Genomic DNA, 72,089 nt, shown 5'->3' with positions numbered 1-72,089 from the left:
TCATGACCGAAAAAAACAATGCGCGGACCTAAAAGAAACACTCACTCACTTTTTTATGCTACCCATCACTATTTTAAATTTTTTTATAAATCACTTCAATAGACTATCCACATAAGCAAAGCAATCCAATCTAATCCCAAATATACACCTCAAACACCAAAAAAGACATCATTTTAATCTACTATCCATACCAACCTACTTGAGCACTTACAAACACAAACACAAACACAAACACACAATCACATACCCTCACATTTTTTAAAAAAGAGTTAGTGTTTATATTCACACTGCTCTACCTACACACATTGGCAAATTGATAGCTATTTCTTTTCTAGAGTATTGGGTAGCCCTGAAAAGGGCTGTTTTTTGTTTGCTATGGCAATCTTTTTTTAGTTTCTAAGAATGCGATGTCCTCTGAGGATAGACTTTCTGGCGATAGGTCTGCTTCTTCGGAAAGAGAAGAAGAACTCTTTGGTGTCGATACGACAATCGACAAAGCCTCTGTCAGGTTCAGGTTGCTGCTGCTGCTGTTGCTGTTGTTGTTGCTGCTGTTGCTGCTGTCTCTGAAGTCTGTACTTCTCTGTCCATTCTTCTTTCTCTCTGTTCATTTCTTCTCTGAAGAGCTCTTCTATCAGGTCTTCAGTGACTTTTAACATTCTCACATTCTCTATTTCTTCTGGCTTCGGTATCAGACTGTGTCGGACCCTATGCAAATTCACGTAGGCTTCGTTGAGCTTAGCTAGTTTGGAGCACATCTTCTTAGGAGGATGAGTCGACAATGGATGGTTAGACTGGAAACAACCCCGGTTCTTAAAGTCAAAGCGCGGACGTGAAGGAAAACATCCCACGGTTTTCGAGACGCAACGTTCAATGAGTGTCATGAGAGGGATAGTAAGAAATGAAAGAGCATCAATCCAACATTCTTATAGCTAAACAAAAGACAAAGGCATTTTTTTTTCAAAACACATTTTTTATTCAAAAATCACTTAACACTAAACAACAACTCTAACATTTTTAACAATAATCCAACATGATAACATCAAACATTTTTTTCAAATCACAAACATTTTTTCTCAATTAACAATCTACTTTAAACAGGGCTGACAACGTTGTGAATGAAATTGTGATTTCCACTGTTGGAAATCATTAGGCCATTGATGGACACTACGTTTCCTAGCTTGAGACAAAAGATAAGCATAATGGTCACAAAACCATCGATCTACTTTCACATCGTTTCTCGAAGAAGAACGAGGATCAAAATGAGTCACTAAATGTTCTAAGGAATAGCCCAGGCTGCGATGATGCAGAAAATACACACAGTACTGTCCACACACCAAGGAATCTGTGCCTTGTAATTTCACATTATTGAATCGGGTGGTTTGAGCATTTCTTCTCATAAAGTCGATGATATTGTCTTCCAAAGGGGTAAATCCGTACGAATCAAAATATTCCACACATCCTTCTTGAGGAAAGTAGACGGCTACCCAATGGGTTCCTGGGAGATGACTGCCGTCCGTGTTGATCACGTAAGCTTGATGGTCTTTAGGTTTGCGATGAGGGAGTTCATCTTTAGCACAGACGACAGGATTCCAAGAAGCCGTATACGAACTGTGGTTCAAAAGGTAATAAAGTTCCCAGGTATCCATTTGTGTGGTATTTTTCTTCACAGGTAATAATAAGTCGTCAATTCGATCCTGACTTTTTGCTTGAAAATGTCTGACAAATAACCGTTTCTTCGTTTCGTCTCCTCACTTTGATTCAGGAGAGCTTCGATACGATGGATCTCTTGAGTGGTTAATGGTGGACAAGAATGTTCACGCAAGTCTTTATACCACTGGTGCAACACGTCTTTGTCCGAGATGAGACTCCAAGCATCGTCCAGATACTCGTCCAATTTTTCTTCTTGACTCAGCATCAGGCATTTATCGTGTTGAATTTGACTGGGATGATCGTTTTGACATCCATAGCAATTTTTCTTGATCAACTCCGTCATTTTTTCCACCAAGTGTTTGGCAAAACAGGAGACTAAATGGGCTTCTTGTTCTGGCCATCTCGACTTCATCATGATCACTTCTTCTTCCACAGTCTCCTTACATTTCATGTCCAAAGTTTCTCCACTAGGTAAAGAGGGATAACAGTCTTCCATGACTTCTAGTAATCTAGAATGACTTCTCTCAAACTGTTGATTTCTATGGTATTATCGAATTCTGCATACAGGATGACGTTCACTGTGTTCCCTGCATCCAGTGGACTCGCAAACTGAATTTCCACACGAATTTGACCAGATTTTATAGGGTGGAAATGTCCCTCGTCGCTGCCTTGGTCTGGAGTGAAATCGAAAGCCCACAAAGCATAACCTCCTGCATAATCGTCGTACGTAATACCATGACTGGTGTTAGTTCCTAACTGTCCGGTAGCTTCGTACAGGGACAAGTACGATCTCAAATAATTCTTCGCGGCACCAAAGTTAGGCTCAAAGGGTCGGGTACACAAGGTCTTGCCATCGCGACTGACTTAAATCTTGGACACATTGTAATGATTAAAGTAGAAAGGATTTTCGTTGTAGACTCCATTGAAAGCTGAATTCTTGACGATACCAACAATCAAACGTTTGGGTAACTGTCCTTGGAACAGATGATCTTCGATCATGGATCGCTGTTCAGCAGGAATGGTGAATGTTTTCACTTCTACGCGTCGTATCGGATACTTGGCGGTTGTTCTGCTCAATGTCTGACTGATGTCGTTACCTACTTTAGGTAACACTTCCACACGACGCACGTAGAGTCTGGCTTCTTGGATGATGGCTTTGTAAGTGGCATCAGCAGCAGCCATCAAATTAAAAGCAGCACTACTGCGATTCAGTCTCAGGCGGACATCCACCCCGTTCAGCAAATACTTTTCTTGTAACCACATGTCCAAATGCAAACGATCCATCAGTTCTAAACTACGACTTCCAGCAATTTTCTTTTGTCGTTCTACAAATCCCGTTGGATTTGAAGCATCACAGCAAGTGTAATGCCGTTGAACTTAGTCGCTTGGTCAGGTTTCCATACCACGCAAGCATCCAAATGAGTGTTCTTGGCTTCTTTTCCGTACGTCAAGAGATTTTCCAGGTACGCTCGATAAGGGTAAGTATCCAGGATGCTGCTGACCAGTTTGTTATTCAAGTACAAGTCCACTTCGCTAAACAAGGAATGCATGAAATTATTGACGGGAGCTACTGCTTCATCAGCGTCTATGGGAACGGGGGGTGTTCCTTCCATCACTTTCACTTTCAAGTACAAGTCACTGCTATTCAGACCGATGTAATCTTCGGGCTGTCCTGTGATTTCAAACTCGATGGGAGCGGAATCGGTCAATGAGGAGACCGGGTGAAATTCCACCCACTGGGATTCTTGCATCGTCATCATGGTGGGGGGCATGGCAAACATATCCAGTTCCGTCTTGGAACAGGCGCATGACTCTCGGTGCATCATTTTTTTTTTGTGTCTCAATAATCGAAAACGTCTAAGTCTCGAACGGTTCTTCTTATTTTGGCCTTTCTAGCTTGAAGTCTGGTGAAAGGGTGTTTTCTTCGTCGTCGTCTCTTTCTGCTGAATGCCTGACTCGGTAGCGTGCAGGGCATTTATAGGTGTGTCTCGTCGGCCCAAAATGTCTTTGCCCGTTTGCAGCAAGACATTTTTGCCTGCCCTCATGAAGGCTTCTTTAGGGTTTCGTTTGTCGATGATGACATTTTGGAGAAATTCTTTGCCTTGCGTCAGTGCCGCATCTTTCAAGGCGTGCAATCCGCGTGTCACCATCGGTTTCAACACTGGGGCCACCGAACGAAAGGCCGATTTCAGCATATCTCCTAAACCGTGTCCTCGCTGTCGAGCAACCCCTCGGTACACTGGATACATGACTTACGAATCGTGAGAGAACCGTTTTCGAAAATGGAGTTTCACCGTGACTTTTCCTTTGGTGAATGGAATATTTTGTCCCAAATCTCCTTTTATAGTAATGTTGACCGTGTCCAAATACGACTTGCTGACCGGCAAATAGTGAGGATGGACAAATTCGCGGTGGACGTGGTAAGTGTTTCCACCTTCCTCGTCAGCGTTCGTGGCAGAATCCACTTTGAAAGGAATGACACGCAGTAACGGCACGGAGGTGTGTCCCACCACGTTGTACTCCACCACATCGGAATACACAAAGATCAAATTCAGTCCTTGGTTGAGTTATACCGGGGTACGAAAATACTGGGCAAAAGAATCGTTGTCAAAAATGACTGGTAATTCGGGTTGTGTTTTTTGTTCTACTTTCTTCCTCAGCTTCGTGTCCCCGCCCAACATGTCAAACAATTCAGGACAAAATACAATGGACACGGTTTTGCTCCGCTCAAATTTCATCAAGAAGCGACGAGCTACTTTGTGGTACTCCATGGTGGCACTTTTGTTCTTGACATTCTCAAAAGCTTTCCCAAACACGCCATTAAACCTGGAGGCTATGGCGCTGACTAAATGATGACCACTAAAATAATAGCCTGGGAGAATGGACAAGTGGTAGGTCCACTTTTGAGTTTGAGAATTATAGGTTTTAATGTCAGATATGGTTCTCTTATTCAATTCCTGTTGCAATTGCTCGTCATGAACTTCCACATCAAATTTATTTTGATTGGGAAGGACATTGAGGACTTGGGTCGGGTGAATCATTTCTACTAACGCCACTTCCCAATGGGCTTCGTGATCTAACGGGATGCCCTGAGGTAATTTGGCCGTGTAACAGCACAACGTGTTGTGGGGAAACACCTCCATGGAACTGTCACTGGGTAAGGTTAAGTAAAATTGGTTTTGGTGACTCATAATTCCAGAGTTCTGTGGCTCTCCGAGATGTTATTACTGGACGTCAGAGTCGTGTCTCCGCCCAAAATGGGGTTCTGATTGTGGTTGGAGTGGTGACTGACACTGGCACTGGACACAAGGTTCCCGTTCGAGGAGAATTTCAGGGAGGGATTGGGAAGCAGGTAACCGATGCAACTGCTCAATAAAATGGTCCACAATTGTTTGTCTCCTTGTTGCAAACTCAAATTGGCAATGGCTGCCCCGATGACACAATACACCACGAAGATTTGGCAGAAAAAGACGATTTGCGTTTTAGGCACACGTTCTCCACACCACACCCACAAGGGTTGTTTTTGTAAATCTTGCACAGAAGAACTAGGTGAAGGAGGAGTGGTCGACGTAGCTGCGTCTGCTGTGTGAAAGGGCATGATGGTCACTTCTTTTTATAGTCGATGACTTGCGAAGCGTCGATCCAAGAATCGAAACTGGGTGGATATCCTTTTCAACGTACTTTGACTTCTTTGACACGTCGTTTGCCCACTTTACGGGTTCTGCGTTCGAGAATGCTTTCGATGTCGTACACGTCGTCTTCTTTTTTGGTGACACGTTGTAACTCGGGCAAATAAAACGTTCCTTTGAGCACTTCTCCGTTCATGTCTTCCAATTTATAGACGGCAGGATGACGGCCATGCACTCGTCCAGTGACGCGAAACAATTCGGTCGTCCAGTTAGGTAAGTAACCTTTGTCGAAAGTGCGTTTGGTTTTGCCAATGCGCACCCAATCTCCTACGGCCAACATTCCACTTTTCTTGGGGACAGCCCTCGTCGGGGACGTACCGAACAGGCGCTCAACACCAACACTTCGTTGTCGGGAGTCACGTCTTGCGGGGCACGTCCGATGCTTCGATGGTAAGATTGGTTGTACGCTTGCACCAGGTGCGGTAAGATGTCGATGTACTTCAGAGTGTGGTGATACGTAAAATATTTCCACATGCGTTCTTTCAAAGTGCGTTGAAAACGTTCCACGATGCTGGCTTTGGTTTCGGGATTCTCGGTGGTAAAAAAATGAATGTCACGTTTCTTTAATTCTTTTTGGAAAGCTTGGTCCAGAAATTCGGTGCCTTTGTCCGTTTGCCATCGAAGAGGGTGACGACCGCTTTGTTTCAACACCCGTTGCAGGGCTCGCACTAACTCGCTGCTCGATTTGGAAGTCAAGGGCACGACCCAGGCAAATTTGGAAAAGACGTCGATGACACAAAACAAATATTTGTAGCCACGATTGTAGCTGGCCAAATGAGAGACATCGGCTAAATCGGCTTGCCATTGATGATCGATGCCTTCCACTCGGGTGCGACTTCTGGCAAACTTGCGTCGAATGGGTTTGTGTAAAGTGTAGGTAGCTTGTTCTTGTAACCATCGTTGCACTTGAGGTAAACGGAGACTTTTCAGTCGCGTTTTGGCAGCACGATACAATTTTTGAACTCCTGCGTAACCTGCAGGATGGGAGGGATCGTAGTAAATGCTGGCTAAGACTTTTTCCATTTTTTTTTGTGTTTGTGTGTTAATAAGACACCCACTCTTGGAGGATGCTACTCTTTTTCTCTTGGGGTACTTTCTTGGATTGCAATGCTTTGCGTGTGCGACCAGCAATAGGTGTTGAAGAGGAGGATGTCTGAGCGGGGGATATCGGTTCTTGTTTCACTTCTGTCTTCACTTTCTTTTTCTCTTGTGATGAAGAAGGGGTGGCCATCATCTTTTTAATCCATCCAATTCTGGAGGTAGGTGGTGTTGTTAACTTGCGTACTTTTTCTGGTGGAGTTTGAAACCCTTCTTCTTCTTCTCCTTTTTCTGTCTTGGTCACTGGTACTGGTACTGGTACTGGTGATGGTGCTGGACTTTTCATCAAGGTCTTAAAATCTTTCAGAGTGGGTAGAGCTGTTTCGTCTAAAGCTTTCTGGTGAAAGAGTTGCAGTCGTTGCAAGAGTTGACCGTACTTTTGCGATTTTTCTGTTTCGGACAAATCTTGGCGATCCATCAAGGACTGCAATTCGTGTTCTAACTGGAACATCTCGCTCAAATTGGGATTGGGAGGTAAATGCGGGGTGCGTTGTTCTTGCCACCGATGGTATTCCATCCATCGTTTGTAAGGCACTAAAGCTAGTTTTCGTCCTTCCATGGGGTTGTCAGGGGTCGATTCTAAGATCTTGGGACTTCCAAGGGTCTTTTTATCTTGCTCCCACCAGTCCTCCCAACATGGTTCCCAAGACTCCTTTCAGTATGGGGCCTAACAAGAGAGGCAAAATGCCTCCACGTTGGACCAACATCTTCTTTTTTTGACGAATGGGAATTTTCTTTTGAACCATTTGGCGAAGAACGTGACGATGTTTGCCTAAGCATTGTTTCTGGTGTTTGGACAAAGGGATCGTGCCTTTCAAAACGTTCAAACAACATTCGCACACGGTATCGATGACCTCTTTGGAGGCCGTTTGAATGAGTTTTTTTCGTAGGGGTGGAGAAGCTTTGGACAGGACAGATAACATGTCCCCATGTTTGGCTAAACGTGGTGGCTGTCCTTTCCTTTTCTTTCCTTGGGGTTTTCTGGAGGGTGACATCTTTGAGTCTTCAGGAGCACCAAAAAAACACTAATACCCTACTTGGTCACAGGCCTTTTTTATACTGGAACGCGTCGCCACTGATTGTCTTTACGTCGTATCAGTTTGAGGACAGGCATGACACGTCGTGCAGGGGTACGTAACGGACTAAATCGAGCCAGTTCTTGCTTGGACAAATCCAGTAAACTTTGTAACATGCCCGATCTTTCTTGAACTTTGAATTTGGGAGAAGTTACTTTGTGAGCAGCAGCCACTGCCACTAAATTGGAGGGTCCTGCCACTGGGGAAGTTCTTTTGGGGGTCATCAACGGAGACGTTCTTGGTGTGATCAACGTCTCCAAGTACTCTTCAGTTCTGGGTGTCATTAACGGAGAAGTGAATAAACGTGAGGCTGCCGGAGACGCAGTCACCGCTGTGGCAGGTCGTGGTTTGCGAGTGTAAGGTTGCGTCCTGGCCGAAGTACCTCTCTTGCGACTAGTTTTCTTCTGTGGACTTTTCTTTTTCTGGGGACTTTTTTTCTGTTTCTTTTTCTGGGGGCTTCTTTTCTTTTTCCGGGGTGGTGGTTTCTGGTCAGAGGAGGGTCCTGCCACTGGAGAAGTTCTCCTTGGGGACCTGGTCTTTTTCTTTTTCTTCTTGGGGCTTCGTTGGATTTTGTCTTGGGGATAACTTTGGGGGCATTAGGATCCCATCTTATGAGAGAGCGAATGATGACCCCTCCTAGAGTACCGCTCCCTCCAGGTTTCAAAATGATTTGTTTTTTGGTTTGAGTGTCGATGCGGGGATCGGCCAGTTGGACCAAAGCGACTTTGTTTCGATCGAAAAAGCGTTTGGTTTGATGAGGAATCTGAATGATTCCTTGGAGTATTTGACGTGCCGTCACCGTGAACCATCGTAAGACTTCTTTGAGATTAGCTTCTAAGACACGGGCTCGTGTTTGTGGATTTTTTTCTCGACTGATGCCATACAAGGCACGAATCAATTTGACGGGAAGATGCGACTGAAAGGACGTCATGTTCACACTGTGTGAGACAGATGAAAAAGGGTCTGAGGTTTTTATAGATTTTTTTATGGGGAGTGAAATGAAGTCGAGGACGGAGACGTGTACAGGACAGGCCCTCCGTCTTGGCACCAGTGGTGAAACAAGTGGGTACGAAATCGCAAATCCTCGGGAGTCGTAGGTTTCAAATCGACGAGTAAATAGGCGTGTGGCGTTTGAGTGGCATCTTCGTACGCCTGAGTCAGCCAAGGCGTTCCTAACTGTTTGGCTAAGACTTGCACTTGCGATTTATCTCGAGGGCTTTTAAACAAGACCACGTAATGCGCATTGAGACTGATGGTGCGATGAGCTTTACTTTGTTGAAACAAATTTTGGGTGATGTAAACGACACTGGCATTACTGTGATGCCCTTTGCGCGTGAACCACAATTTAACTTCTTCTTCGTCTTCTCCTAACATGTCGAAAATGACTAAATGGGTTTGACGGGAGTCAGAGACGATGCCGTCGTCTTCTTTAGGAATGCCTTCCACAAACACGATGGAATTGCCTTGACTTTCTCGCAAGAGGTTGTACGCCGATTGCCACTCTTTGTAACACCACACGATCCGTTGAGGTGGTCGATCGATCAAATGATGTTTATGTTCGATCAAACGTTTGACGAATTCGGTTTTGCCTGAACCGCTAGGTCCAGCAATGAGCATGTTAAAGGAATGGCGAAGATACAAAGCCTCCCAACTGGCACGATCTAAGTGTTCGTCGATGACTTTGACAGTAGAGGAAGAGGGACCAGAGACAGCAGAGGTAGCCATTGTGTGAGAAATGTCACTTGTGACACGAAAAACAAACAAGACAAGAGTTTATACACTTTTTCAGAACACGTTTATTGAATGTTTTTTTTCAAAGATGAATACGAAAGACAAAAATACATAAAAGCCGAAGGCTTAAGTACAAGAATAAAAGGCACATGATAACCATAACGTGGCATAAAAACAAGTGTCTGTACAACAACAAGATGTTTTGGGTAATGTTCTAACCAGTTCTATAGTAGGGGGTAAGGTCACACAAGTGTCCTCCCAAAAGGGTCTTTCAGGCCTGTCCACGACAGTCCTGTTCTGGGTGACGGGTTCTTCTGGCACCGTCACTAACACGGGTTGAAAAGTAACTTTTTTCCTTGAACAACTCTCGTGCATACTGGGCCACTTCTTGGGTCCAAGCCTCAAAACCCCATTCTTTCCAGGCACGGACATCTGTCCAATGGGGATGTAAGTCACAAGCTACACACACATCGTCATACACGTCTTGGGTAGCTAAAAGTTGACGAATCTTTTTTTCCCGTAGAGGTCGAGAAGTATCCAGATGAAAACGCAAGGCTTTGAGCAAAAGGAGTTTTTCGTGACCATTTAAGGCCATTGAGGTGGTAAGTACTGATCGTAAAGAGTCCACAAAGAATCGGCTGGTAAACGAAATCCCAGAAAACAAGTCACTAAGACACACACCACTTGTCCCAAATTGAATGGATACAGTTCTTGTAATAATCGATGGTAATGATCCACGGTTTGAATATGGTCATTGAGTTCCTTCCACGGAATCTGTTCAATGATATGTGACATAATCCGTGGCATGGCAACTTGATTTTATAGTGTCTTTGTTTCGGAAGCAATAAAGGTACTTTCTAACCAAACATGTTCGTTCTCCAGTAGGGAATTTAAATGTTACATACTGTAACTGAAACGTCAGAGTTTGTCTAGATGTTTCGTCTTTTTCTAAGCAGATTCCATGTAACAAATGTTGGTAATCCTTTAACTCGTCTTCCTCAATACGTTGCAGTAAGTGAATCTCGAAGTAACCAAAATTACGAACGTCTGATCCATCATCATTCACAAACTGAAAGTGTTCGACAAGGTCTGACCACTGAAAAAATTTCTGACGAATCAGTCCTCTTATACCATTCAGGTACCAGTGGTTAAAGATCTGGTGACGTAACGGATGCAATTGTTCTTTACGTTTCACTTGTATTTTCACCAGCTCTCGGTAGATCCTTTCTCTCAACTCCTCAGGCAAGCCCAAAATGTTCTCTTGTAAAGTATCCATAAGTATATACACTGTTTTTGGAATCGTTGGGTGGTGGCCAATAGCCTCGTTTAACTTTGTGCCTAATGTAATATCCACTCATAATCAGTCTTCTTGTACTTTGGAACAGAGCATAATTTAAAAACGGACGAATCACTTTGAGTTTGCGTTTCACTTGTATTTTGATCAGTTCTCGGTAAATGCGTTCTCTCAACTCCACAGGCAAAGCACGAATGTTCTCTAGCAAAGTATCCATGAATAGGTCATACTAAATCCTCTTTGGTCTGACACAAGAAATGTACTCTTTGCACAAACATGGTTTTACTTCAGTGTCGAATTTAAATCGTTTAGTCACTAATTTGCACATTACAATTCGTTCAGAAGTTTCCTCTTTCACTAAATTGACATTGTGTTTAAGATGTTGGTAATTCGTTAACTCTTCCTCTGGAATTCGATGCAGTAAGTTTACAATGATGTAGGTAGAATCGTCCAAAACAAACCAATCCTTTTTAAAACTAGAGGATCGTTGATCAATGTCTGTCCGATGGAACACTTTCAATTGAATCAGTCCTTGTATAGCCTTCAGGTACCAGTGGTTCAAACACCGGCGACGTAACGGATGCAATTGTTCTTTACGTTTCACTTGTATTTTGACCAGCTCTCGGTAAATGCGTTCTCTCAACTCCACAGGCAAAGCACGAATGTTCTCTTGTAAAGTATCCATGAACAGATTATGGTAAGAAGTTACTTCAATGTCTCGGTCCCACTAAGGGTAAGTAATGACAATTCGGTGACCATCGAGCATGTTCTACGTAGGCCGAATCTTGCGGTTCCCAGTGGTGAAGTGACACACCGCAACTGAAGCACCTGACTTTATCTCCTTCACCCAAGTAGAAAAATCCGGCTCTGGCTAATTCTTCCGGGGTCGGTCCTCCCAGATACTTAGGCCATTTTCCATTGAACGATTGAAGACGATTTTCAAAGTCGCAGTATTCCGACAAACGCACAGGGAACGAATATTCGTCTTTCACAGGTTCGTTTCGATGAGGGTTGAGTGACATGGGCAGGAGTTTGCTCAGGGCTGGATGACATCCGTAGGGGGGTAGACGTGAAGGTGAACATTCCCCTTTAAACCCAGTAAAGTGTCCAAGAGGACGAGCGGCATCACTTTCGCATCCCACAGGTTTGACACGCACAACATCCCTTTCCATGATAGGGGTAGTGACACTAAAGTTCCCATGATGCTTTACGGCATTGCTAAGGTCACAGCGTACAGCATCGTACCCATCGCAAGGCTCACAATCGCATTCCACTTCCGAAGCCTCACACTTGAATTGTGCCTTTCTAAACAACTTGTTCTGTGTTTCTCTGAAAGTATTCATCTTGTTCGCTCGGTCTTGGTAGTCACAATGAACTATCGATCTTGACCATAGCCTCTTTTTATACTAGTCGCAATGCAGTCTCCAGCTTGTACATCTTTCCTTTCTTACGTTTTTTATGTCCTGTTCCGGAAGGTACCGTCTCTAAGGTACCGTCAACATTGTACCGTAGTGTGATGGGTGGAAAGGCCATAGAAAGGTAAGGGCAGTGCGGAGACCATCGAGTATGTTCCAGAATAGCTGAATCTTTATAGATACATAGATCCATTCGTAACTCAGTCCGCAAGAGAAACACTGTACCTCGTATCCCAATCCTGACTCAGGTCCCAAGTAGACAAATCCTGTTCTAGCTAAAACATGCGAAGAGGGTAATCCTTCCCTATCCGTAGGCCATTTCTGAAACGTGTCCAATCGACGGGCACAATCACAATAGTCAGGTAAGAAGACTGGAAAATGGTAGGGTTTGAACTTGGAGTTCTCATCGGGTTTCTCACTCGATTCTTGCTGTGGCGAAGTCATCTTTCTGGTGGGGTAACTATCCTCTTACAACCAATGTTTTATACCAACGTGTCCATACGGTAAGGTAAAATGATTGGGAAGTCGAACTCGCTTCTGGTACACGATTTGATAGACTTTTTCCAAGGGCCGACTGACGATGTGATGAGTGGGTAAACGTACAATCTTGTTCGGTTGATAGGTGGTCACTTTAAAGTTTCCATCCTCTCCCGATTGCAAGGCTTCTTTCAATACCCCAAAATTGACCACTCGACTGGTACGATAATTCAGAGTCAGTCCTTTCACTTTGCACGTCGTGTGCACTTCTCCTTGTTTGTCCCGGTATTCGTAGCCATAATTTTTGGGACCACCACTGACGAAACTTAGAATCTTGTCGTCGGGATGCTCGTCTGTCCAGGCTCCTAAACGGTCTCCTTCGATGTTAGGGTGCTGTTGACTCGGGTGATGGATGTAAATGCAACTGTCCGTGTCAAAGTACAGGACGCGTTCCCCTAACAGTTCTAAAGCTTCGTACAATTTTAAGCGAGCATGAGCTGTCACGTAAGCCGCAATGATGACATTTCCAAAAGGGTCGTCTTGTACAAAGTCCAGATCTTCTTCGTAATTGACCAAGATCAAATTCTCTCGAACGACGTCCACGTATTTCATGTATTTGGTTTTGTCATGAATCATCTGGAAGTAGCGGGAAGGTTCTGTCAAATATTCCGTCTTGGGTAAACACGGTCGTTGTGCCATTTTACCCCACAAGCAATTTAACATCACTTTGGCAAACGATCGCCTGCCTTCGTTTTTCTCGATGTGGTCTAAAGTGATGCCTTCTTGTTCGTAGTATTTCTCTTTGAATTGTATTTGGTCTTCGGGAGTGTGACACCAGGAAGAATGGCCGCTAGCTTCTTGTTTCAGTTTCAAAAAGGCATCCACGTAGTCGGCGAAAATGCCTTTCTGACTGGGATCACCCTTGTGGTATTGTTGTGTCTTGGGAAAGTGGCAAATTTCGTACACTTCTAACAGTTGGTATCCCATGTCCAGAGCTTTGAACAATTCTACGCTGACCCAGGTTCTCGTCAAGGCACGTTCTTCCTGGCTGTGCTGACAAGGTTGGTCTTGGTTGCACGTTTCGGCACAAGTACGGCACAAGGGAAACATCAGTTTGCCTTGACAATGGTGAGGTAAGACAGGATGGTATAGGTTCGAAGGAGGCAAAACTTTGCACTTGATCAAGCCTTCGTATTGTCGAATGTTTTTCAGGTCGATATGTTCCGTCAGCAATTGTGGGTGCCCTACAGGAAAGCGACAATATTTGCACACGTAGGGATACAGCGAACACACGTCCAAGTATTTGATTTCTTCTCCTTTCTCTTCGTCGGCTTGGTAGAGCAAACAGGTGGCATTGGTCCTTCCTCCGTACAAACTATCCCTCGGGTTCAGCGGGTCCATGAACTGGTAACTTTCCACGAGGCGTTTAAACTCGGGATCGGTTTTCATACGGTGATCGTACTCGTGTTCCCACATTTCCACCACTTGGTATCCTTGCTGTTCTAATTTTAGGCGTCGCTGACAAGTGTCCTGGTACAAGTCTTCCATGGTTGGTTGCAAAAACTGATTTCTAGTGCCACGGTCAGGGTAACAGACGGGACATCCGTGAAATAAGCAACCGTTAAACTCGTACACGATCCTAGGGTTTTCTAAGTCCCAGCCATCGACCGAATACGTTCCAATGGTCTTTTCACCCCCTCCGTTGCGGGCATGCTGAATCCATTTGTCTTCCTTATCGCACAAGTAATGTAACCAGCGTAGGGCTTTGACCGAGTATTGACGCTTGACATAGTGGGTCGTTTGTGGGCTGATGACAGCTACAGTGTTTTCAGGCATGAATCGTTGTCGGTACACTAAGGAACACGCTTTGGCAATGGTGCAAGCTTCTTTCAAAGGATCGACCCCTCCGTGTTCCATGAACAGTTCTCGAAATTTTCCACAGCAACGTCGTAAAATGTCCACGTCGGAACGACAGTACTTTAGCATTTCTTCTTGAAAGTCGAAAGGGTCCGAGGCGTGAGCCTGGTACCAAGCGTAGAAAGCTTCTCGTTGTTCGGTACGCATGTTGTCGGGGTCGTAATAGTGAGCCTCAGGTAAATGGGGTAGGACGGCGTGTTGATTGGCTTCCGTATTGAAAAGGTGTGGAAAGTACCCTTTAGCCATTTCTGTCATTCCAAACGTTTTAGGCATTCGACTCAAAGGCATGGCCAAGTAACTCATCGAATCTTTAAACTGCACTTGTCCCACTTGCATGAAAATGATTTTGGCTCCGTTCAACGTCACTTTAGGACGCTCGGTGCCTTGTTCCGTATAGTATCTCAAAAGAAACTGTCCATCGTATCCGGAGAAATTGTGAGCCATCACCGTGGCATGACGATGACAATCTCCGTAACGTTCGATGTCCTCTTGGCTCCACGTCTTGTTGATGGGGTCTAAGACCCATCGAGCGAAATCGGCTAGCGTGTTCGGTCCCGAAAGATTTTTTCACGCCCTCCAGGAATCTTGCTGCAGTGAGGGCAATGACTGAAGATAGGTTCTTCAATGCACTTCTCGTACGCTCGATGAGCCACGCAGAAATTAGGAATGTGAATACCGGTCTCTTGCATGCATTCGAAATCGAAAAAGATGAAATTGCCTTTCTTCTTGTGACCGTCCTCTTTCTCTGGTGGAGGTTGGTATTTTTGCACGTAACATTGGTGTTCCAAGTCCACGATGTGGTGACAAATGTGACATTTTTTTCTTTCCTCGACATACGTGTGCCTTGGTATTATTGGTACATATGCCTTGTCTACACGTAGGGCACAATCTCAGGAGTTGACAAGCACATTTCTGCTGTGAACCTTGCGTCTTCAGATGTTGTTGGTAACAGGTAGGGCTGACAAACGTGCGCAGACAAGTTGAACAAGGCACTGGTTCTTCACTCAGACAAGGTGAAGAGGCCAAACATCCTGGGCATTTCATTCCACAATGCTTGTGTTGCTCTCGATTGTTATAACCATAATCACATTTCTCACAGTAATATCTGTATCCCAGGAATCCAGTGATACTGGTAATGGTATCGAAATAGTCATCGTGATAATAAACATGAATGTATTTTCCGTCCTTAAAATCTTGGCCTCGAAACAACAGAGGCCCGCGCATTTCTTGAGGGTGCACTTTCAAGGTGTAGCGTGGAGTTAGGACATCTTGCAATGTTTGCATCTCAGGAATGCCACAGGGTGCGTCTTTAGACAGGCCAGCTTGTTGCAACAGGAGTTCTGCTTCGTTTCGTTGTTTGGCTCGATGGGAACGTTGAATAGTGTTCCAGGTTCTTTTCCATTCTACCGTGTCGTTCTTGTTGGCATAGGTTCGTCCCACCACGATGGCACGAGTTAAACACATCTGTTGTTAATTCGGACGAGACACTTTTTGGTGTTGCGAAGGTCGTCCACCAATAACATCTTTTTGCGTCCAGTTCCTTGAGGAGGAGAGACGTGGGTCATGTCCAGTGTGGCTTTTCCATCGGTGATGTCAAACTGGTCATTTAATTGTTGTACGTGTTGAATCTTGTCCATGACTTTGGAAGCAGTCAATTCTGCAGGGGTGCTAAACTCGATCCAAACAGGGGATTTCAAACCGTCGTGTTGTATGGAAAGTCTCAAGCGATCGTCTTCTTTGGGTTGACATTGTCGCTTGAGTGCAGTGAGCAAAGAATCCCACACCCCAGTGATAAACACTTCTGCTTTCTCTAACGGCACTTCAGCCTTGAAATCTTTAAACTTCACCGTGTATTTGTAAGCCGTGGTTCTAAATTTTCTAGAGGAGCGCTTTTCCGTCTCTCGAATGGAATAGTACTTTTCAGGGTTGACTAAGGGTGGTGAACTTGGTTTAGAGGTTTCAAATTCTGGTTCACTCATGTCCTCTTCAAAATCACTGGCATGAATTTGTGCCAAGATTTCAGCCCTGGTACGAGGCGATAGATCACGTTTCTGCCTCTTACTTTCTTCTTCTTCTTTCTTCTCGAATGAATAGGATCGTTTCATCTTGAGTGCAAAACGTCAAATGACTCAAGTTTAAACACTATAGACTAATTTATAGTCATGGCAGACCAGCGTATATAAAAGGGTGTGTGTCTTGTCCTTTTCACTATTCATTTCACTCTCAAGCCGAGCACAACGATGGAAGAGACTAACCAAATCGAACGTTTCGTCAGAGCTTTGCGAGGGGTCGATAGAAAATTCTCTTCAGACCAGCCCACGGACTACTCTCCTTCCTTTCGAGATAAAAGTCAGGATACTTGCTATATCTGTCAGAAGAAAGGGCATTGGTCTTCAGAGTGTCCAGACCGTCAAAAGAGAAAAAAAAACAGGGGCTAAAAAAGACAAAAGTAAAGATACCTGTTATTATTGTAAAGAAAAAGGACATTGGTCTCCAGATTGCCCAAAAAAGAAACAAGAGGAATCAGAAGAAAAGAGGAATTCTTCAGAAGAAGAGAGGGATTCTTCAGAGGAAGAGAGGGATTCTTCAGAGGAAGAGAGGGATTCTTCTGAGGAAGAAAGAAGACAGGTGAAGAAAAAGAAACAGGAGAAGAAAAGAAGAAGGGAAGAAAGCGAGGAGGAAGAAGAGGAAAAGAGTGTGACGGTGAAGAAATTCAAAAAACAGAGAGACTAAACAAGGAGAAAGAAGAAGTCAATGAACATTTAATTAAAGTGTTCTGTTGTGAATTGTGAATTGGATTGTAAAAAAATGGAGAGAAGAATAAATTAATTATAAAAGGTAAGTGTCTTTGAGTTTTGATTTTAAAATAAGAAGCTACACTCACGCACTCATACACAGACACGTACTATAAGGGTAAAATGAGTGGGTTATTTGAGTTATTGGCAAATTGAAATTGTATTTCTTTTCGAGAAATGTGGGTGGCCCTGAAAAGGGCCTTTTTATTTTGGTGTAGGGGTGAGTTTAACCAATCAACTTTAACTGCCTTAAGCCTTTGCCACGACCAAGGCCTACTTCTGGACTGCGTAATGTTGATGATGATTGGGTTGAAATCACTAAGGGTGGTACGGTAGGCTTAGTCACAGGGTTAACGTGTTTAGCTTGGGAAGGTCGTATTCTCTTTGGTCGTAATAAAGAAGTCTGATACATTTGTTTCAGACTTCTTAACTCCGCTAAAATGTCCAACAGTACCGTGACCGTTTGATTTTCACCCTCTTGTTTCTTTGCTGCTACTTCTTCTTGCTGTTGTTGCTGTTGTTTTTTTCTTACCTCTTCTTCTTGCTGCTGTTGCTGTAGGAGAAAAGCTTGTTCCGCTTCCTTTTGTCGTTGTAGAAATTTCTCCAATTCTTCTTTCTGTCTCTGTCTAAAATTCTCCACTTGCGGTAATGAAGAAGGTAACGAAGGTTCCGGAACAAATTCTTGCGAGGAGAGAAAATCCACAAAATCCCAATTCACCTCTTCTGAAAGTAAGTCCGGGTTCCCTTGGGCAGTCTCCCCTGCTGGTGCACCCCAATGGATCGTTTTCTGAGTTTCCGTCATGTTGAATCACTGTCGCATAGATTGACTGCACATAAGCGCTAACGAATCTATATAGACCACGTGACGTCACAGACTGTTCTCTTCGGATTGGATGCGAGCTGACTGAATTTTGTAACGCGTGTTTGGATTGGTGAATGAACTCAATCCGTTTCAATCCTACCTCTACCTATAAATAAGCGCAGTTCACTGCATTGATTCACCTGTTCTCGTCGCTTCAAGATGTGGACCACAGTTGAGTCATCCACCCTTGTGTCTTCCATGATGTTTAGGACGGACATGCTCATGTATGTCCGATCCAAGTGGACCGTTGTCCACAGGACAAACACCAGTCTGGATACGTAGGATCTACGTTGAAAGACAAGGATGCCTGAAAAGAGTGCTGATTTACGGGCCAACAGTGAGACGCAGCCTAAGAACAAGAAGAAGACCAATGCGGTGCCATTTATGTTAATGAATACATTAACATAAACCCAAAGGCCCTTTTCAGGGCCAGCCATATTCTCGAAAAGAGATAGCCTTTCAATTGCCTACCCCTTTTTTAAAAAAAAATTTTTTTTTAAAAATCCCATGTTAAATTCCCCTTGTACGTAAAATGACCCACAATTTATTCCCATGTTAATTCCCCTTGTACGTAAAGTGGTATACGATTTTTCTCCATGTTAAATTTCCATTGTACGTAAAGTGGCCCAGGAGTCTCTGTAATGCTAATTTCCATTGTACGTAAAGTGGCCCACTTCACTACTGCCATGCATGCACATAAATATAACTCCCATGCATGCATATATATATATATATATATATATATATATATATATATATATATATATATATATATATATATATATATATATATAAACAATACATTCTTAAACAATACTTGAAGTTTTCAGTTCGTGAATAATTTAATTGTGTTAACATTTAACTTAAGGTATTTCAAACTAATGCAAATTGGATCCTCTATGTGTACAGAATTACTCTTCACAAGTATCAATATTGTTGTTGTTGTTATTATTATTATTATTATTATTATTATTGGAACAAATACATATCTGTAAACGTGTCTTACAGTTTTAACTGAATTCTTCAGTGTAGACACAACGTTTTACAGTTTTAAACAGATAAAGAAGAATTCAACGGGAGTTTTTGTAAATGTTTTGTTGAAGAATGTAAAAAACTATTCCTTTGAATATGCATCGGTTTTGTAATTAAATCTTCCACTTTCTGGATCAAGGCTTTGCGCCAGACACTAGAAAAACCTTGTGTCTGTCGCTACCTACGCATCGGAAGTATTAGATTTATCTTTTAAAAGTTACAAGGTCATCATCACTGCTGTCAAAAATCAATTGCACTTGTATGTGGTTCCGTTTACTGGCAGAGACAAACGCACGTCCAATCACCAAAAATGCCTAATTATCCTTGATTCTCACGAGATGTCTTCGTGCAACTGAGTGCGTGTGTATGTGTGTGATTTGGATTTTTAACGTAGCTTAACAATTTTCTAGTCATATCGCTACGATATCTGCAGTTTGGCAGTTTATAGTAATGTCTAGCACTGGGGCATTGTGTCGCAGACATGTAGTATCATCTCCCACCCAGTCACATTATCCTGACACCAGGCCGATCAGTCCTAACACTAACCTCTTAATGCTGAGTGCCAAGCGAGGCAGCTGCTAGAACTATTTTTATAAGTCTTTGGTATCACTCAACCGAGGTTCGAACCCGCGACCTTCCGCTTCCGAGGTTGACGCTCTAGCCATCCGGCCAGCAGAGCTTTCTTCGTGCAATTGAACGCACTTGAATACATTTTCTGCCATCATTTGCGTGGCCTCTGCGTGCCGAAATAAGAAATAAAGCCATGTTCTTAAAAGGGATATTGCTTCATTTCAATTCATACATGATCCAAAACAAACGATAGAGTTGGTGACGTAAAGAAATACCAGTACATTCTATATTCAGTTTGTATCGATCGGCGCTGGATCCGATCGAAACACGTTTAATTTGGACTTAGCTGCAGCCAACATTAAATGATCCCGGCGAAAATCTTACATCCGATACAATTCTTTGGATGTACGTTATCTGAGTTTGCTGTTTCCATTCATTTAACAATTCGCAATATGAATAATGCATGAGGGTCAGTAAACAGAGAGGACAAGGATGGTAATAGATGCTTGATGATAGAGATAAGACAAGCATATATATTGGCTTGTTCAATATTCAGTCTTCCAAATAAGGGATATAATCCACCAGCAATCAAGTTTTGCAATCTATTTTATTTTTGTCCTTAGGTTCGACTGAATCTTAACAATAATTGGATATACCTGAGCTCTGACTTAGCTTTATGGCGATATTCTACCTTAAGATTATTCTCCTTCTAACAGTATGTGATAAAGTGAAATTAAATAATCGAGGGTTTAAATGTTGACTCTTATTTTATCTATCAGTAAAAAGAATTACATGAATTTCCTAGCTTCTTAATGATCACTTATATAATTTTCCGTTAACAGCTCGTCTGCCGTGTTTGCGTCTTCTATACAAGAATATTGCATTTCGTTTAGTTGCAATACTTCATTGGCTTTGATTTTACAGTGTCGTTTTTACGCTTCTAACCTTTCATACAGGACTTAATACAATGCATTGTAAGAGAGGCTGGAGGTATTTTATTTTCTCCTCTGTGGTGTATTAGATATTTGAGAAGTTATGAAATATTAGGGAATGTAGTCAAGCTATGGTAATGGCAATGTTTGTTTAAATGAATTAGACTGAGCTCATACGTAAGTTGTTGTTGTTCTAGGGTTTAACGCCATTTTTCAGCACAAGATAGGCTATACATGGCGGCCAGTATAACTGGTGGAGGAAGAACACTGGAAAACCCAGGGAAGAACCACGGACCCTAGAGAAGCTACTGGCAGGCTTTCCCACCAACCCACGCTAGCCGAGCCTTGGACTCGAACCCACGCAGACAGGTGAGATGGCAGTGATCCGGAACGGTGAGCGCTTTAGACCACTCGGCCACTCGGAGCCCCCATACGCAAGTAAAACGAACGATTGGTTGAATGGTCTCGGACGCAATGCGAGCAAAGCAATGGACTTTACTTAGTTCTAAGCTGAGAAAAAAATTAAAACTATATTTACATTAAATCGAGAAACTGAATGCCATGAAAAGGGCTTACAGTTAGATAGAAATTCACATACTCTTTGTGAAAGACTATCCAACATGTGTGTATGATTTGGATTTTTAATTTCTTTAGTCATATTGCTTCGATGTCTGCAGTGTGGCAGTTTATTGAGATGTCTACCAATGGGGCGTCATACCACATGCATGTAGCATCATGTCCATCCAGTCACATTATCCTGATACCAGGTCCACGGCCGGGATTCGAACCCGCGACCTCTCGCGTCCGAGGCGGACACTCTAACCACTTGAACCACCCAGTGGTAATCCAAGATGCGATTAAACATTCCTGTTCAGAGTGGTTTGTATATAATTAATGACATGATCTATTAATATATTCACTACAACCTTTGCCCACGTGGTACGTGTGTATTTGTGTCAGTTTGTTATCAGTTGATTTTATAAGCACATAATCTTAGACTTAAATCAAAAGGAGAAGGAAAAAAAAAAAACATCCAACATGACCACATATGTAAAAGCGTGACGCAAACATTACACAACAATATTTGCACTCAGTGAATAAAGATATAAGCAATAATGAAATAATTATTGAGGAATTCCATGTGATACAGAGTACATCAGATACAAGGAGATAAAATATAAAATAAAGAAGAATGTTGGTAACACAAAAAACTACATATTATGAGTTTAAAAAAAATAATTCTAGAAGATACAAAGACAGGAATTGGCAAAAAGTTCGAGAAGCTTACAGAGAACAGAAATTCAGTAATTGTTACTACGAAGTGAGTAACAAAGCAAAGGATATAATGTCAATGGAAAATAGTATATTTTGATTCTTTGACTATTTTAAATTTCGTTACATAATTGAAAGCTAATATATATATATATATAGATAGATAGATAGATAGATAGATAGATAGATAGATAGATAGATAGATAGATAGATAGATAGATATTCTACACTCTTAAAATGTACATGACGACCAAATTCAATGAAGATATATCTGCTAATAATAACAAAGAAAGTATTGATACTGAAAGTTGAAAACAGTACAGATATTGACACCAAACGTTTAAAAGACAGTTGCAGGGATTGACAACAAGTGGTTAAAATAGCAATTACAGGTATTGACACCAAGTGTTTAAAAGACAATTAAATGTATTGATACTGAGTGTGTAAAACACAATTACAGGTATTGTGTTACATGGTCATAAACTAAGTAAAAGAAAAGGGATAAACCAGCAAGTTTTGCAAAATTCAACAAATAATTTATTTCCGAACAGTGCAAATTTACAAAGAAAGTACAGTATTTTAATTGCATTCCAAAAAATAATAATAGTTATATCACAAGCAAAAATGATTAATGTTCCAAATGAATTCCAGTGATATTCCAGATAAATTCCAATAGTGAATGTGATGATGTGCCTGCATTCTCGAACGCTCTAATGTGCCAGTGGGCTGAGTGGCATGATGTTTCTAAAAGTCTTTTGATGTATCTTAATCCAAAATGTTCTTATCTGAATTCGCTATAATTCCAAATTAATGTTCCAGTCAAGATTAATATTGATGAACACTTGGTATTTCTTGTGAATAATAATTTGAATAAATAATTCCTCCCAAATAAAAAACTAAACACAACAATGAGACTGATTCTGCTTCCAGATGTTAATCCAAGAATGGGTAATATTTAGATAAACCAGATTATATACCCTTCTACTTGACCTAGGTCGCAATTACCATTTTCTGGAAATACCGTCCATTCTATAAGATTTTAAAGTCAGAATCAAGACCGTATCTTTTAACATCAAATTCAGGAAAACATGTTTACATTAATAACGATCAAAATATTCAATTCACACTCATAGGAGAAAATTTAGCTATGTATTCTGTTGTTTAAAAATAAATGTCACCGGTTAGGTTTACTATGAACTTGATTTGGGACAAGGTCAAGTACAAAATACAAAAGTAAATAACATATAATCATTAAGAAAAGCTAATAAATAATACAAATTAAATATAAATAACACCTCTCCTCATTAAAAAGAAAGATTTGTAAACCAAAGCGTTCTTTTAACTATTAGTCAAATACACGTGATTAAAAATTACAACAGATGAAGTCTTATGAATGACGCAAACCATACATGAAGCAATATCATATTCCTATACACGTGAAAGTGCATCTGTAATTTGAGTGTATTTTCCCTTAATGTTCCTGATATCAATATTGTATTCATGCAACATCAAACTCAACCTTAATGGTCTCTGTTTTTATTTTTCATCTTGCTAATGAAACTAAGAGTGTTCTTATCACTGAATAAAATAATCGGAGAAGGATCTGAACTAATATACGCTTTCAAGGTGTTGCAAGATAATTTCATCATCGGATTATCTTGTTTAAGGAACATGCTCTTTTTCTTACCACAAATAGCACATACACTTTTCAGCATTTTTTGTTATTATTAGTTATTTCTGTTGTTTTATCGATGTTATCAATTTTAGTTCTGCATTTTAGACAGTATGCTGTCATTTTGATACTTGACATCAGATAAAATTGATATTGCACAGCTTTACTGTCATTGCTGACACTCGGAAATGAATCAAATTGCAAAATGAACATTAAAAAATTGACGTTAGACGCTTGCGTTCCAGACATCCGCGAGATAAACATAACGCAATAATAACTACAAGCTCAAGTTCCAACCGGCTGAAGCTGATTCGAGTGATATTTCATTTTGTATATTTTTTAAAAGATGTACTGTTTGATAAAACCACTCAGAGGAAGACCAAACGAATCAAATTAGTTGTTCTTGTAAAGCGCTACCCGATGCGTTCCAGATCCATTATTGAAAATTTGGATATTGGTTACACAGCTGCAATCACTCGCGATCGTATCCGCTGGTAATATATCAGCTAATTCGTCTTTGGAAAATACTCCGATAAATCTGATAACATCTATAAGTTTATCAGCAATTTCAAAATTGTTTAACGGGTGGGTGCAAGATGTCCCATCTTGTTCAGCTCGTTGTAGTTTTAGTCGAGTTATTCGATATACTCGAACTAGTTGTCTACGGTTATATCATCGGCAAGGTTAAGGTAATCTTTCACAAGTATTTTTTATTGTAATCGTTAGACAAAATCGTGAACCGCACTGCGTTTTAGGTTGCAAAGCAACCCACTAAAACGCTGCAACTTCATATTTTGTTTCGTTCGTATTATTATTTTTCTAACAATTTCTTCTTTGGCCTGAGATACTTTCTTCTGGCTGTTATCATCGCACGTGATGTTTCTAATGATGGTGCTATTTCAGAAATAACCTGTTTATATCATTGTTGCCAGTGACAGGGTTAAGTTCCTTTAATTTTATCGGAGATCTTTTGTCCAAACGCTGTTTCCGCTGCAGATGCGGTTCCTTTTGCAAAAGCTTTTGACGCGTCTAACGCGATTGGTGCTACTTTGTGAGCTTTTCCATGTATATTTTCTTTTATTTTTAACAGATATTTCCAAACAAAACACCTACGATTTTTCTGTGATAATTTTTTTGTTTTGTTTCATCTTGTTATACAAATTGTTTGATAAAATTGTCTTTGGTCAGTTAACTATGATCAGCTAGCTGATAAAATTGTCTTTGGTCAGCTAACTATGATCAGCTATCTGATAAAACTGTCTTTGGTCAATTAACTATGATCAACTAGCTGATAAAACTGTCTTTGGTCAGTTAACTATGATCAGCTAGCTGATAAAATTGTCTTTGGTCAGTTAACTATGGTCAGCTAGCTGATAAAATTGTCTTTGGTCAGTTAACTATGGTCAGCTAGCTGATAAAATTGTCTTTGTTCAGTTAACTATGATCAGTTAGCTGATCGCAGATGCAGATAGTAAGTATTCGTTTAGCTTTAACAATTTTTCAGTCATATCTCTACGGTGTCTGCAGTTTGGCAGTTTATAGTGCAGACACCGTAAAGATATGACTTAAAAATTGTTAAAATTACGTTAAAATTCCAAATCACACACACACACACACACGCACACAGACACACACACGCACGCACGCACAATTTGTGAATTACTTGCAGGGCAATGTTTAGTATAACAGTGATAAAGTTTTCATAATATTTAGTTGGTTGTCACATAGCTTAAAGGATTCAAAATATGCAGGTTTATATTGATCACAGAAAAATAAAATATATAAACTCTGCATACAAATACACATTATAATACACCCGATTCAAAGAAATTAAGCACTGAACTCCATTTGAATAATTATATCAATCATAAATTATTTGTGGTGGGTCAGAGAGAAGAATGATGTTGTGTCATTATACTTTTGTTTTAGCTGATACATTTTTTTCAAGAATTTCCTATTTTATTCTTTGTAAGAGCAGTGTCTCCCCTCTTCAGTCTCCAGTAGTATATTATGGTATATATACGTTGTGTAGTCTGTTATGGTATAGATACGTTCTCTAGTCTGTTATGGTATATATACGTTGTCTAGTCTGTTATGGTATATATACGTTGTCTAGGCATCTACACATGGAGAGAAATAATTTGATATTGAATGGTGTAGTAAATATTGACGAGAAATAATTTGATATTGATTGGTACAGCAAATATTGAAGAGAAATAATTTGATATTGATTGGTATAGTAAATATTGATGACAAATAATTTGATATTGATTGGTATATTAAATATTGAAGAGAAATAATTTGATATTGATTGGTATAGTAAATATTGAAAAGAAATAATTTGATATTGCTTGGCATAGTAAATATTGATGAGAAATAATTTGATATTGATTGGTATAGTAAATATTGATGAGAAATAATTTGATATTGATTGGTATAGTAAATATTGAAGAGAAATAATTTGATATTGATTTGTACAGTAAACATAAAAAGAAATAATTTGATATTGATTGGTACAGTAAATATTGATGAGAAATAATTTGATATTGATTGGTACAGTAAATATTGAAGAGAAATAATTTGATATTGCTTGGTAAAGCAAATATTGAAGAGAAATAATTTGATATTGTTGCAGTAAATATTTAAGAGAAGTAATTTAATATTGATTGAAATAGTAAATATTGAAAAGAAATATTTTGATATTGATTGATATAGTACATATTGAAGAGAAATAATTTGATATTGATTGTTACAGTAAATATTGAAGAGAAATAATTTGATATTGATTGGTATAGTAAATATTAAAGAGAAATAATTTGATATTGATTGGTAAAGCAAATATTGAAGGGAAATAATTTGATATTGATTGTTACAGTAAATATTGAAGAGAAATAATTTTGATATTGATTGGTATAGTAAATGTTGAAGAGAAATAATTTGATATTGATTGGTATATTAATAACTGAAGAGAAATAATTTGATATTGATTGGTATATTAAATATTGAAGAGAAATAATTTGATATTGATTGGTGTAGTAAATATTGAAGAGAAATAATTGTAAAGGAAAACTAATACCATGATATTAATTTAAAATTGTATTAATCTAATTGCGTCAAAACACAAACATTATTTTCGTATTTGACACTGGCATAAATGATCTTAATTGCAAGGCTTATAACGTGGATGTTGATATAAAAAGGCACATAAAACCTTTTTCAAACTATATATAGAATACATTTTCTTACAATTTGCTCTTACTAATAAATTGCTAACCGCATTCACGTTTCCGCTGTTGTTAGTTACCTACTATATTTATATGTATATTGTTAGTTGTTTTGAACATATTTCTACTTGTGTATATTTTGTCTGTAGTTTTCTCTGTAATTAAATCTATCCCCGCCATTATGGTTGTCAGATAAGACAGTTTTGTCGTCTGAGAAGCTGTAATTTGTGTCGGAAGTTTGCATTACTAAGGACATTTCTTGTCTCCTATCCGTAAAGAGTCACAGGATTAAACGGTGCAGCATGTGCGCAAGTTGCGACGATGTATCGGATTAGCGTACACTTTCGAGAAAATCTCAGTGTGCATAAGTTACTGCGTGCCTAACTTCATACTTTGTATGTAAGTTACGCCAGTTTTAGTGAAACGATCCCCTGATCGATATTGTTGTTTATTGAATGATCGTATTCTGTATTGGCTACTAAGATCGATAAACAATTTGTATTTTAGTGTTATTCTTGCTCGTAACTATAGTTCGGAATGATCTCGAAATTATCAGACGATATACCACTAGTAGCAGCGGTTATAAGACATTTTATTGTTTTGTTGATATCTGTTACGTGGTAGGCGCCTTCTTGTAAATTAACAGATTTCCACTCGATGACGCCATTGGTTTTTATGCCGAATGTAAAATCGTCATTGGTGTTAGTTTTGATGTTGACCATAGAGTGTCAGACATCAGCTGATACTAATCCGATCTCAAATTTCGTCCCATTGTCAAGTTCAATCGATTGGTTATAAATGAAAGAAAAGCCTACGTTGTTCGATGCTGTCTGAGATGGGTCGAGTAGCAACGTCATCTACGACATTTTTATTCGCAGATAAAACGGATTGTTATACAATCAACAGTGAGTTAGCGAATCAGATCGCTGTGTAGCACATAATATTCATATGTTGTTAAAGAACCGTTTGATTGTAGATGATCAACTATTTCATTATTGATTTATGTGCTAGTGTTTCCAGCTTCTTTCGATGTTATAAGCAGTATCAGTCGATCCATAATATCAGCTGCCCAGTTAAAGATGTTTAATCTTTCAGCCTCACTGAACCTTTTTCTTTTTCATCTTATCCAAAATTTCATCTTCTACGAGCTTGGTGCTTAACCTTTTGCTGCACTAAAATCTTTGTCTGGTTTAAGTAAAACAGTATAATAATTCTTTACTAAAAATATTACAATAATCCCATCTCTTATGATGCCATAATTTTCACTGATCTGATAAGCATTTGTTTCGTAATCAAATGTGTCCTCCATTTCTTTAGCCCTATCAATTATATTTTCTAATCTTTGGGAAATTCTTCTTTTTCTTTCTTAGATAAACTTCTTAAACCCCTGGTGTTTTTTAAATCAATGCCGTAATACTTCTCGAAAATTTCCTATTCATAAGGTTTTTTTTTTTTATTACTGTTACTCGGGTAAGTTCGGATAAAGATCACGGTAGTAGAGATGTTCTTTCCAATACTTCTTCATTAATCATTGAACTATCTAAAAAAAGCCTCTCAATTTTTTCTTAAAACCCAGCTTGTCTTTCATCAGGATCACCAATTCGGTCAATAATATCCTCAGAAACTTTCTTTTGTCCTTCTCCGTGTAGTCCTCGCAGACCTTTTTCTTTCATTATGTCTAGATCTTCTGGTGATACTTTATCAACACCGAGTTGTTTGTCATGTACAGACTCGGTGATAGGCTTAAAGAGTCAAGCAGTTTCTTTTGCTGCTTGTTGTTGTCCAGCACGTTCTTGCTCAACTTGTTCCGTAAACGCAGCTCTTGTTGCCACGTATTTCTCTAGAAGATCTGTCCGCGCCTTGTCCATTATTTGTCAATAACACATATTAATATTTACAAACTTCAGCGCAGTCAAAAAACCTGTCGATTCATCGTCGAAATATATGCTTGGTATTTCTGGCAAGTTTACTGAATAAGAAAAAACTGATTTCCATGAGCGGCCTCATGATAAAGATGAACCAATTTGTTTCTAGAAACATCCCCGCATTTTTTTTTCGTTATACGTTTTGTACATTAATATTGTCAAGACCGATTAACAGTATAATATAGCCCGTATTTCTTCTGATAAAACGATTAATGTTATAAAATCACTGGGCAAGATAAAATGCATTACATCTTCGGTTTCTTGACAATGAAAAGTACGATTGAATCTTGTCTATCTCAGCATTACGGAATATCATCAAATACAATAATCTTATGTTCGTCCGAGTCTTGTTCTGTAACAGGAATAAGATCTTCAGGTGTTCTTATCACAAATATATCTTCACAAGTTCATTTTTTTAGTTTTTCATTGTACTCGTTCAACAACTTTTATTTGTCCTGCTGATGACTGATCGAATATATATAAACTCGATCGTAGTTAAATGTCGTCGAGTAACAAGTTCATTAACATATTTATTTTGCCAGATCGAGTTTGTCTCAGGTAACTCATAGTTGTGTTTATTTTTTATTACTCGGTCGGTGTCAAGATTTAGTACGCTCATTTTATGCAACATAAACAGTGGCCTAGTGGTTAGAGCGTCCGCCTCGGATACGGGAGGTCGTGGGTTCGATCCCCGGCCGAGTCATACCAGAGACTTTAAAAATGGTACTAACAGCTGCCTCGCTTGGTGTTCAGCATTAAGAGGTTAGTGTTAGGACTGGTCGGCCTGGTGTCAGGATAATGTGACTGGGTGGGACATCATGCTACATGTCTGTGGCATGATGCCCCAGTGCTAGACATAACTATAAACTGCCACATTGCAGACATCGTAGCGATATGACTGAAAAATTGTTAAAGCTACGTTAAAAATCAAAATCACATCACATCACATCACAGCAACATAAACATAACATTGTACAAGCAGTTGTTATTGTTGTTGTTGTTATTGTAGGGTTTAATACATTATTCAGCACACGATAGGCTATGCATGGTGGCCAGTATTAAAGGCGAAGGAAGAACCCAGGAAAACCCCAGAAAGAACCACCAACCCATGAGAAGCTACTGGCAAGCTTTCTCACATACCCACATTGGCTGAATCCGAGACTCGAACCTACGCAGACAGAGGTGAGATGGCAGTGATCCGTAACGGACAGCGCTTTATACCACTCGGGGCCCCTTTTGCAAGTAGTAATTATAAATAACATGAGTTACTACACAAAATTTGGTACGTTAGTAAGTAGTTCGTCTGTTGAAACAAATGTAACTACAACTACATATGTGGATCTTACAAATTATATTCTGCGATGCGGTGACACAATGACCGGCAATCTATTCATGTCCGGACAACGAGTGCTAGATCTAGAAACAACATATCCTCCTGTCAACGTAAATAACACACAGGCGGTAAATTATAATCAACTAACCACAGCTGTTTCGGAAAATATATCACTTTGCCGGTGCAACAATGACCGGCAACATCATCATGAGCAACAACAAGATAACGAATATAAGCACATCATATCCATTAAACAACGCTGATATCACAAAGGCGGCAAGTTATAATAAACAAACCACAGCAGTGTCAGATAAACGTCCACTCGCCGGTGGCATTTTTTTTTCGTTGTTGTTCTAGGGTTTAACGCCATTTTTCAGCACAAGATAGGCTATACATGGCGGCCAGTATAACTGGTGGAGGAAGAACCCTGGAAAACCCAGGGAAGAACCACCGACCCACGAGAAGCTACTGGCAGGCTTTCCCACGTACCCACGCTAGCCGAGCCTTGGACTCGAACCCACGCTGACAGAGGTGAGATGGCAGTGATCCGTAACGGTGAGCGCTTTAGACCACTCGGCCACTCGGGGCGCCGGTGGCATAATGACCGGCGACATAAATATGACAGGTAAGAAAAAAGTAAATTTGGAAATAACTTATCCGCCATCTAATCAAAATCTTTCTCAGGCGGTAAGTATCAATCAGTTTAAGACGGAAGCAAATATAAAAATGAGCCAATCTGGTGATTTTGTAACAGCTAATATTTCATTTATTAACGGTGAAAGTTAATCCAGAAATGGCTTGCTTCTCTGTTGTCCTGAGTGGACAACAGAGAAGCAAGCCATTTCTGGATTACCTTTCAATGCCCGACAGCTGTTTTTCAGTTACGATGACGACTAAATGGTAGTACTGACCGTATATACAACTGGAGATTAGAGGGATCGACAGATACTACAACATGGACAACTTCATACAACGCAACATGTGTTTATATCTCATCAAGTCAACAGTTTACCATCGCTGATGCTAGCACAGTTAATAAGTAGCTTTACTTTCGGGTATATATCGTCCACGCAGAATTTAGTTACCGGGTTTGACAATGTTTCAGTTGTACGCGATTGATAATTTAGTATAAATATCGTTTATAATGTATGTTGATCTTACATCGATCACAACCGTAAAAGAGTTTTATAATTTCATACTTGATCCAAAGACAGGATTAAAAATAGCTGATCAGCTAGACCCAGAAACTGCAAGAGTAGCGTTGTTGTTATTGTGGGTTTTAACGCCATTTTCCAGTACAAGATAGGCTATACATGGCGGCCAGTATTAATGGTACAGGAAGAACCCGGGAAAACCCAGGAAAGAACCACCGTCCCACGAGAAGCTACTGGCAAGCTTTCGCACATGCCCATATTGGCCGAATCCAAGACTCGAACCGCCAGACAGAAGTGAGATGGCAGTGATCCGTAATGAAGAGCTGCAAGAGAAGCTACACTGGTAAATGCAAACGCAGCGATGAACAGTTCAACACTAAAATCACCTGATTTAACTGAAAACGAAATTTTTTGAGAGTTGCAAGGATGACATGCCTTCAGTGAAAAGATGCCATGAAAGACTTCGATGTTATCAGCAAATACGCCCACCAACTGAATGTGAAGAACAGCCATTAAAAGTTGAATGGTTCATTAAAATGTTGCTCAAGCTACACAAAGAAAATATTTTATTGATCGACGGGTCTAATCTTGTAAAAACAAAATTTCACGTTGAAAGAAAAAACAAAACATCGACTAAAGAGGATTCATGATGAGGTTGTCAAACTAACAGAAACAACAAAAAAAAGTTTCTTAAAAATCGTAAGCTGAGAGACATTTCAAAACGTCGCATATTTCGTGTTCTAATGATGGACTATTATGATAAAATGACGCTGATGTAAGTAGCAGATCATCGTGTTGATGCTAACCTATTAGCGACATCATATGTAATATTATTAGATTCTATCACCGGTGATAATAAAACTATTCTCCTAATAAAAAAAACGCCGCGTTAAACGCAATATCTTATACCGAGTCATGAATTGAGCCTTACAGCGACGTTGATCGAGATATATTGTATCAAACTTGATTAAGTAACAAATGTTATTAATTTCATCGACGACGTAATTTACAATGTAACTGATATCAATAACTGACACGCGTAAAAAGTCGCATTAAAAAACTATCAAAAGAGATTAAAAACTTATTAACAGATAAGAAAAAAGTTAAGAAAATATATAAAAAATTCTTATTATGGTTTAAAAAAACTACCTTTCAATGAAATAAATTTAAAAATTGACGATGAATCTGACGATGGTCTCATTATATCAAACTCAAAAACTCAAAAATCTTATCTAACAAAGATTTAAGCATTATACTTTATTACATTGATGAAACAGGATATTTATCGGGATAGAACCAATGACGTTTTTCTATCGCAAAAGGCGTTTAATCCTCCTATCAGGTTTTAAAGAGGAAGTTCTCTCGGATCCAATGTACAGTGAAACATCATCTAATGTATTTGACAATAAAAATTGTATTAATGACCCAGCAAATAATGATTTTAATTTTTTATGCATGGAATAGGATCTCGAAATACAGTAACATTCTACTAAAATTTGTTCACGCTGATCAATAATGGCAAAAAAAAAGAAGTAATCAGCCTCAACCACATATCATCGAGTCTCTCAGACAACGACAGCAACGAGTTAATCAAGCACTAGAAGTACTATCACAGAAAACTTTATAGAATCAGACACGCCAGAAAATACTACAGCAAAATCGTAAGCGTGCTAAACTACATCCCAATCGTTTTAACAACATTAGGAATAGCATCAGCAGAAGAAACAGCAAATCCGTTGGTGCTAATAGTATCTGGAGCAGGTATTGTCTTATCAGCAGTAAATAAAAGAATCAAACCAACATATGAGAGCAAATATACGTATTGTAAAATAGCAATTGCAACTTAAAATAAAATATTGAATCAACTTCGAGCTTATCTCAGAGGTGAAAAGCTCATCATCTTAGATCAGATACAGGAACTTCGAGTAAAAGATATGTTAGTTGATACGATACCAAATAGAGTTCTAAAATATGAAAAACAGTATTAGCTTTAAGTCTGTGTGAATTTCAAATATAATGGAAGATATAACAGTGGAAAATACAACGTTAAAGATGAAGATTGTTGTTGTTGAAGGGTTTAACGCCATTTTTCAGCGCACAATAGGCTATATATGGCGGCCAGTATTAATGGTACAGGAAGAACCCGGGAATACCCAGGAAAGAACCACCGACCCTCGAGAAGCTACTGGCAAGCTTTCTCACATACCCATATTGGCCGAATCCAAGACTCGAACCTACGCAGACAGAGGTGAGATGGCAGTGATCCGTAACGGAGAGCACTTTAGACCACTCGGCCACTCAGGGCCCTAAAGATGAAGACAATTCCCTTCCATGGTAAGCATATGGCTTATATTAAACGAGAAATATAGCACGTATTTCAAAAGTAGAAACATGACAATGCTGTCTCGTTTGTAATGATTATACAGAATATTTTGATAAACTTGCTTTGATCACAAAAGAGCTCATTAAAATGATTGACAATCTTTACAACCTGATATCACTGAACAAATATACAAAAATTACAGTTGATGATTAACAAAATAAAAAATTATGTGGATAAAATGATAGTTTCACATGGACCCTTTTTTAAAATGTTAGAAACGGATTCTCTTATCAGCGGAAAAATAAATTCATGATGATGAAAGTTATATTATTGCAAAAGCTGAAACTTTAAAAATATCTCGAACAAATCTCTAGCAATTTCAAATAAAATTTTGCATGAAATATATAGTAGTAGATTATAAGGTGGTTGTTTCTGTATCAAACCCTATTTTGTTTTATGACAATGATGATTAATAACGGGTAATCAACAATAGAAATAAATTTTGTTGCCTCAACAAAGTTGTTTTCGTATTTTGTTTGACTACTTGAGGGGTCTGTCATGGTAAGAATCATATTGTTGTCAGATTCAAAATAGGGGGGTCTGGGCCAGAAACCCTTTATTTTCTACTACTATTATTCTGGAGGATGTGCTTTGTGAGAATTAGATTTTACTCATGATCATGACAGTGACTAAGGAGTATGATAGTGTGTATGTGGGTATAGTCTGTATATAAACACTCCCATCCACTGGCATGTGATAGTATGTTAGTGTATTTAAGAATAGTATATGTATTAGTATATCTACCCCCTGTGCACAATTTCATTGTCCTCCTTTAACATCATAACATTTTGTTGGATTGTAGGTATGGGCTTTTGGTCACTACACATGGCTTGTTGGATAGTATATATGCAGGTGTTGGGCAGTATAGTGTGTGGTGTTGCATGGCATATGACTTATGTATTGGTCATTATACACTGCATATTGAATAGTATGTGATGGGTATTGGTGTTGGATAGTATATATGCAGGTGTTGGGCCGTATAGTGTCAGGTGTTGGATGGTAAATGACTTGTGTATTGGTCACTATACACTGCATATTGAATAGTACAGGTGTTGAATGGTATATCACTAGGTGATGAATAGTAGATGAATAGGTCGTCCAGATTGCCATCCCCATGTTAATTTCCACTCATGTCCTAGAAAATCATTCCTGTGTTAAATTTCCATTATACCCTAGAATGCCATTCCCATAATAAATTTTCCCTAAAAGCCCCATAAATTTTACCCACGTTAGATTTCCAGTATGACACATAAACATTCTACCCTGTTTGACATAGAATCCCACGCCCCCAAGTCACAAGTGCTATCATATGCTACTGTCAGGAGACTAAGATGTCATCTGGTTATTAAACGTACAAAAGTATTATCCAAACCTATTATTTCTCAACAAGGAAACATACAGCTGGGTTGCCCATCTAACCATAACCATATCCACTTGCCCCTACATGTGATCTAGTTGACGAGTTTATCACTTATTTTACTGAAAGGGATATCACACAAGGATGACACAGATGTATAACTAAGCATACACTGTAAGGATGGAGTTGCTGAGGTCAACACTGGTTTTGTTGTTGTTGTTGTTGTTGTTGTATGGTTTAACGCCATTTTCCAGCACAAGATAGGATATACATGGCAGCCAGTATATATGGTGGAGGAAGAACCTGGAAAAACCCCATAAAGAACCACCAACCCACAAGAAGAACCCTGGTTTTAATGTAAAGGATATCACTCAAGGTTGATATGGGCATATAACTAAGCATACACTTAACATTTACACATGTATTAGACTCCCTTTAAACATGTATTCGACTCCCTTTACACATGTATTCGACTCCCTTTACATATGTATTCGACTCCCTTTACACATGTATTAGACTCCCTTTACACATGTATTAGACTCCCTTTACACATGTATTTGACTCCCTTTACATATGTATTAGATTCCCTTTACACATGTATTCGACTCCCTTTACATATGTATTAGACTCCCTTTACACATGTATTTGACTCCCTTTACATATGTATTAGATTCCCTTTACACATGTATTAGACTCCCTTTACATACATATACTTTTATGTCACCACTTGACTTGGCAACAAAATAGAACAAATTTTAAACAAACAGCTGTATATTTAATTCATTAATAATCTGAGCAATTTGAAAATACAAAATGTTGATGGTAGGTGAGAAATCAATATGAAATTATGTAAAAAAATAGATATAATATTAAATATCACAATTTGTAACTATACATAAGAGTTAATTTATGGATATATTTATTTTCTACATCTATCTTGGCAATGCTGAAATGCACGTGTGTTACACTAGCGTACAACATGTTGACATCTTTATGCAATATAATATCAAGTTAACAAATTCTTAATCTTTCTTTCTCTTCTCATCAAGAAGGGTAGATGTACATACAGACAAATAGTACCTAATAACAAATCAAACAATTTACTCCAATTTAAGCATTTAACATTTCTATTCCTACAAGGAAATTTGTGACCTTACATCACATAACAGGACTTGAAATAAATAATGCAATTCTGGCAGAATTCAGCTGTAACATACATTACAGGATGGTATATACAGATACTTTAGAATAAAAAAACATACAAGACACTATGCACCCTGCCTAATGAGACAGAACATTGTTAACAATGTCAACAAAATACATTTCATGTGGACAAATCAGGGATGGATCTGCAACTATCATTTTGGAGCATGTAAACAAGTAGGCAAGCAGTCTGTCAGATTGAACCCATAATGGGAGCCCAAAAGGCAAGCCCGAGGAACCCATGGTGGAAAAGCCCCATAAGCTTCAACAATGTAGGTGTTTCCAGTCCATAATTTGTAACCATTTAACTGTAAAGATAACTAGCATTCCAGTTGTTTTTTGCTTATTTTCAAAAGAGGGTGCATACCAGCTATGTACCAGCAATGATCCAATCTAAATAAGAAATGGTCTGCAGCAGTCCTATCAGTAAAACATAGCTAGCTACACATGCTGATAATAAACATCAATCAGACTTGTCCAATCTGACATGAATGTCACCCAGACTTGTCCAATCTGACATGAACATCATCCAGACTTGTCCAATCTGACATGAATATCAACCAGACTTGTCCAATCTGACCACAGAGATTATATCATGCAAAGAAATGTATACACAGTACTATATGTATCCAACATGTGCAAAACTTGCACAAATAACAAATACTGGTTGAAAATTAAGGATTATTAATGTATCAACACAAATTAAAAAAATAAAATTTATAACTTTTAAGACTGTAAAAATTCAACTTCAACTAAGTTGCATATCAAAGTGCTAAATATAAGATGATGCTATGCCTGTGTTAAGACCTTTTCCCTACTAATGACCTTTTCCCTACTAATGACCTTTTACCTACTAATGACCTTGCCCCTTTGGATCTGGATAAAGTTTCATTGATATATCAGTACATGCAAGAAATTTTTAATACAACATATATGGCACTCCCTTATTACAAGTTCTATCATTGTAACACCATTCCTATTATAAAGTAGCTAGGTTCCTACTTCATTAAGTAACAGTAAAATTAATGCAATTCAATACAAAGTGTTATCAATTCAAAGTGGTATAGTCTATACTTCATTAGGTAACAGTAAAATTAATGCAATTCAATACCAAGTGTTATCAATTTAAAGTGGTATAGTCTATGCTCCCATAAAGGCATTAGAATGAGCAGTATTGTGTCGTTTACTTCATTTCATATTCATAAAACAATAAGCAAATGTTTAATTTGAAGACAATTCTCCAGACAGTTGATACTGATTACAGGATTCATTCACCATCACTGACAGTTTATTACACACACACACACCAATTTTAAAAATAAATGCATCAAGGATATAAAAAAATGCAACAAATTTAGTCATTTAATTCATTAACTTATAATTTACTTCCTGGTTGTTTCCATGAGATCCCTAGCACATATGTCATGTTTAAACCCACTGAGTTTTCAGTGTAAACAAGCTTACTCACTGTCCTTTTCCAGGAAGAGTCCATTTTCAATGAAGGGGTCAGTTTGTGTTTGTAATTTGAATTTTTAATGTTGCTTTAGAAATTTTTCAATCATATCGCTATGATGTCTGCAGTGTGGCAGTTTACAGTGATGTCTAGCATTGGGTCATCATGCCACAGGCATGTAGAATCATGAACCACCCCGTCATATTATCCTGACACCAGGCTGACCAGTCCTAACACTAATCTCTAAATGCTGAGCACCAAGCAAGGCAGCTATTAGTACCATTTTTATAAGTCTTTTGGTATGACTTGGCTGGGGTTTGAACCCGTGACCTCCCACATCTGAGGTAGACTCTCTAACCACTTAGGCCACCAGAGCAGTCGAAGGGGTGTTTCCTATAGTACCAGTCAAAAAAGTCATATGTGCATTTGACATCATTTATTTCTTTAATGGATGTCATTTGTTTAAATTTGATTCTACATATCTTTAAATGGCAATTATTCACGTTATTTGGATCCTCATACATCCATATTCCTTTGGAAGGCCATTATTCACATGCCATGATAAGTACCTATGGCAAAATCAATGTCAAAGTACGTGGAAATTTTTTAACAAGATCAACTTACATGTTTGATCCAGTACAATCTGGATTGAAATTCACATGATGTGATGTCACAATGAAAGCTACATATGTTCACAAACAAGTCTGTTCTACCCTGTATTGTGACAATTAGACTCACCATGCTCTTTTCTCTACCTGCGTTGGTACCTGGCCACCATTGTAAAGGTGCTATCGATGTTTGACTTAAAGTTTCTTGCTGACAGTTAAGGTGCACAGCATTCAACAATCAGGACTGAATGGACTTCAGTCAAACAAAATTAGTATTAAATTTTAAAACAACAAAATGAGTAAATGTGCACAAGGGTTATATGACTTTTACTAAAGGACTAAACATACATAGAAGGTAGAAACTGTTTAAGCTGCATACAATACTACAATGTCTAGTTTTAATTTTTCTTCAAAAAGTTTTAAAAATAAAATGTGAAAGCAGTTTAACTCTTATGTACATGGGTTCAAAGGGCCATAACTCAGAAAATTACAGAAATTTATTGACTTATTCTGAGCTCATCTAAAATGATGAACTACATCACTTCGGTTTTCACAAAATATAAACTCAAACATGCAGATATACGGACACTGCATTAGTTAAAAAGTCTGAAACACAAACATGACATGGCATTATTGAGACAAAATGACTAAATTTTTTGAATTTTACATCATTAAGGCTCTTTTTAAAATCAGTGGGTTGGTTACAAACTGTTGGGTTGTTAAATAAATACTATAATAAAATAACATTAACCTAATTAACAATCTTAAGTATTTACAACAATATTAGTATCAATCCTACATATAACATAGCAATGAAGTTTAACAAAAACAAGTTGGGTGAATGCTTATAAAATTATGTGTGCATATGATTAAGACTCATGCCTTTTGTATGGCACAAGTTCTATCTGTAAAAAGGTAGGTAATGATAAACTGGACTATTTATGCAGGTAAGTACCAATTGTATCAAGCTATACAATGTGGACACAGTAAGTACCTACTATATCAAACTGTACAATGTGGACACAGTAAATACCTACTACAGTGGAACCTGTCTTGAAAGACCACCCCTTCTGCCAAAACATAATGGTCTCTCATGACAGGTGGTCTCTCATAACAGGTTATAACACTATATAATCTCTAAATCTGTACATGGAGAACCTGGTCTCTCAAGACAGGCGGTCTCTCACAGCAGTGGTCTCTCAAGACAGGTTTTACTGTATATCAAGCTATACAATGTGGACACAGTAAATATCTACTATATCAAGCTATACAATGTTGACAGTCAGTACCTACTATATCAAGCTATACAATGTGGACACAGTCAGTACCTACTATATCAAGCTATACAATGTGGACACAGTAAATACCTACTATATCAACCTATACAATGTGGACACAGTAAATACCTACTATATCAAGCTATACCGTGTGGACACAGTAAATACCTACTATATCAAGTTATACAATGGGGACACAGTAAGTACCTACTATATCAACCTGTACAATGGGGACACAGCAAGTACTTACTATATCAAGCTGTACTATATGGACAAAGTAATTACCTACTGTGATGTGGACATAGCAAGTTATTACTGTATCAAAGAGAACACAGCAACCACCTAGTGTATCAAGCTGTTCAATTTGAACACATTAAGTACCTACTATATCAAGCTGCACAATGTGAATGGAGTCCAGTAAAGATTCAAGTATTTCTGGCAAACTGTATAAGACTTTATAAAGCAATGTTGTGAAGAGATGCCATACAGACTCTGGTACACTGTATTAGACTCAAGAAAGCAATGTTGTGAAGAGATCCCATACAGACTCTGGTACAGTGTATTAGACTCTAGAAAGCAATGTTGTGAAGAGCTGCCATACAGACTCTGGTACACTGTATTAGACTCAAGAAAGCAATGTTGTGAAGAGATGCCATACAGACTCTGGTACACTGTATTAGACCCAAGAAAGTAATGTTGTGAAGAGATGCCATACAGACTCTGGTACACTGTATTAGACTCTAGAAAGCAATGTTGTGAAGAGATGCCATACAGACTCTGGTACACTGTATTAGACTCTAGAAAGCAATGTTGTGAAGAGATGCCATACAGACTCTGCTACAATGTATTTAACTCTATGAAACATACTGACTCTGGTACACCATATTAGACCCTATAAAGCAACATTTTGAAGAGATAACATAGACTTAAAAATCTTGAGTTGCTTGTAGTTAAGTTCCATAATTTCAGAAGCAAAACTGTACAGAGTTTCCTCCACTCGTTAACTGTACAGCTACTGTAAATACAGTAAAAAAAGATGTACAAGACACTGTAACCATACAGCTACTGTAATGATAGTAATAAAGATGTACAAGACACTGTAACCATACAGCTACTGTAATGACAGTAAAAAAGATGTACAAGACACTGTAACCATACAGTAAAAATGGCAATTCTTTTAAAGTTTGTTGCAAATACCCCATTAACATATGTTAAAATTTAGTGATGCTATATTTACAGTGCCTGTATATAACTTGAAATCTACTTCAGACATTATGGACACAGACCTGCTGTCCCATGATGTATGGCCAACAAACCTTCAGAGCCTGGCAGACTTGCTGTCACATGAGGTGTGGCCAACAAATCTTCAGTGTCTGGCAGACTTACTGTCACATGATATGTGGCCAACAAATATTCAGTGTCAGACAGACCTGCTGTCCCATGATGTGTGGCCAACAAATATTCAGAGCATGGCAGAGTTGCCGTCACATGAGGTGTAGCAAACAAATCTTCAGTGTCTGGCAGACTTGCTGTCACATGATGTGTGGCCAACAAATCTTCAGTGTCTGGCAGACTTGCTGTCACATGATGTGTGGCCAACATATATACAGTGTCAGACGGACCTGCTGTCCCATGATGTATGGCCAACAAATCTTCAGAGCCTGGCAGACTTGCGGTCACATGAGGTGTGGCCAACAAATATACAATGTCATACTGACCTGCTGTCCCATGATGTATGACCAACAAATCTTCAGAGCCTGGCAGACTTGCGGTCACATGAGGTGTGGCCAACAAATATTCAGTGTCAGACAGACCTGCTGTCCCATGATGTGTGACCAACAAATATTCAGTGTCAGACTGACCTGCTGTCCCATGAGGTGTGGCCAACAAATCTTCAATGTCTGTCAGACTTGCTGTCCCATGATGCACCCCAAAAAATCATCTTCTGGTTGATCTACTTTCCATGTATGTGCCGAAAGATATGCAGGTCTTCAGGTTCTGTGCTATTTGTTATGTAGTTAATACTTGTTATGTAGTTAATATTTGTTATGTAGTTAATATTTGTTATTTCTTTTCATTTGAAGTGAACAGCATAGGCAGCTGAATATCTGGGCTAAAGCTTTCTGCAATTATGTTTTTCATGCACAGGTCAATTACAATACATATATATATATATATATGTGTGTAGTACATATGGGGCATGAGATTCCTCTTCACTGTAAAAAATCTACATCATATGAGGAAATTTTAAACACCCTAACACTGTTGCATCGCATGTTCAAACTACTTTGTCTCTGGTACAAACCCTGAACCAGGTCTCTGTACCAGATAAACAAAAATGGAATGCAAACAAGCAGAATAAATGCAAATGAAATGCAGAATGAATGCAAATGAAAGGATGCATGCATTTTGAAAGACAGCAGAAAGCACTAATGCAAAATTTATTTTGTGAAAGGATTTAAAATTGATTTTCAGGCTGCTGATAATTTTCCACAATTAAAAGTTACAATTACAGTCTGGAATGAGAATCCTTACAATGACAGACTATTTCATTCCTTAGAAATTGACACTGTTCTTGGCATCACCATTTGTCCTAATTTCATTCCTAACAAATTTACACTGTTCTTGGCATCACCATTTGTCCTAATTTCATTCCCTTCAAATTGACACTGTTCTTGGCATCACCATTTATTCTATGAAGTCATCACCTGTGCTTGTATCTGTTATTGGAATGAAACAAAATATCAAGTAAAATTTCCTAACAAATACTCCACAACTACATTGGTACATGTATTGCAGTTTTGGTTAAATTTTAATTTATCATAAATTCAATGCTGTTTTATGCAGTTTTGTTTTTATCATAAATTCATTGCTGCAATTTATGATTTACTATTTAATTAAAGTACACCTTAAATAAGACAATATTCAGAAATAATAGTTCTCTCTCTCCTGCCTACTCAAAAACGAGAAAACCCTGTCTTTGAAAAATGTATTGCATTTTATATGAATGAAAACAAAAGGAAATTATGAATAGTAGTAATAAAAACAACTGGATTGCATTTCTGATAACATAAACAAAAACAGGATTGATAGGTAAAACTACAAATGTGTGCAGAATGCAAATAGAACACAAATGAAATGCTGATCATATTCAGATTCAGTCATGGTGTGTAATATGTATGACATTTGTGTGAAATCAATTCCATTATATCAGGAAAAAACGCTCTTTCATAAAAGTGAAAAATCTCTCAATCCTATACTCATTGGAATATTTTCTGATATCATTGCTCACACACACACACACAAATGTATGCAGGATTAATCTTCCCAACATAACTAGATTTTATACCATGCTTAAGGCTATCAGTCAATCCAGAAATGCTCAGAATTTGAATCTGGTGGCATCACTGTACTTTATATTGCTTTTTTCCTATGAAACTGGCCTAGAAAGTCCAGCAATTAGTCCAGAAATGCTAATAACTTCAGTCTGAGGGTACAACAGTGCTTCATGTTGCCTGCTTCCAATTAAACTGCCCATATAAAGACAGGTTTCAGTCCAGAATGATGAAAAAGTTTATGCAATCCAAGATATGTCCATTTCTTGTTTTATTCTTTTAACTGCTGGGTACACTCTGAAACCATCTCTGACATTATTCAGAAACTTTAACATCCCAAAAGTTTTAATGAAAATATTTTCTTACATATCTCTGTTTTCATTTAAGATCAACCAAGAATCACAAAAAATCAGCCAGACATAATAAACGGTCTTTAAATGAAAACCCGATGTCAGTCCACTGAAGAGAAATAGCAATGAAAAGAAATCCAAAATGGCCACTATTGCAGCCATACTGGTTTTCAGATCAGAACCATTTTCATTTAGGACCAACTAAACATAATAAGAAGTTGAAAACTTTATTTTGCTATATCAATCCAATAAAAAGGAGCAATAATATGATTTTCAAGAATGCTACCATGGCAGCTATATATGTTGGATGTCATATTGACACCATTTTCATTTTGAACCAACTAGACATCATAAAAAGTAGTGATAATTTTCTCATGATGGCCACCATGGAAACCATATTAGATAGCATATCAAAACCCATTTTCGTTTATGACCAATTAGACATCATAAGAAGTCTTTTGGTGAAAACTCAGTCTTGATATGTCTACCCATTCTGGAGGAATCTATATAGCAAAATTTTCCAGATGACCACTGTGATAGCCATACTAGATGTCTAAGCAGCATCATTTTCATTTAGGACCAACAAGACATCATAAGAAATCTTTTGGTGAAAACAATCTTGATATGACCAGCCATTCTGAATGAACAAGATTTTCAAGATGGCTGCCATGGAGGCCAAATTGGATGTCAGATCATCAGCATTCTTATTTCAGACAAACTAGACATAATAAGAGGTTTTTTTAGTGAAAACTCTATGCTGATATGACCATCCAATCTGAAGAAGTAGTGATAACAAGATTTTCAAGATAGCCACTGTGGTGGGCGTCTAGGATGTCAGATGGTACCATTTTCATCTAAGATCATTTAAACATCATAAGAAGTCTTTCAGTGAAATTGATATTACCATCCATTCAGGAGTAGTGATAACACAATCTTTAAAAGTGGCCACTGTGGATGATGGACAATAGACCATCCCTTTCCAGTCTATGTTGTTAAGAATTTGTTTGAGATTTGTCTAATTTTAGTAATGGCAACGATATTTTACAAAGAATCAGAATCATTTTGAACAGTTTCATCCAGAATGGTTTCTTCTGAATTTGTTGAAGTTCTATTGTGTTGTTTTTGAGAAGTTAGAAACAGCAATCATAAATGAACAGTTGCAATACTCACAATAAACAACTGACTTTACCTTACCACAGGATGAGCTAAAAATAAATGAACTGTGACTGAAAACGAATTTCAAGGAACCAAAAGTAAACTCAAATGGACATACACAAAATATCACTACAGAAAATTAGAATTTAAGTGTAACCTTACGGTATTTGGTCAATACTTTTCATGTTATTGTTATTCAGATTTACTGTGAACTACTGAATGTACCATGAAGGTAATTACATTGACTATCAAATAGTTACTTACACAATGGAACAGTCTGTTTTTTAAGTGGAGGGCTGTGGTGGGATAAAATTGTAAATTAACTTTACTGATTAAAAGAAACAGACTACCTCCCAAATGCTTCTGGTCAATCATGGCTGCATGTGACCAAAAATTGACAAGGTAAAAATCTATTCTTTAATCAATATTAAAGATAATTTCATGACTGCATGTATAAATGAAGGAGTCAGAAAGGAGAGTCACTGTTGGTGGAGCGTCAGACTCATATTCTAAGAGTGAATAACCACAGGATAGCTGTGTTTACTTGTAATTTATCAGTGAATACCCATCCAGGCTAGCTGGGTTGATTCAGAATTCATGAGTGAATACCCATCCAAGATTGCTGGGTTTACATAATCCAACAGCGAATACCCATCCAGGCCAGCTGGGTTGATTCACAATTCAAGAGTGAATACCCATCCAAGATTGCTGGGTTTACATAATCCAACAGTGACTACCCATCCAGGCCAGCTGGGTTGACTCACAATTCAAGAGTGAATACCATTACAGGCTAGCTGAGTTGGCTCATAATCCAGAAGTGAACACTCATCAAAGCCAGCTGGGTTGACTCATAATTCAAGAGTAAATACCCATCCACAACTGACTGGTTGACTCATAATCTGCAAGTGACTACCCATCCAGGCTAGTTGGGTTGACTGCCTCTTGTGTTCTTAGGAACAGAATTTGACTCCATTTCCTCAGCATAATACAGTCAACAATGTGTTAAAAGTGCCATTAAAAATCCATCAACATCAAATGCAACCAACACCACCATTAACTCATGTATTTAAAATACACTTGGCAATTAAATATTAGCACTTTTTAAAAGTAGTAAATATCAAAAATTATTTCAACTCTTTTAAGTTTATTTTCATTCCTTTCCAAGTTATTTTTCCATTTTTGGCATTGCTTGGTGAATATTCATTAATTTTTTTATCTATTACTTTACTTTTCAAGATTTATGCACTGAAGTATGGCAACTAACAAAGGATAGTTATTATTAATAGATTAGACATTTAATAATGAGAATTAAAGCAAGGTGTTTTACTTGCAGGGACACTTTAATGCATTTTACGGATAAAGAAGTGCAGGAACTGATAGAAACAGTTAATACTTAAGTACATTGTACTGACAAGAGTGATAGGAAATGTTAATATTTGATTACATTGTACTGACAAAAGAAGTGGAGGAAATGCTAATACTTTATGTAATGGCACATATGAAATCAAATATGTGGGTGCCTGCATTCACACTGCAAGAAATTCAAATATTCATCCTAATATTAACTTACAATTCTGTATATGTATGAAATCTATATGAAATATCTCACAAATTACAACATTTTTCAAACTAAGAAAAGCATACAGTACTGGTTGCTATCGGTTACCTTGGGAAGCAATCAATGTGGGTTGTTCATCATCTGATATCTGAAGCCATTAAGAATCTACAACAAAATTTTTTATATCCTTTAAATTAAAATTTATTCAAAGCTTGCTATTATCAACATTATTGATTAGGTTGTTACTATTTAAAAAAATGAAAATGTAAGAATCAGTTTGGATGATATTTCCAAATATCATTCAAAGCTCATTCTGGCAATGTGCCTCCATTCCAGTGCACCTGCTACAAGGTACGAGGCATGTGTTACACCATGCTTGTATCTAAACCATACTAAGTATGTGAGGCAGTCGTTCATTACCTAAGGCAACTACTGCCAATCCACCAGAACCTACATCATTTCTATATTCTATATCAAACATACTGGCCACATCTCTTTATAAGGGCTCTAATACATATCAATATTATGACAACACACTAATGAACACGGATTCTGTTTACTCACATCCCTGATACACCTTTTTTTCGTATCTCCAAACACCACCAAATGATAAAAGGTCATGCTTGATGCATTTGAAACTATCCTACAAGTACTAAAGTTAGTAACAAGAAAGACAAATCATCAGTTCATATCTGTTCATAGTTACATCTTGTCAAAAAGTTATATATTTGTAACAAAACTTTTGATGACAAACTTCAACAGCTATAATGATGTAAAAAAAATAAAGCTTTACTCTGGAATCCTACATCAATTACTTATACTGTGAGAAGTACTGGTTCACTTTTAATACCCGCAATGCCCATTTACCAAAAGTGGGATATGTGCATTGGAATCTTGAAATGGTAAAGAAGTCAGTTCAAGATCAGCAAATTTACTAAATCAAACTAATTTCTATCATGCATTTCCTCCACAGTCCACCTACCTGTCAAATATGCGTAGAAGACAATGGTAATTTAGGCATATCAGGGAGGATATTTAGAAACATGTCAGGGAGAATTAGACATATCAGGAATGAAACGATAGTTAGACAAATCAGGAATGAAAGGATAGTTAGACACATCAGGAAGGACGTATCAGAAAAGGTAGAAATATCAAGAATAGTTAGACATATAAGGAAGGATAGTTAGACACATCAGGAATAAGAGGAAAGTTAGACACATCAGGGAGGATAGTTTGACATATCAAGGAGGATAGCTAGACATATGGGGGAGAAACATCGAGGATAGTTAGATATATCAGGGAGGAATGATAGTCTGACACATCAGGGATAACAGACATGAGGAAGGATAGTTAGACAATTCAGTGATGATAGCAAGACGTATCAGGGAGGCTAGTTACACATAACAGGGACAGTTCAGTGTGCATACACAAAATACTTGTACATTCAAGCATATCTTTCATAATTGGATACCAAAAAGACTTTCCTGCAAATCTTGGAAGTACAATTCACATACTATTCACCCAGGCTGAGTGAGGAGATCAAGAAAGTTGCTTCAAAATCATGTACTAATGACAAGAATTGAAATAATGATCAATGCCTATGCAAGTCGATAATCCTGTTGCTCCCCTGATGTACTTAACCTTTGCAATGTATTAATTTCTACTGAGCTCCTGGATTTTAGAGTCTCCAAGTTTTTAAGATGTTTTCTTGTTAACTGCATTCGCACATTTTCTGGCAAAACCCAAGATGTTTGACCATCACCACTTTGAAAGAACAGTTTCCCAAATGTGGGTACATCTTTACTCCTATGAACTGTCCAACCACATGGCAGATCTCCCAGCTCACGGGAGATTCCACACTCACAACGTTCATGGTCTTTAAGCTGCTCAATCAGCTGACCTGACAGGTCTACATTAGTATCACGAGCCCGTGAGTAAGTTTTTGCATAGTCTTCTGGATTAAGTGGGCTGTGGCCTGTGGGTGGAAGAGGTGCTGGTGGCCGAGCTATTGCCCCATTTGGTGGTGGAGACAATGGGGGTCTTTCTAATGTGAACGAAGAGTCACGTCTTGGCACAGGAGGGGGTTGTGAAGTCAAGGAACTTGAACGTGTAATAGTTGGACTTGATAGCCCTGGTGTTTGCGAGTTGACTGAAGGCTCACGTGAGCTAACTGGAGTTGCATTTGGTGTGATGCCTGTATGAGGAATGGGAAACTTGAAATAAACATCAGGCACACCCTCTAGGTTCCTCACAGGATTATTTTTATAGTAGTTGATTAAGTCTTCTAGTTTGTCAAACTTCTGTTCCTTCACAAGGTAGAACTTTCTCTGGTTCCCAGATCCCTCAATATATACATGTGTATGCCGCACACTATGGTCCCTCACCCTGTAAAAAGAAAAGTACAACATAAAGCCAAATTTGCTGCTGAGTATTGTCTGACTGTACCGTAAGTGCTGCAAGGTTACAAAAGACAACACATAAATCTGACTCATCAGACTCAAGTGAGACAGTTGTGCAACAGGGAGTCATAATAGACAACACTAAAACTGACTTATCAGACTTACAAGACTAAGTCTGCAACAGGGAGTCATAACAGACAACACTAAAACTGACTTATCAGACTTACAAGACTAAGTCTGCAACAGGGAGTCATAACAGACAGCACTAAAACTGACTTATCACACTTACAAGACTAAGTCTGCAACAGGGAGTCATAACAGACAACACTAAAACTGACTTATCAGACTTGCAAGACTAAGTCTGCAACAGGCAGTCATAATAGACAAAACATAAAACTGAATCACAAGACTCCAACAAATAAAATTGAATCAATAGACTCCAATGAGACTAAGTCTGCAACAGGCTGTTATAACAGACAACACATAAAACTGAATCAACAGATTCCATTGAGACTAAGTCTGCAACAAGTAGTCATAACAGACATCAACACAAAACTGACTCATCAAGCTCAAGTGACAGCTCTGCAACAAGCAGTCATAATAAACACACAAAACTGATGAATCTAACTCCAGAAAGATTAGTGCTGCAACAGGCACAGTACCCTAATAAGAGTAAAGTTTATCTCAAACTCAAGTCCTTACTTTATACAACGGAACTAAATGAAAAGGGAACACAACTCCTAACAACTATGTTACTTTGATTTGTTTCCTATTGTTGTCAGAATGGTCTCCAGATTTTACTTGAAAACTGCAGGATAAAATTAAACTGTGTATATCCATGCTGTATTTTGCCATGGATTAAACTTGCTTGATACCAACAGAAGCAGTTAATCTGCCATACTGAAGCGATAATGAATGTAAATTTGTATACTGAAGTCATAATGAAAGTAAACAGGCATACTAAAGTGATAATGATTGTAAGCTGGTGTACTGGTTTATACTGTAAATATATAATTAAAATTTTGCATTTTATTTTGATAACAAGGTATAAATATTTTGCACTCAGGTTTGTCAGTCATGTCCTCAGTAAGTCAGAATGGGAAGATTTTTTTGACCTTATCAAAAACTGCAACCTTCAGGTAGTCCATTTCTGTAAAATGTACTTTTTGGGGGTAAAACTAATTATAATTATGTAATGCTATTACTACTTTTGTTATCTCCTTTCCTGGTGCTAATCCATATGATATGATTACTTTGTTATCTCCTTTCCTTACACTAGTCCATATGATATGATCACTTCATTATCTCCTTTTCTGACATTAGTCCATATGCTATGATTACTTTGTTATCTCCTTTCCTGGCACTAGTCCATATGCTATGATTACTTCGTTATCTCCTTTCCTGAGACTAGTCCATATGCTATAATTACTTTGTTATCTTTTCCTGGCACTAGTGCAGAATCCAAGGAGGAAATTCCTGACCAGAACAAAAACATCACTGCACAAGTCTGATGGCTTAGTCACTGAGGTAAAAGTCTAACAGCTTAGTCAGTGAGGTACAAGTCTAATGGCTTAGTCACTGAGCTACAAGTCTGATGGCTTAATGGCTTAGTCACAAGTCTGACAGCTTAATCACTGAGGCACAAGTCTGATGGCTTAGGCACTGAGCTACAAGTCTGATGGCTTAGTCACTGAGCTACAAGTATGATGGCTTAATCGCTGAGGCACAGGTCTGACAGCTTAATCACCAAGGCACAAATATGATGGCATAGTCACCGAGGCAACACGTCTGATGGCTTAGTCACTGAGGGTTAAGTATGATGGCTTAGTCACTGAGGTACAATAGTCTGAGGGCTTAGTCACTAAGGCAAGACTGATGGCTTAGTTACTGAGGTACAAGTCTGATGGCTAAGTGAGGTACAAGTCTGATGGCTTAGTGAGGTACAAGTATGATGGCTTAGTCACTGAGCCACAAGTCTGATGGCTTAGTCACTGAGGCACTAGTCTGATGACTTAGTCAATGAGGTACAAGTCTGATGGCTTAGCCAATGAGGTACAAGTCTGAGGGCTTAGTCACTGAGGTACAAGTTTGATGGCTTAGTCACTGAGGTACAAGTCTGATGGCTTAGTAACTGAGGCACAATTCTGATGGCTTAGTCACTGAGCCACAAGTCTGATGGCTTAGTCACTGAGGTACAGGTCTGATGGCTTAGTCACTCAAAATATCACCCTTCTCTGGCTTCGAATAAGACAAAAGTACATCTGAGTGGAAATGTAGAGAGAAGTAATAATAGCAGGTATACATTACATAATTAAAATTAGTTTAAAAACTAATAATACTACTAATAACACTAATACTACTAATAACATTAATACTGCTAATAATACTAATCCCCAAAAACTACTAATACATTATCTATTATTATTACTTTCCAGGGGGAGTCTGAAGGCCTCATAACCACTGTCAGAAAGAACCTACCATCTGTTCCAGAAGACTGCAACTGCATATTGATGAAGCGCTTTTTGAAAACTGCATTCGACTGACACAATTAATCCTAATGCCTAAATGCCTACACTCTAGTCCTCCATCAAATGAAGCCAGAAGAAACAAAAGTGGAGTGAGACGACCAAAAAGAAACTTTCATAACATCACACAGTGAGGAATGATTAATATAGGCCATGCAATAGCCAAAACCTCATGGATTTTATAATTTATTTGTGTTCATAATAAAACAATAAGACTAGTTCATCATTGGTCTGTGATCTTCACTTTATCATGTATTCAGATATAATTTTTGTTCGGATAAGAAACCATCACAGGGCTTCCAAGCTCATTTTAAAACACATGTGGTGTTTTGTTACAGTGACAGGCTTAAAAAGAACTAATTAATGATAATTAAGGATTATGTTCTGTGAAAGCCTTTGTCCAGTTGTAATAACACCAGTAGATATTCTATTAATGACAATATGACAGCTTATGCATCAATCACTGTATTTTCTCAGCAACAATTTGTTATTAATTTTTGTAGAAACAAAATAGCTATATGGTATCTTTGATCTTTTTTGCAAGCGTTAATCTTCTTAGCAGAAATAATTTAAAGGATTTTTAAAAAATACAAAGTCTGCTGTAGTCAGTATAAACAGGAGGAGGCCTGATACTGCTGTAGTCTGTATAAACAGGAGGGGGCCTGATATTACTGTGGTCTGTATAAACAGGAGGGGCCTGATACTGCTGTAGTCTGTATAAACAGGAAGGGGCCTGATACCGCTGTAGTCTGTACAAACAGGAGGGAACCTGATACTGTTGTAGTCTGTATAAACAGGAAGGGGCCTGATACTGCTCTAGTCTGTATAAACAGGAGGGGGCTTGATACTGCTGTAGTCTGCATAAACAGAAGGGGGCCTGATATTACTGTGTTCTGTATAAATAGGAAGGGGCCCAATACTGCTGTAGTCTGTATAAACAGGAGGGGGCCTGATACTGTTGTGGTCTGTATAAATAGGAAGGTAGGATGGGGCCCAATACTGCTGTAGTCTGTGTAAACAGGAGGGGGCCTGATATTACTGTGGTTTGCATAAACAGGAGGGGGCCTGGTACTGCTGTGGTCTGTATAAATAGGAAGGGGCCCAATACTCCTGTAGTCTGTATAAACAGGAGGGGGCCTGATACTGCTGTGGTCCGTATAAATAGGAAGGGGCCTGATATTACTGTTGTCTGTATAAACAGGAGGGGGCCTGATACTGCTATAGTCAGTATAAACAGGAGGGGGCCTGATACTGCTGTAGTCTGTATAAATAAGAAGGGGCCCAATACTGCTGTAGTCTGTATAAACAGGAGGGGGCCTGATACTGCTGTGGTCTGTATAAATAGGAAGGGGCCTGATACTGCTGTAGTCAGTATAAACAGGAGGGGGCCTGATACTGCTGTAGTCCGTATAAATAGGAAGGGGCCCAATACTGATGTAGTCTGTATAAACAGGAGGGGGCCTGATACTGCTGTGGTCTGTATAAATAGGATGGGGCCCAATACTGCTGTAGTCTGTATAATCAGGAGGGGGCCTGATACTGCTGTGGTCTGTATAAATAGGAAGGGGCCTGATATTACTGTGATCTGTATAAACAGGAGGGGGCCTGATACTGCTGTAGTCTGTATAAAAAGGAGGGGGCCTGATATTACTGTAGTCAGTATAAACAGGAGGAGGCCTGATACCGCTGTGGTCTGTATAAATAGGAAGGGGCCCAATACTGCTGTAGTCTGTGTAAACAGGAGGGGGCCTGATACTGCTGTGGTCTGTATAAATAGGAAGGGGCCTGATACTGCTGTAGTCAGTATAAACAGGAGGGGCCTGATACTGCTGTGGTCTGTATAAATAGGAAGGGGCCGGATATTACTGTGCTCTGTATAAACAGGAGGAGGCCTGATACTGCTGTTGTCAGTATAAACAGGAGGGGGCCTGATACTGCTGTGGTCTGTATAAATAGGAAGGGGCCCAATACTGCTGTAGTCTGTGTAAACAGGAGGGGGCCTGATATTACTGTGGTCTGTATAAACAGGTGGGGGCCTGATACTGCTGTAGTCTGTATAAACAGGAGGGGGCCTGATATTACTGTAGTCAGTATAAACAGGAGGGGGCCTGATACTGCTGTAGTCAGTATAAACAGGAGGGGCCTGATACTGCTGTGGTCTGTATAAATAGGAAGGGGCCGGATATTACTGTGGTCTGTATAAACAGGAGGGGACCTGATACTGCTGTAGTCTGTATAAACAGGAGGGGGCCTGATACTGCTGTGGTCTGTACAAATATGAAGGTAGGATGGGGCCCAATACTGCTGTAGTCTGTGTAAACAGGAGGGGGCCTGATATTACTGTGGTCTGTATAAACAGGTGGGGGCCTGATACTGCTGTGGTCTGTATAATTAGGAAGGGGCCCAATACTGCTGTAGTCTGTATAAACAGGAGGGGGCCCAATACTGCTGTAGTCTGCATAAACAGGAGGGAGCCTGATACTGCTGTGGTCTGTATAAATAGAAGGGGCCCAATACTGCTGTAGTCTGTATAAACAGGAGGGGGCCCAATACTGCTGTAGTCTGCATAAACAGGAGGGAGCCTGATACTGCTGTGGTCTGTATAAATAGAAGGGGCCCAATACTGCTGTAGTCTGTATAAACAGGAAGGGGACTGATATTAATGTGGTCTGTATAAACAGGAAGGGGCCTGATACTGCTGTAGTCTGTATAAACAAGAGGTGGTCTTTTACTGCTCACCTGGTTAATTGATGAATGTCAGCAAATTCACACATACTGTAGCATAGCAAGAGAAGTAAACTTGGATTGGATAAGCAATCATCAAAATCAAATGGATATCTGGTAGATGTTTACTAAAATTTCACAGCTCTATGGATAATATAAGCATACATACTACATCTGATCAATATCTGATAAGAAATGGAGAATCACAAGCTCAGCCAATCACCTCATTAATACCTGTTGGTGTCACTCCAAACTCATCTAAACTTATTTATCTCCAAACTAATCTAAACTTATTTATCTCCAAACTCGTCTAAACTTATTTATCTCCAAACTCATCTAAACTTATTTATCTCCAAACTCATCTAAACTTTTTTATCAGATCAAAATAAATTCTATAGATCATTCACAAGCACATGTTGATGGATGGACAGATGATGTACAATGGACCTAAGGTCATACCATGAATTAAATCCAGACTGATGATGTACAATGGACCAAAGGTCATACCATGAATTAAATCCAGACTGATGATGTACAATGGATCAAAGGCCATATCATGAATTAAATCTGGACAGATTATGTACAATGCACCAAACACCATACCATTAATTAAATCTGGACAGATGATGTACAAAGGACCAAAGTACATATGATGAGTTCACTCTGAACAGATGATGTACAATGGACCAACGGCCATACCATGAGTTTATTTTGGACAGCTGAACTAAAAATGAAGTCACACTCAACATAGGCCTGTCAAGGAAATAAACACATACAAATGACAGAGTAACATGTTTAGACAAATGGTCAGTGGAAAGATGGAAAACTATGTACTTCTGTAATAATTTAATTTAGCGACAATTGAACTACATATATACTTTTGGAATCATTTAATTTAGGGACAATTTAACTATACTTTTGGAATCATTTAATTTAGGGACAATTTAACTATGTATAAACTTTTGGAATCATTTAATTTAGGGACAATTTAACTATGTATATACTTTTGGAATAATTTAATTTAGAGACAATTTAAATATGTAGAGCATATCTGCATTTTCTAAACAGATAATTATACCATAGATTTATTTGAAACTTTAGTCTGCATTTAGTAATCTGCACTAGACACCAATGGCAGAAACTTCAAAAGGCTTGTGCATTTACCAGTATTCAAAGAGGATTATCAATGCTTTAAGATGAGACAGTGGATTGAAAGCATGCCTGTTACATTAAGAAATTACTCATACACACCCTGTAATCACCTGCAACAACGGCAGACCATCTGACATTACTCATACACACCTTGTAATCACCTGCAACAATGGCAGACCATCTGACTACACTCATACACACCTTGTAATACCTGCAACAAAGCAAGACCATCTGACATTACTCATACACACCCTGTCATCACCTGCAACAATGGCAGACCATCTGACATTACTCATACACATCTTGTAATCACCTGTAACAATGGCAGACAAACTGAATCAGCTAGGAAGTCTGCATGTCATGTATCAAGGAAGGTCAACAATCAAAATTCCGAGGGAATACTAATAACCATATATTAAAAAAACTTGGAGACTCAGCTGTGACTAGGATGAGAGAACACACAACTTACAGTACAGAGACCGTCATACGGTCATGGCATCTGTTGCTGGGACGAAGTAAATAACTCCCATCTGACATTACTCATATGCACCTTGTAATCACCTGCAACAATGGCAGACCATCTGACATTACTCATACACACCCTGTCATCACCTGCAACAATGGCAGACCATCTGACATTACTCATAGACATTACTCATACACATCTTGTAATCACCTGCAACAATGCCAGACCATCTGACATTACCCATACACACCCTGTCATCACCTGCAACAATGGCAGACCATCTGACATTACTCATACACACCCTGTCATCACCTGCAACAATGCCAGACTATCTGACATTACTCATACACACCCTGTCATCACCTGCAACAATGCCAGACCATCTGACATTACTAATACACACCTTGTAATCACCTGCAACAACGGTAGACCATCTGACATTACCCATACACACCCTGTCATCACCTGCAACAATGCCAGACCATCTGACATTACCCATACACACCTTGTAATCACATGCAACAATGGCAGACCATCTGACATTACTCATACACATCTTGTAATCACCTGTAACAATGGCAGACAAACTGAATCAGCTAGGAAGTCTGCATGTCATGTATCAAAGAAGGTCAACAATCAAAATTCCGAGGGAATACTAATAACCATATATTAAAAAAACTTGGAGACTCAGCTGTGACTAGGATGAGAGAACACACAACTTACAGTACAGAGACCGTCATACGGTCATGGTGTCTGTTGCTGGGACGAAGTAAATAACTCCCAGGATCCTGGGTTCGTCTCTTGATGTATTCCGTGACCTAAAATGAAATTAAAAACCTTTAATCCTGCTAGAAAAAGCAAGTTGTATCACTATGTTAAGTGTATATAAAATTATGCAATATCAAAATTGAGGTGTCCCTGTAAATTTTAGTCTTACGACCACTAAATTGTTGCTCTTGTGTACCCCTAGGCACGCTTCATCATTATGTGTTTATCTACTTTACTGGTAGTGACAGGAAAAAGGAAATCTACCAATACTTTTTCAATAGTGGATGTCCATACTTATGTCAAAAACCACAAAAATCACTAAAGGTTATTCAACTTTCCATTCGTAAAAACCAATTTTCAACCGTTCCTTTTAGGTTGCCTGGAGTTCCACTGCAAAATCACTACTGGTCAAGAATGGCACACATTTCTGAATGACAAAAAGATATTATGTATAAGACAAGGGGCAGAGTACTTTTTAAAGCACAAGTCAGGGCTAGGGTTACTTAAGTACAAGTCAGGCTTAGGGCTACTTAAGTACAAGTCAGGGTTAGGGTTACTTAAGTACAAGTCAGGGTTAGGGTTACTTAAGTACAAGTCAGGGTTAGGGCTACTTAAGTACAAGTCAGGGTTAGGGCTACTTAAGTACAAGTCAGGCTTAGGGCTACTTAAGTACAAGTCAGGCTTAGGGCTACTTAAGTACAAGTCAGGGTTAGGGTTACTTAAGTAAAAGTCAGGGTTAGGGTTACTTAAGTACAAGTCCTTTTGATTTACCTCACCAGAAGTACAAGTGCCTGTAACGTTTAAAAGGTACTCATGAGTACAGCTGGAATACTTTTAAAATACCCATGAATTCAACTTGAATGCTTCTAAAAGTACTCATGAGTACATCTAGAGTACTTTAAAAATACCCATGAATTCAACTTGAATGCTTCTAAAAGTACTCGTGAGTAAATCTAGAATACTTTCAAAACTACCCATGAGAACAGCAATAAAAAGTTGTTTTTGTCATTTTATTATCATCTTTTTAATTCCACTCATAAAATCTGAGAATATTGTTAAAAGGTGACAACTGCATAAGAATAGCGTAAAAGTACTTTCCTTATTTGCTATTTATAACAACTGCATATGGCCCCATTTCTAAGAAAATCAATGGGTTTCTTCAACAGTGAACTTTGCCTAATAAATTCATTTTACTGAAAAGCTAGTTAGTTAGTGGACAGTCTATATTTCCACATTTCTAAATAAAATGGATTTTGATGATAAGTGAAACGTTTTACAGTGTCAGTTGTGGATGTTATATGCTGGAAAATGTTAAAGCAGATGGATCTTTTCAAACTTCAAAACATGTCACATCAGAAAAAGTGACAAATCAACACCGCTTTTCAAACTTTAAAAGAAGAAGATGAGTAATGTAATACAGCACTCTGAGCACCTGACCATCATCATTGCAAAATTCCAGTTCACAATCATTCAGCCATGTTACACATGTAGACTAGTTGAAGTAAGTGCTGAATATAAATAATTTTTCAGTATATTTTGTGTTTGTATTCTGGTTCTAATCCCAATTGATTTTGACCTTTGTGACAAGAATTTTGACTAGCTGCAGAACCAGCTTAGTTGTAAAAATGTATCTTTTTCATATGTGCTGTAATTCTGTCATGTAATACATAGACTACACTTTTTACACCCAAGTTATGATAGCAATAACTATGTATATATGGGGGGGGGGCAAATACTGCAACTACTGAGAATTCAGAAGCCTAACACTGCATGGATAAATGAGGAAAAAACTTGCATCATGTTTCGCTGCATATCAGGTTTCAGTGCATACCAGGTTTCGCTGCATAACAGGTTTCGCTGCATAACAGGTTTCAGTGCATACCAGGTTTCAGACCAAAAGCTGAAAGAGCTCTAAAGTTATCAAGTGGAAAAGAAAATGTGAAGGAAAACAGATTAACATGAAAGACAATAGCAAAAACCAAATTGGCCTTAAGCTCCAGCACTTCCAACATCTTAACTGGAAGGCGAGCCCAGGTCTCTGTCAAAATTCCCACTTGTGATACTCCCAAGTCCAAGGGGAAGGTTTAGAGAGCCAGGCAGTCTACCCTATAACTGGTATTTGAGACCTAATGTCTCAGCACAGGGAAAAGACAATCCCTTATGTTGCCTGGAAAACTTCTAGCCTTTATTATACCTCTGAGAGAACTCCTTAACCATAGTAGATTGGGGTGTGAAAGTAACTTTGGGTGTGAGGGGCCCATGAGAGTCTCTCCATAATGAATCTGATGTACTTTCACCTCATTAAAGTGCAATTTACTAATCCAAGATCTTATCACTTTAAGCCTACTTTCCATGTTTGATCAAAATTTTATCAAAAATACTGAGTAGTAACAAACTAAGCCACTCACATGAAAGACCTCATTAATGTGTGTGGATTCCCCCCATTATCAAACTAAGCCACTCACATGAAAGACCTCATTAATGTGTGTGGATTCCCCCCATTATCAAACTAAGCCACTCACATGAAAGACCTCATTAATGTGGGTGGATCCCTCCCATTATCAAACTAAGCCACTCACATGAAAGACCTCATTAATGTGTGCGGATCCCTCCTATTATCAAACTAAGCCACTCACATGAAAGACCTCATTAATGTGTGTGGATTCCTCCCATTATCAAACTAAGCCAATCACATGAAAGATGACATCATTAATGTGGATGGATCTCTGCATTAATGTGTGTGAATTCCCCATATTAATGTGTGGATCCCCCGCAATAATGTGTGTAGTTCCCCTGCAATAATGTGTGTGGATCTCACTCATTAATGTATGTGGATCCCCACATTAATGTGTGTGGATACCCCACGTTATCAAACTTGTGTAGATTCTGATCATGGAGGACTATCATTTTTAACTTGATCAAACTCAGGCAAAAAAATATTGCTTCCAGACTGGTAAAAGAAACATGGATTGAGCATGATACAGGATGTGTCAGGCAGATGCAAGATCTCCAAATAGTATGTGTGGATCTTGCTGATGCATATATCTTTAAAGTTTGATCTACATTAAATGTGGTTTCCAGTGCGGTAAAAAGGTCTGCCATCAGATGCAAGGTTACCAAACTAGCATGACTGGATCTCAATCATTATCCAACCCATCCAAGATCTTCATTATATAAGCCTATATCTCAAGTTGGATCACTCATTACTGAATTTGTCAGAGAGTGGTAACAATGTCAGCTAATCTAATGCAAGATCACCTTATTGGCATTCTGTCGATATCATTTATTAGATAACTCATCAGAGTTTTTGCTGACATAAGCCCACATTCCGTGTTTGATCAAAAATATGGACTGAAGTGATAGCAAGCCGATGTTAACAAAGACAACACAATTATTGACAGACAAATGATCGACAAATGCCATATCATAAATCATTTGGCTGTAAAACCTGGTCAGCTAAAAAGACAAGTTTCATTTAGATTCTCCATTTTCCTGGTCCAGCTTGCATCACAGCAAAGTTTATCTTTGCCTACATTTTTTATATCAATATGTTACATTAGCAAGAAATAAGTTTAAAATGTGCAAAATGTTCTGTGTCTGCAGCCATGTTAGCAGTATAAAACTGATACTCAGACTGATAGCTGGGTTGGTTCAATTTCTTCAACACAGGTTTTAACCAATGGGAACAGGATGTGAATTTTTCCTGATTTATTGAAAAATGCAGCTCCATGATAGCAAAATTTATTTCCCACAGACCTATGTGGACACAAGTAAAAACATGCCTTGTAGAAATAAACTGGTTAATGCATCACTGAGGAGACTGGCTTACCTCATCTGTGTTCCTAAAGTTTCTGTGGAAGTAAGGTAACTGGCCGCAGATATCGTTGATAGATGGTCTTCTATCTGCACTCATCTTCACTTACACATGATCAAAGGGTAATTCTGCAGTGAAGAAAGAAGACATTTATTAAAAGTTACAAGACATAATTCTACAAAAGCATTGTGTCTGAGGAAACAATTTAAAAAAATTAATAAATTTTTAGCGGGTTCCAATTACAAAAAAACAATTTGTAAGTATTTAGTTCAAAGTTGTTAGTGTATTCTGAGTTTCCCATTAGAGTCATTTGTGCACCAGAGACCCCAGAATGTTTCATCTGAACTCCCAGTGCTGACACCAAGGTTTCTATTTTTTGCTCAATCTGACCCCCAGTTCTGACACCAAGGTGATATTTTTTTACTGTCAATCTTGCACCCCTAGGTGAAACAATGGCATTGCTCCTGTTGTAAGCAATTTAATGTTTAATCATGGTGCATTTGATCAATATAAGCTATGATATTTGTTCAAATTCTTGATGATCCATGTACATCTGAAATGATAGAAATTGGAGCTAGCTACCAATACAAACTTTTTGCCATGGTATACAGTGGTATTTCTGAAAATACTGTAATATGTGCCAGAATAAACCATAATTATATTAGGAACCAACCATTAATGTTCTGAGGTAGGGACATGACATTATTTTGTTTAAATTTCCATTTGTCAATAGCTGGAAAAATATTGTGCTCTGATTTATTATCAAAATAATACCATATATCCATGATACAATATATCAAACTAATACCATATATCCATGATACGATTTATCAAAATAATACCATATATCCATGATATTATGTATCAAAATAATACCGCATATCCATGATATTATATATCCAAATAATACCATATATCCATGATATTATATATCAAAATACCATATATCCATGATATATCAAAATAATACCATATATCCATATTATATATCAAAATAATACCGTATATCCATGATATTATTTGAAAGAAATATTAGTTATCTTGAGATAAAAGAAAAGATTTCAGCTCGAAAGAAAATCAATGCCCTCTCCCAAAAATTAGACGGCTAGTACCTTAGAGTAAATGAATTTGTATGTTAATTGTTGAACAAATTGCAATCTAAAAGCTCTAACTACAGTGAGATGAATATACTTGCACTGTAGCTGATGCTGTGAAAGACATCATGCTGGCATTAGAGAGTCTATAGATACAAAATGGAAGAAGTGTTGATACCAAAGCCTACTATTTTCAAGCTACATTATTGACCTAATGGACAGGGAATTCCAAGTGGGACGCCAACACCTGGGCAAGATAAGTATCAGGAAAAAGCATGTAAACATAAAACACATTTACTAAACATGAGAAAATATTTAGCAGTCATACAAAATTACGTAAAGTTCAGACAGAAAACAATTGCACTCCAGAAAATCGAAGGATGATTCAGTCTTACATAGGAATAAATATATGTAACACATGCAGATATGCTAGTATATAACTAAAACATGATGCATGGCAGTTTTTTTCAATCTGAAATTTTTTTGGACCCAAATATGTTGCAACTTGCATACGTTCCATTTTGTCAACAGTGGCATATGTGACACGTGTCAAAATTGTGATTAAAGAATCATAAATAAAACTATATCCATCATATTCACCATTAATTTGATACAGATACAACCGTTTTGTAAACAAAAGGTAATTTTTTAACTATTTTGTCATGAAGAATGAAAACATGATGTAACAATCCTTAAAGTCCTAACAAGATTCTTTGGGAATTTTTGTAAAAACTACCGATGTACTTGTACAGTGACAAACTACCATTGCCACTGGGAAAAATACCCGGGTAAACTGGTGTAACGGTCATAAAATATACCACTAATAGTAACTGATCATTGTGAGAATATTTCCGCTTACAGAGCTGTACAATCAAATGCACCACAATTTAATCTTAGTCACTTGGCCGTTTGACACATTCTAAAAGGCATGATTAATGTCTTAATGATTATGATTCAGTTTATGCTTTTCAAGTGTTCACAAGATACCTCAATGAATTAAGTTGAAGTATATTTCTTAAACAAAACAAATAAAAACATACTAATATTGAATAAAGTGTTTAGACAGCTTTGTTTCATTCTTAAACAAAAGAAATAAAAACATACCAATATTGAATAAAGTGTTTAGACAGCTTTGTTTCATTCTTAAACAAAAGAAATAAAAACATACCAATATTGAATAAAGTGTTTAGACAGCTTTGTTTCATTCTTAAACAAAAGAAATAAAAACATACCAATATTGAATAAAGTGTTTAGACAGCTTTGTTTCATTCTTAAACAAAAGAAATAAAAACATACCAATACTGAATAAAGTGTTTAGACAGCTTTGTTTCATTCTTAAACAAAAGAAATAAAAACATACCAATATTGAATAAAGTGTTTAGACAGCTTTGTTTCATTCTTAAACAAAAGAAATAAAAACATACCAATATTGAATAAAGTGTTTAGACAGCTCTGTTTCATTCTTAAACAAAAGAAATAAAAACATACTAATATTGAATAAAGTGTTTAGACAGCTTTGTTTCATTCTTAAACAAAAGAAATAAAAACATACCAATATTGAATAAAGTGTTTAGACAGCTTTGTTTCATTCTTAAACAAAAGAAATAAAAACATACTAATATTGAATAAAGTGTTTAGACAGCTTTGTTTCATTCTTAAACAAAAGAAATAAAAACATACCAATATTGAATAAAGTGTTTAGACAGCTTTGTTTCATTCTTAAACAAAAGAAATAAAAACATACCAATATTGAATAAAGTGTTTAGACAGCTTTGTTTCATTCTTAAACAAAAGAAATAAAAACATACTAATATTGAATAAAGTGTTTAGACAGCTTTGTTTCATTCTTAAACAAAAGAAATAAAAACATACCAATATTGAATAAAGTGTTTAGACAGCTTTGTTTCATTCTTAAACAAAAGAAATAAAAACATACTAATATTGAATAAAGTGTTTAGACAGCTTTGTTTCATTCTTAAACAAAAGAAATAAAAACATACCAATATTGAATAAAGTGTTTAGACAGCTTTGTTTCATTCTTAAACAAAAGAAATAAAAACATACTAATATTGAATAAAGTGTTTAGACAGCTTTGTTTCATTCTTAAACAAAAGAAATAAAAACATACCAATATTGAATAAAGTGTTTAGACAGCTTTGTTTCATTCTTAAACAAAAGAAATAAAAACATACCAATATTGAATAAAGTTTTTAGACAGCTTTGTTTCATTCTTAAACAAAAGAAATAAAAACATACCAATATTGAATAAAGTGTTTAGACAGCTTTGTTTCATTCTTAAACAAAAGAAATAAAAACATACCAATATTGAATAAAGTGTTTAGACAGCTTTGTTTCATTCTTAAACAAAAGAAATAAAAACATACCAATATTGAATAAAGTGTTTAGACAGCTTTGTTTCATTCTTAAACAAAAGAAATAAAAACATACCAATATTGAATAAAGTGTTTAGACAGCTTTGTTTCATTCTTAAACAAAAGAAATAAAAACATACTAATATTGAATAAAGTGTTTAGACAGCTTTGTTTCATGCTTAAACAAAAGAAATAAAAACATACCAATATTGAATAAAGTGTTTAGACATCCAATATACTTATTATCCTTTTAATTGATTTTGGACTTCTTGGCTTCCATCACATTCCAAGCAACTGAAATGTACTTCAACAGAAATTGAACATCACAAATGGCCCCATTCACTACAGTAACCAGAGTTACAACAAGCAGAGGTCTCGCTAGGATTTTAAAACTAGGAGTCCAGGACTCCAACATTGGTAAAAATAGAGTCCCACCATCAAAAATTGCAGTCCCTTCTTTCCCACAAAATCAACACAGACGTGAGTGTATCTGTTTTTAGATGGGAAGGTTTTAGTAATGTAATCACTCACTATAATATGGCTTCATTACAACAGTCCACTGACAGGATCGCAAATTTATGGTTTATTTATTTGTATACGTACTTGTGGTAATTTTAGGCAAATAAATAGTATCTGATTTGCTGTTTTTTCTAGTATTTTCACAAATACGTGTCAAGTCAGAAAACAGCTTAGACCTTAAAGTGCATCTCGCGAATTCCACAACATAGCATTGTCCCATATGTTTGTGACCTACATAACTTGCATTTTAAAGTTAAATCTGTAATAAAATAATACCTAAGCATTGGTTTCAATGATTTGAATATTTTTTCTGAATATATTTGCCGGATGATTTAAGAAAACAGACAATCTAATAATCTTAGCCACATCTGCCATTATTTCCCGTTAGGCCTACTGGTTCACTTACAGTTTCAAACTAATTTTATGACAAAATAGTGTATAAGAGGCAGTTAATATATATCCAGATCACCGATTCTGATCTTAAAACACATGTTTGTATGTTTTATCATCAAATGATAGCATGCAGGAAATCGATAGTTGCTACCTTACTCAGAAAAGGGTTAATGGTCAATCAGCTATCAAAACATAATGCTTGTGAATGGGCAAGAGTTTGTTTGTCAACATAATTGATATTTAAAAATTAGGCCTAGCTACTGATGCCTTGATGAATACATTTCGCTACAACACTAGAACTAACCAGGCTAAGGCGAGGAGCATTTTTAAAAAATATGGTATGGTCAGGCAATGTACCTCTTAAATAATCACAGGGCGAAGTTGTTTTCGCTTTCTTAACAAAAGAAGGCGACGTTTACATTTTTAGGCGACTTGTCACCCACTTATGAATGGCATTTTGTCTAAGTCTCAACATGTCTTGATGCTGAGGTCTCGTGCACCGCTTATTCCGCTACATTTGGAAATGAACATAATAACGAAAGCTAAAGTTGTTTATTTGATGTACTTTTATAAATGACCACATGTACATCTCTGGGTCTTTCTGCCTCTGAATTCAATCACTGTAAATATCAGCACATTTTCCCATCCACCAGCCAGTCAAAGCCTTTGAACTTGCTGCCCAGCTACTGCATCATGTTCTTTTTTATGTACTCTTATAAAATGGCAACATGTATGGATCAAGGGGTCTTTTAGTCACTGAATTCTGTCATTGTAAAAATCAGCACAGCTTCCCACAAAAGCAGGTGGCTGAAGCAGGACTGGCAAGTCTTTGAATTTTGCCGCACACCTATTACATGTGTACAGAGGACTCCGGCCTCAGTGATTTTCTGCATCCCAGATCAAAAATTGGCGTCCAAAATACGCGCAATTAAGCATTTCCGAGATCTCTGAACAAGGCTATAAATGATGGGTGCATTACAAATGGCCCCATTCACTACAGTAACCAGTGTTACAAAAAGGCTATCAATGATGGGTGCATCACAAATGGCCCCATTCACTACAGTAACCAGTGTTACAAAAGGCTATCAATGATGGGTGCATCACAAATGGACCCATTCACTACAGTAACCAGTATTACAAAAAGGCTATCAATGATGGGTGCATCACAAATGGACCCATTCACTACAGTAACCAGTGTTACAAAAAGGCTATCAATGACGGGTGCATCACAAATGGACCCATTCACTACACTTTGCTTAGCTGGGCCTTACTTAGAATAACCTGTGTTAGGAAACCAAAGTAAAGAGAATGTGGACATTATAGAACCCATAACTCTTCTAAATGATGTGTAATGATGAAAATCCAACCCATTATCTTCTAAATGATGTGTAATGATGAAAATCCAACCCATAACTCTTCTAAATGATGTGTAATGATGAAAATCCAACCCATTATCTTCTAAATGATGTGTAATGATGAAAATCCAACCCATAACTCTTCTAAATGATGTGTAATGATGAAAATCCAACCCATTATCTTCTCAAAAAAGGTGCATGCCAAAGGACTATACAGAATAAAGGCCATTTCTTTTACCCTGTTTTTATGAAAAGTAAATATTGTTATATTTCATGACTCTGTGTTTAATCGAGTTATTTAAGATACCAATGAAACTCATTGAATATGTTTATAGATTTCTATTTCATACCAAAAGGCAACCTTTGAACACTGTTTGGTGTTGGAAACTGCAGAATAAATGCTAACCCTAACCCTAACCCTGATTAGATATGAGACAGTATAAGCCAATCTGTCCTAAGTATGGTAAAGTATCCACTAGCCATATGGTAGAACCAGATTCTAATACTGGAAGGGTGTTGTTCTTTTTTCATTTGACTTTGAATGAGTTTGACAGCATTACTAGATAATAGTACAGGGAGGAGGGTCTTCTAATGGCTACATTATGGGCTACAATAAACCTGCAATACCCGCCAAGGCCAACCTGGGTTGGCTGTCTTGGTGTCTTTTGATCCTTTCTTTCCAACCAAATTGATACAACCAAGAACACATATCATGCAATGCATTAACATGCGAGCACATCTATTTTTTGAAAGAGGACTTTTCTTCATATAAACACTCACTTTCTACTTCATTACAATAATCCATCTATCATCAAAATTGCAAATTTATGGTCTTATTATCTGTGTACATGTAGCAATGTCATGCACTGGTTAAATAATATTTGCTTCACTGCTTTTTTTTGTATTTTCACAAAAATAAGTAATGTCAAAAAAACTTGACCTTAAAAGTTACAGCACTTTTTACATTCTACAAAATAGCATTGTTCAATACATTTCTGACCTACACAAGTATATTTTTAAGCTAAATCTTCTATCACATAAAATTCTGAATTTCTTTCTATGAATTGAACATTTTCCCTAACCTATTTGCCAAATTATTTATGAAAACATAATCTCATGAAGTGGTACAACTTAGACACAACAGTGTCACCAATACAGGTTCACCTACAGTTTCAAACTAATTTTATTAAGAAAACAATGCAACATGGCAGTTGAAATCTTTATTTGTTAAAATTTTAATTAGAAAGTGCTTCTCACCAATTCTATTCTTAAAACACAAATTGCTAATAACATATTGATGTTTAAGTTTCAAAACAGAACTTATGTTTTTCATCATTAAATGGTAGGCCTAACCTGTGGAAATTGGGCAGTTATAAATTGCTCAGGAAAGGGTTAATGGTCAGATATTAAAACACATGCCTGTGAATGTGGAAGAGATTGATTGTCTGCGCAATTGGTATCAACACCAAATACAATACATTTTGCCTAAGGCTACAACAAAGCACTGTCAGAACTAGCATAAATACCAGGCTACAGTGAGGAAGCATTTCAAAAGTCATAACTACTGTCACTCAATGTACGTCTAAGAAATCACAGGGTGAAGTCATTTGAGTTTTTCTAAAATAACAAGGCAAAGTTTACATTTTTTAAGTGACTTAGTCACCTACTTTGTCTGGTAATGTGACCACTGACTACTGCAGCATTAGGACCAGACTTATTGAACTATAATATTCTCTTATCATCCCAATTGTAAGTACTACCATACAAAAATATTAAAAAAAATGCAAAATACTTACGTCATTTCAATCATCAATTTATAACTTCCAACCCGAATGTCACCAGGGGATCTCTAACAATGTCATCTTCTGCATTGTTCAAAATAAACTAGGCTTTTCTTTAACACCATAGTTGTGTGTGCCAGTGTATTTTTTCAGACAACAGATGTGATCCATTTTCAATAAGCTGTTAATAATTCCTTAAATTTCCATAACTTGTGGAATTACATTCCTTGGAACACATATGTGAAAGTTAACATTTTTTTTATTTTGTTCAATTCTTTTTAGAAATATTAAAACTAGACATTGCAAGTATCAGATACAGGCAAGTTTTTCCTGAAAATGGACTCTTCTGGAAAAAAAAACAGAAAAGGAGAGTGAGCAGCTGCTGTCTGTCTGTCTGGTTGTTTAAATTGATAGCATCCATTTGGTTTGATACACAAACAAGATGACAATGTCTGAAGCCACCTGGTAGGAACCAGGTTAGAAATTATAAATTGATGAATGAAATGGCTAAGTTTTGTGCATTTTTATATCTTTTGACAAATTTTTTTACTTAAAATCTGTATGTGGTACAAACAAATGGGAACATACGGGAATACTATAACATACCTGGGCTTAATATAAATTAAATTAAGAGTATTGGTCAATGGATAGCATAGACGTATGCGGGGTCAAGACATGCAACAAGGGAAGAAACAACTCACCACTATTTTTTCAACCCTGCTAGCTTATCCTAGTTTCGTATCCTAATGTAAAACTTACATAAACTTTAATCAAAAATGGATCAATTTTTTATAACATCTTAACATATACCTCTTTCACCACAAGACTCCTAATTTCATTTGTAACGAGCCACTGCGGCGCTCTGAAAACAAAAATGGCATGACATTTATATATGAAATGACGCAGAATTTTAAAAATGTATGTAGACATTGTGTACATATTCCCATTTTCTTCACATTTTCTATTAAGATCTGTTTCACGTGTGAAAGAAACAGAAATTTAACATCAGTGATTCAGTGACTTGTAGACTCGACTCAGTAGCACGACCTTTTGCACCTAAACCAGCAAGCCCCATAGGAAATCTGGACGTTAAAGCCACCTGGTATGTCATTCTTACAGTACCTACTCGTTTTCATGGAGATCACGTATTCATAGCAAACTGGCCCGGTTGTTTCCACATTGTTTTTGGTGTAAAACACAAATATTACAGTTCCCTCTCAACACGGAAGTGTTGAACTTTACAAGCATGCGCTCTGCTTATCGAGGAGAAATCATTTTACTATAGACGATTATTAGGGACCGTTAGTTTCATTTTGTCGTTGGAGTGGTACGGGGGAAGGAGATTGGGAATTTGTTTTAGTCCATGATTTATTTATTTTCTTTACCTTAAGCTAATTACTTTTTTCAAATAATACAATAAATATAAAGTTTCCTTTTTTCTATAAATCGCAGAATGAATATTGTTTTTCAAATTTTATTAAGGCAGGACGGGGAAAAAAATTTTTTGAAAGAAATCTGAGCGCCCGCCCCAATAAAAGGGCTGGAATAGCTTTGGATATAATATTATTAATATAGAAGTTTATACTAGTGTCCGGAAAAGCTTTTAATATGTTATTAATATAGAAGTTTATACTAGTGTCCAGAAAAGCTTTTAATATGTTATTAATATAGAAGTTTATACTAGTGTCCGGAAAATCTATTTATATGTTATTAATATAAAAGTTTATACTAGTGTCCGGAAAAGCTTTTAATATGTTATCAATGTAGAAGTTTATACTAGTGTCCAGAAAATCTATTGATATGTTATTAATATAGAAGTTTATACTAGTGTCCGGAAAATCTATTAATATATTATTAATATAGAAGTTTATACTAGTGTCCGGAAAATCTATTGATATGTTATTAATATAGAAGTTTATACTAGTGTCCGGAAAATCTATTAATATGTTATTAATATAGAAGTTTGAAGTCATAGTCTTAATCTTAAAAGTTAAATGCACTCGGGCAGTGACGGGCAGGTCGGATAGTTACGGACAGGTCGGACAGTGACGGAAAGGTCGGACAGTGACGGACATGTCTGACAGTGACGGACAGGTCGATCAGTGTCGGACAGGACCATCTCGAAACCTGATCGTCATGATGGTATTCGAAGCGCATACCCAAACTGTAGCCCTCTCCGACACTGAATTCAGTGAGAGGCTGCAACGTGATAGAGACAGGTAAAATAAAAATAATTAAAATTGTCTACAATGCTATATAGAAATTTGCCCCGTATTGGATTTTATCCACACTCGTCTAACTTCAATAACAGGAACACAATTTATATATTTAAGGATAATGCAATGTTTAGTCGTTCTAATTTTAAAGTTCACAATTCACTTTGAAACAAATAAAATACAAAAGACAATCGTTAATCAGAAATTCTTGTTCTTTCCAAAAGTTACAAATTCACGACTACATACCTAAAAAGAACATGAAATCCTTGACAGCTGAAATTTTTGGTAAATATTTTCAATGCTGAAGACCTTGTCTCCTTTGCAGGAGTGCTGACGATAAGTTGAAAATGACGAAAACTCCAGAAAATGTCATACTTTCATGTTGTTAATTAAGGCGTATATAACAGTCATTCGGCCATAAAATAAATACGTTATATAAAATCGTCATAAGCCGGTTCCCATTTCAGGAAATTATGATGTCTACAACAAAAAGGAGTGTTTCAAACGGCTTAAAAATGAATTATGTTTCCTTTTCTTATAGGCTATACTGAGTTGAATATCAGAACGCTCAGCATTTTCAACATGGTATGCCACGGTAAAATTCTTATAAAAATGAAATGGAATAACATAACTGTCACTAAATACGTTCTCCATAGATTCTTACAAGTGAAGGCCCCTATGAATATTATACTCTGCACACTTTTACTTTCGTCTATATTTTGTAAATGTACGACCTATACATCTGTACATTACAAACAGATGCATTGCCAGTGGGCTCTAACCTAGTGGTAGGTGGTTGTCTCAGTAGATTTGCCTACATACGATACAGTGGCCTCGAGACTGGATTTCTAGTGAGACCTAACCTAGTAGTAAGTGGATGTCTCAGTAGATTTGCCTACATACGATATAGTGGCCTCAAGACTGGATTTCTAGTGGGACCTAACCTAGTAGTAAGTGGATGTCTCAGTAGATTTGCCTACATACGATATAGTGGCCTCAAGACTGGATTTCTAGTGGGACCTAACCTAGTAGTAAGTGGATGTCTCAGTAGATTTGCCTACATACGATACAGTGGCCTCAAGACTGGATTTCTAGTGGAACCTAACCTAGTGGTAAGTGGATGTCTCAGTAGATTTGCCTACATACGATACAGTGGCCTCGAGACTGGATTTCTAGTGAGACCTAACCTAGTAGTAAGTGGATGTCTCAGTAGATTTGCCTACATACGATATAGTGGCCTCAAGACTGGATTTCTAGTGGGACCTAACCTAGTAGTAAGTGGATGTCTCAGTAGATTTGCCTACATACGATATAGTGGCCTCAAGACTGGATTTCTAGTGGGACCTAACCTAGTAGTAAGTGGATGTCTCAGTAGATTTGCCTACATACGATACAGTGGCCTCAAGACTGGATTTCTAGTGGAACCTAACCTAGTGGTAAGTGGATGTCTCAGTAGATTTGCCTACATACGATACAGTGGCCTCGAGACTGGATTTCTAGTGAGACCTAACCTAGTAGTAAGTGGATGTCTCAGTAGATTTGCCTACATACGATACAGTGGCCTAGAGACTGGATTTCTAGTGGGACCTAACCTAGTGGTAAGTGGATGTCTCAGTAGATTTGCCTACATACGATACAGTGGCCTCGAGACTGGATTTCTAGTGGGACCTAACCTAGTGGTAAATGGATGTCTCAGTAGATTTGCCTACATACGATACAGTGGCCTCAAGACTGGATTTCTAGTGGAACCTAACCTAGTGGTAAGTGGATGTCTCAGTAGATTCGCCTACATACGATACAGTGGCCTCGAGACTGGATTTCTAGTGGGACCTAACCTAGTGGTAAGTGGATGTCTCGGTAGATTTGCCTACATACGATACAGTGGTCTCAAGACTGGATTTCTAGTGGGACCTAACCTAGTGGTAGGGGGATGTCTCAGTAGATTTGCCTACATACGATACAGTGGCCTCAAGACTGGATTTCTAGTGGGACCTAACCTACTGGTAAGTGGATGTCTCGGTAGATTTGCTTACATACGATACAGTGGTCTCAAGACTGGATTTCTAGTGGAACCTAACCTAGTGGTAAGTGGGTGTCTCAGCAGATTTGCCTACATACGATACAGTGGCCTCAAGAGTGGATTTCAAGTTGTCAAAGCATACATGTATTATGCCAGATCTGTGTTGTCGAAGCATAGCTGCATCATGCCAGATTCGTGTCATCAAAGTAGATCTGCATTATGCCTGATTCTTGTTATCAAACCATACCGGCATTATGCCAGATTGGTGTCATCAAAGTATATCTGCATTATGCCAGATTGGTGTTGTCAAAGTATATCTGCATTATGCCAGATTGGTGTCATCAAAGTATATCTGCATATTACAGATTGGTGTCGTCAAAGCGTACATGCTTTATGCCAGATTCGTGTTATCAAAGCATACCTGCATTATGTCAGATTCATGTTATATGCCATAAATGTGTTACCAAAGCATACATGCATTATGCCAGATTCATGTTATATGCTAGATTTGTGTTACCAAATCATATCTGCGTTATCCGTTATTCTGATCGCAAAACAAAGACTTTCTCATTCGCATCCTTTACCTCAAACAATAAATATCAGCAACACCTACATTAAATTCACAGTCAGTACGAAACTTAGGTGTTACTCTGGACAGTACTCTCACATTGCACCAACAAGTCATAAACATATG

The 72,089-nt window shown here is 37.8% G+C and overlaps 1 protein-coding gene across 3 annotated transcripts; it reads right to left on the bottom strand.

Moving 5' to 3' along the window:
- Positions 1 to 35,620: 35,620 nt before the first annotated feature.
- LOC149804186 (uncharacterized) lies at positions 35,621 to 68,400 on the bottom strand. Of its 3 annotated transcripts, none has more exons than XM_089954173.1 (4): positions 68,282 to 68,400; positions 59,661 to 59,773; positions 55,787 to 55,881; positions 35,621 to 48,182 (listed from the first exon to the last, which is right to left on the bottom strand). In XM_089954173.1, the coding sequence occupies exons 2-4, from the start codon at positions 59,742 to 59,744 to the stop codon at positions 47,396 to 47,398; spliced, it is 966 nt and encodes a 321-aa protein (XP_089810299.1). In that variant the 5' UTR covers positions 59,745 to 59,773; positions 68,282 to 68,400; the 3' UTR covers positions 35,621 to 47,395. The 3 variants fall into 3 exon arrangements, with proteins under 3 accessions (XP_089810299.1, XP_089810298.1, XP_089810300.1); XM_089954172.1 differs by having other exon boundaries at positions 68,286 to 68,400; XM_089954174.1 differs by lacking the exons at positions 55,787 to 55,881; positions 59,661 to 59,773; positions 68,282 to 68,400 and adding an exon at positions 55,067 to 55,120.
- Positions 68,401 to 72,089: the final 3,689 nt, after the last annotated feature.

This window comes from Sinohyriopsis cumingii, chromosome 3 (assembly GCF_028554795.1).
Source record: "Sinohyriopsis cumingii isolate HCF-2022 chromosome 3, ASM2855479v2, whole genome shotgun sequence".
Taxonomy (NCBI): domain Eukaryota; kingdom Metazoa; phylum Mollusca; class Bivalvia; order Unionida; family Unionidae; genus Sinohyriopsis; species Sinohyriopsis cumingii.
This window is presented reverse-complemented; position numbering and strand designations above follow the sequence as displayed.

Bases quoted from the DNA above. Each gene is read 5' to 3' on its own strand.
- LOC149804186 (XM_089954173.1), bottom strand. From the start codon at position 59,744: ATGAGTGCAGATAGAAGACCATCTATCAACGATATCTGCGGCCAGTTA. The intron at 55,882-59,660 runs GTAAGCCAGTCT...ATTTCATTTTAG, and splicing joins ACTTTAGGAACACAGATGAG to GTCACGGAATACATCAAGAG. The intron at 48,183-55,786 runs GTAAGTTGTGTG...TTCTTTTTACAG, and splicing joins CGTATGACGGTCTCTGTACT to GGTGAGGGACCATAGTGTGC.